Here is a 72,089-nt window from a genome sequence, read left to right as displayed (position 1 = left end):
GAGTCCAAAGAGTGCACTGGCACCACAGGGGATGCAGTGCAATGAGTCCAGAGAGTGCACTGGCACCACTGGGGATGCAGTGCAATGAGTCCAGAGAGTGCACTGGCACCACTGGGGATGCACTGCAGTGAGTCCAGAGAGTGCACTGGCAGCACTGGGGATGCAATGCAGTGAGTCCAGAGAGTGCACTGGCACAACTGTGGATGCACTGCAGTGAGTCCAGAGAGTGCACTGGTACCACTGGGGATACACTGCAGTGACTCCAGATTGCGCACTGGCACCACTGGGGATGCAGCGCAGTGAGTCCAGAGAGTGCACTGGCACAACAAGGGATGCACTGCAGTGAGTCCAGAGAGTGCACTGGCAGCACTGGGGATGCAGTGCTGTGACTCCAGACAGTGCCCTGGCACCACTGGAGATGCAGTGCAGTGACTCCAGATTGTGCACTGGCAACACTGGGGATGCAGTGCAGTGAGTCCAGAGAGTGCACTGTCACCACTGGTGACGCAGCGCAGTGACTACAGAGAGTGCACTGGCACCACTGGGGATGCACTGCAGTGAGTTCAGAGAGTGCACTGGCACCACTGGGGATTCACTGCAGTGAGTCCAGAGAGTGCACTGGCACCACTGGGGATGCAGTGCAGTGAGTCCGGAGAGTGCACTGGCAACACTGGGGATGCACTGCAGTGAGTCCAGAGAGTGCACTGGCACCACTGGGGATGCACTGCAGTGAGTCCAGAGAGTGCACTGGCACCACTGGGGATGCACTGCAGTGAGTCCAGAGAGTGCACTGGCAACACTGGGCATGCACTGCAGTGAGTCCAGAGAGTGCACTGGCACAACTGTGGATGCACTGCAGTGACTCCAGAGAGTGCACTGGCACCACTGGGGATGCAGTGCAGTGAGTCCAGAGAGTGCACTGGCACCACTGGGGATGCAGCGCAGTGAGTGCAGAGAGTGCACTGGCACCACTGGGGATGCAGCGCAGTGAGTGCAGAGAGTGCACTGGCACCACTGGGGATGCAGTGCAGTGGGTCCAGAGAGTGCCCTGGCACCACTGGAGATGCACTGCAGTTACTCCAGAGAGTGCACTGGCACCACTGGAGATGCAGTGCAGTGACTCCAGATTGTGCACTGGCAACACTGGGGATGCAGCGCAGTGAGTCCAGAGAGTGCACTGTCACCACTGGGGATGCAGCGCAGTGACTACAGACAGTGCACTGGCACCACTGGGGATGCACTGCAGTGAGTTCAGGGAGTGCACTGGCACCACTGGGGATTCACTGCAGTGAGTCTAGAGAGTGAACTGGCACCACTGGGGATGCAGTGCAGTGAGTCCGGAGAGTGCACTGGCAACACTGGGGATGCACTGCAGTGAGTCCAGAGAGTGCTTTGGCACCACTGGGGATGCACTGCAGTGAGTCCAGAGAGTGCACTGGCACAACTGTGGATGCACTGCAGTGATTCCAGAGAGTGCACTGGCACCACTGGGGATTCACTGCAGTGAGTCCAGAGAGTGCACTGGCAACAATGGGGATGCAGCGCAGTGACTCCAGAGAATGCCCAGGCACCACAGGGGATGCACTGCTGTGAGTGCAGAGATTGCACTAGCACAACAGGGGATGCACTGCAGTGACTCCAGAGAGTGCCCTGGCGCCACTGGGGATGCAGTGCAGTGAGTCCAGAGAGTGCACTGGCACCACTGGGGATGCAGTGCAGTGAGTCCTGAGAGCCACTGTCACCACTGGGGATGCAGTGCAGTGAGTCCAGAGAGTGCACTGGCACCACTGGGGATGCAGTGCAGTGAGTCCAGAGAGTGCACTGGCACCACTGGGGATGCAAAACAGTGAGTCCAGAGAGTGTACTGGCACACTGGGGATGCACTGCAGTGAGTCCAGAGAGTGCACTGGCACCACTGGGGATGTACTGCAGTGAGTCCAGAGAGTGCACTGGCAACACTGGGGATGCACTGCAGTGAGTCCAGAGAGTGCACTGGCACAACTGTGGATGCACTGCAGTGATTCCAGAGAGTGCACTGGCACCACTGGGGATTCACTGCAGTGAGTCCAGAGAGTGCACTGGCACCACTGGGGATGCAGCGCAGTGACTCCAGAGAGTGCACTGGCACCACAGGGGATGCAGTGCTGTGAGTGCAGAGAGTGCACTAGCACAACAGGGGACGTACTGCAGTGACTCCAGAGAGTGCACTGTCACCACTGGGGATGCAGTGCAGTGACTCCAGAGAGTGCCCTGGCACCACTGGGGATGCAGTGCAGTGAGTGCAGAGAATGCACTGGCACCACTGGGGATGCAGTGCAGTGAGTCCAGAGAGTGCACTGGCACCACTGGGGATGCAGTGCAGTGAGTCCAGAGAGTGTACTGGCACCACTGGGGATGCAGTTCAGTGAGTCCAGGGAGTGCACTGGCAACACTGGGGATGCACTGCAGTGAGTCCAGCGAGTGCACTGTCACCACTGGGGATGCAGCGCAGTGAGTCCAGAGAGTGCACTGGCACCACTGGGGATGCAGTGCAGTGAGTCCAGAGAGTGCACTGGCACCAATGGGGATGCAGTGCAGTGGGTCCAGAGAGTGCCCGGGAACCACTGGAGATGCACTGCAGTGACTCCAGACAGTGCACTGGCACCACTGGAGATGCAGTACAGTGACTCCAGATTGTGCACTGGCAACACTGGGGATGCAGTGCAGTGAGTCCACATAGTGCACTGTCACCACTGGGGAGGCAGCGCAGTGACTACAGAGAGTGCACTGGCACCACTGGGGATGCTGTGCAGTGAGTTCAGAGAGTGCACTGGCACCACTGGGGATTCACTGCAGTGAGTCTAGAGAGTGCACTGGCACCACTGGGGATGCAGTGCAGTGAGTCCGGAGAGTGCACTGGCAACACTGGGGATGCAGTGCAGTGAGTCCAGAGAGTGCACTGGCACCACTGGGGATGCACTGCAGTGAGTCCAGAGAGTGCACTGGCACAACTGTGGATGCACTGCAGTGATTCCAGAGAGTGCACTGGCACCACTGGGGATTCACTGCAGTGAGTCCAGAGAGTGCACTGGCACCACTGGGGATGCACTGCAGTGAGTCCAGAGAGTGCACTGGCACCACTGGGGATGCACTGCAGTGAGTCCAGAGAGTGCACTGGCACCACTGGGGATGCAGTTCAGTGATCCAGGGAGTGCACTGGCAACACTGGGGTTGCACTGCAGTGAGTCCAGAGAGTGCACTGGCACCACCGGAGAATCACTGCAGTTAGTCCAGAGAGTGCACTGGCACCACTGGGGATGCAGTGCAGTGAGTCCAGAGAGTGCACTGGCACCTCAGGGTCTGCACTGCAGTGAGTCCAGTGAGTGCACTGGCACCACTGGGGATGCAGCGCAGTGAGTCCAGAGAGTGCACTGGCACCACTGGGGATGCAGTGCAGTGAGTCCAGAGAGTGCACTGGCACCAGTGGGGATGCAGTGCAGTGGGTCCAGAGAGTGCTCTGGCACCACTGGAGATGCACTGCATTGACTCCAGACAGTGCACTGGCACCACTGGGGATGCAGTGCAGTGACTCCAGATTGTGCACTGGCAACACTGGGGATGCAGCGCAGTGAGTCCAGAGAGTGCACTGTCACCACTGGGGATGCAGCGCAGTGACTACAGAGAGTGCACTGGCACCACTGGGGATGCACTGCAGTGAGTTCAGAGAGTGCACTGGCATTACTGGGGATTCACTGCAGTGAGTCTAGAGAGTGCACTGGCACCACTGGGGATGCAGTGCAGTGAGTCCGGAGAGTGCACTGGCAACACTGGTGATGCACTGCAGTGAGTCCAGAGAGTGCACTGGCACCACTGGGGATGCAGTGCTGTGAGTGCAGAGAGTGCACTAGCACAACAGGCGATGCACTGCAGTGACTCCAGAGAGTGCCCTGGCGCCACTGCGGATGCAGTGCAGTGAGTTAGGAGAGTGCACTGGCACCACTGGGGATGCACTGCAGTGAGTCCAGAGAGTGCACTGGCACCACTGGGGATGCAGTGCAGTGAGTCCAGAGAGTGCAGTGGCACCACTGGGGATGCAGTGCAGTGAGTCCAGAGAGTGCACTGCACCACTGGGGATGCACTGCAGTGAGTCCAGAGAGTGCAGTGGCACCACTGGGGATGCAGTGCAGTGAGTCCAGAGAGTGCACTGGCACCACTGGGGATGCAGTGCAGTGAGTCCAGAGAGTGCACTGGCACCACTGGGGATGCACTGCAGTGAGTCCAGAGAGTGCACTGGCACCACTGGATATGCACTGCAGTGGGTCCAGAGAGTGCACAGGCACCACAGCAGATGCACTGCAGTGACTCCAGAGAGTGCACTGGCACCACTGGGGATGCACCCCGGTGAGTCCAGAGAGTGCACTGGCACCACTGGGGATGCAGTGCAGTGAGTCCAGAGAGTGCACTGGCACCACATCGCATGCACTGCAGTGAGTCCAGAGACTACACTGGCACCACTGGGGATGCAGTGCAGTGAGTCCAAAGAGTGCACTGGCACCACAGGGGATGCAGTGCAATGAGTCCAGAGAGTGCACTGGCACCACTGGGGATGCACTGCAGTGAGTCCAGAGAGTGCACTGGCACCACTGGGGATGCAGTGCAGTGAGTCCAGAGAGCCACTGGCAGCACTGGGGATGCAGTGCAGTGAGTCCAGAGAGTGCACTGGCACCACTGGGGATGCAGTGCAGTGAGTCCAGAGAGTGCACTGTCACCACTGGGGATGCAGCGCAGTGACTACAGAGAGTGCACTGGCACCACAGGGGATGCAGTGCAGTGAGTCCAGAGAGTATACTGGCACACTGGGGATGCACTGCAGTGAGTCCAGAGAGTGCACTGCCACCACTGGTGATACAGTGCACTGAGTCCAGAGATTGCACTGGCACCACTGGGGATGCAGTGCAGTGAGTCCAGAGAGCCACTGTCACCACTGGTGATGCAGTGCAGTGAGTCCAGAGAGTGCACTGGCACCACTGGGGATGCAGTGCAGTGAGTCCAGAGAGTGCACTGTCACCACTGGGGATGCAGTGCAGTGACTACAGAGAGTGCACTGGCACCACTGGGGATGCAGTGCAGTGAGTCCAGAGAGTGCAGTGGCACACTGGGGATGCACTGCAGTGAGTCCAGAGAGTGCGCTGCCACCACTGTTGATACAGTGTACTGAGTCCAGAGAGTGCACTGGCACCACTGGGGATGCAGCGCAGTGAGTCCAGAGAATGCACTGGCAACACTGGGGATGCAGCGCAGTGACTATAGAGAGTGTACTGGCACCATGGGGATGCAGTGCAGTGAGACCAGAGAGTGCACTGGCACCAGTGGGGATGCACTGCAGTGGGTCCAGAGAGTGCCCTGGCACCACTGGAGATGCACTGCAGTGACTCCAGACAGTGCACTGGCGCCACTGGAGATGCAGTGCAGTGACTCCAGATTGTGCATTGGCAACACTGGGGATGCAGCGCAGTGAGTCCAGAGAGTGCACTGGCACCACTGGGGATGCACTGCAGTGAGTCCAGAGAGTGCACTGGCACCACTGGGGATGCACTGCAGTGAGTTCAGAGAGTGCACTGGCACCACTGGGGATTCACTGCAGTGAGTCCAGAGAGTGCACTGGCACCACTGGGGATGCAGTGCAGTGAGTCCGGAGAGTGCACTGGCAACACTGGGGATGCACTGCAGTGAGTCCAGAGAGTGCACCAGCACCACTGGGGATGCACTGCAGTGAGTCCAGAGAGTGCACTGGCACCACTGGGAATGCAGTGCAGTGACTATAGAGAGTGCACTGGCACCACCGGGGATTCACAGCAGTGAGTCCAGAGAGTGCACTGGCACCACTGGGGATGCAGTGCAGTGAGTCCAGAGAGTGCAGTGGCACCACTGGGGATGCAGTGTCGTGAGTCCAGAGAGTGCACTGGCACCACTGGGTATGCACTGCAGTGAGTCCAGAGAGTGCACTGGCACCACTGGGGATGCAGTGCAGTGAGTCCAGACAGTGCACTGGCACCACTGGGGATGCACTGCAGTGAGTCCAGAGAGTGCACTGGCACCAACTGGGGATGCAGTGCAGTGAGTCCAGAGAGTGCACTGGCACCACTGGGTATGCACTGCAGTGAGTCCTGACAGTGCACTGGCACCACCGGGGATTCACTGCAGTGAGTCCAGAGAGTGCACCGGAACCACTGGGGATGCAGTGCAGTGAGTCCAGAGAGTGCAGTGGCACCACTGGGGATGCAGCGCAGTGACTCTAGAGAGTGCACAGGCACCACTGGGGATGCACTGCAGTGGGTCCAGAGAGTGCACTGGCACCACTGGATATGCACTGCAGTGGGTCCAGAGAGTGCACTGGCACCACTGGGGATGCAGCGCAGTGACTACAGAGAGGGCACTGGCACCAATGGAGATGCAGTGCAGTGAGTCCAGAGAGGGCACTTGCACCACTGGTGATACAATGCAGAGGGTCCAGAGAGTGCACTGGCACCACTGGAGATGCACTGCAGTGAGTCCAGAGAGTGCACTGGCACCACTGGGGATGCAGTGCAGTGAGTCCGGAGAGTGCACTGGCAACACTGGGGATGCACTGCAGTGATTCCAGAGAGTGCACTGGCACCACTGGGGATGCAGTGCTGTGAGTGCAGAGAGTGCACTAGCACAACAGGGGATGCACTGCAGTGAGTCCAGAGAGTGCCCTGGCACCACTGGGGATGCAGTGCAGTGACTATAGAGAGTGCACTGGCACCACCGGGGATTCACTGCAGTGAGTCCAGAGAGTGCACTGGCACCACTGGGGATGCAGCGCAGTGAGTCCAGAGAGTGCACTGGCACCTCAGGAGCTGCACTGCAGTGAGTCTAGAGAGTGCACTGGCCCCACTGGGGATGCACTGCCGTGAGTCCAGAGAGTGCACTGGCACCACTGGGGATGCACTGCAGTGAGTCCAGAGAGTGCACTGGCACCACTGGGGATGCAGTGCAGTGAGTCCAGAGAGTGCACTGGCACCACTGGGGATGCAGTGCAGTGAGTCCAGAGAGTGCACTGGCACCACTGGGGATTCACTGCAGTGAGTCCAGAGAGTGCACTGGCACCTCAGGAGCTGCACTGCAGTGAGTCTAGAGAGTGCACTGGCCCCACTGGGGATGCACTGCAGTGAGTCCAGAGAGTGCACTGGCACCACTGGGGATGCACTGCAGTGAGTCCATAGAGTGCACTGGCACCACTGGGGATGCACTGCAGTGAGTCCAGAGAGTGCACTGGCACCACTGGGGATGCACTGCAGTGAGTCCATAGAGTGCACTGGCACCACTGGGGATGCAGCGCAGTGACTACAGAGGGTGCACTGGCACCACTGGGGATGCACTGCAGTGAGTCCAGAGAGTGCACCAGCACCACTGGGGATGCACTGCAGTGAGTCCAGAGAGTGCACTGGCACCACTGGGAATGCAGTGCAGTGACTATAGAGAGTGCACTGGCACCACTGGGGATGCAGTGCAGTGAGTCCAGAGAGTGCAGTGGCCCCACTGGGGATGCAGTGCCGTGAGTCCAGAGAGTGCACTGGCACCACTGGGTATGCAGTGCAGTGAGTCCAGAGAGTGCACTGGCACCACTGTGTATGCACTGCAGTGAGTCCTGACAGTGCACTGGCACCACCGGGGATTCACTGCAGTGAGTCCAGAGAGTGCACCGGCACCACTGGGGATGCAGTGCAGTGAGTCCAGAGAGTGCAGTGGCACCACTGGGGATGCAGCGCAGTGACTCTAGAGAGTGCACAGGCACCACTGGGGATGCACTGCAGTGGGTTCAGAGAGTGCACTGGCACCACTGGATATGCACTGCAGTGGGTCCAGAGAGTGCACTGGCACCACTGGGGATGCAGCGCAGTGACTACAGAGAGGGCACTGGCACCACTGGAGATGCAGTGCAGTGAGTCCAGAGAGGGCACTTGCACCACTGGGGATACAATGCAGAGGGTCCGGAGAGTGCACTGGCAACACTGGGGATGCACTGCAGTGATTCCTGAGAGTGCAGTGGCACCACTGGGGATGCAGTGCTGTGAGTGCAGAGAGTGCACTAGCACAACAGGGGATGCACTGCAGTGAGTCCAGAGAGTGCCCTGGCACCACTGGGGATGCAGTGCAGTGACTATAGAGAGTGCACTGGCACCACCGGGGATTCACTGCAGTGAGTCCAGAGAGTGCACTGGCACCACTGGGGATGCAGCGCAGTGAGTCCAGAGAGTGCACTGGCACCTCAGGAGCTGCACTGCAGTGAGTCTAGAGAGTGCACTGGCCCCACTGGGGATGCACTGCAGTGAGTCCAGAGAGTGCACTGGCACCACTGGGGATGCACTGCAGTGAGTCCAGAGAGTGCACTGGCACCACTGGGGATGCAGTGCAGTGAGTCCAGAGAGTGCACTGGCACCACTGGGGATGCAGTGCAGTGAGTCCAGAGAGTGCACTGCACCACTGGGGATGCACTGCAGTGAGTCCAGAGAGTGCAGTGGCAATACTGGGGATGCACTCCAGTGAGTCCAGAGAGTGCACTGGCACCACTGGGGATAGAGTGCAGTGAGTCCAGAGAGTGCACTGGCACCACTGGGGATGCACTGCAGTGAGTCCAGAGAGTGCACTGGCATAACTGTGGATGCACTGCAGTGATTCCAGAGAGTGCACTGGCACACACTGGGGATTCACTGCAGTGAGTCCAGAGAGTGCACTGGCACCACTGGGGATGCAGCGCAGTGACTCCAGAGAGTGCACTGGCAACACTGGGGATGCACTGCAGTGAGTCCAGAGAGTGCACTGGCAACACTGGGGATGCAGTGCAGTGAGTCCAGAGAGTGCACTGGCACCACTGGGGATGCACTGCAGTGAGTCCAGAGAGTGCACTGGCACCACTGGGGATGCAGTTCAGTGATCCAGGGAGTGCACTGGCAACACTGGGGTTGCACTGCAGTGAGTCCAGTGAGTGCACTGGCACCACTGGGGATGCAGCGCAGTGAGTCCAGAGAGTGCACTGGCACCACTGGGGATGCAGTGCAGTGAGTCCAGAGAGTGCACTGGCACCAGTGGGGATGCAGTGCAGTGAGTCCAGAGAGTGCTCTGGCACCACTGGAGATGCACTGCAGTGACTCCAGACAGTGCACTGGCACCACTGGGGATGCAGTGCAGTGACTCCAGATTGTGCACTGTCACCACTGGGGATGCAGCGCAGTGACTACAGAGAGTGCAGTGGCAGCACCGGGGATGCACTGCAGTGAGTTCAGAGAGTGCACTGGCATTACTGGGGATTCACTGCAGTGAGTCTAGAGAGTGCACTGGCACCACTGGGGATGCAATGCAGTGAGTCCGGAGAGTGCACTGGCAACACTGGTGATGCACTGCAGTGAGTCCAGAGAGTGCACTGGCACCACTGGGGATGCAGTGCTGTGAGTGCAGAGAGTGCACTAGCACAACAGGGGATGCACTGCAGTGAGTCCAGAGAGTGCCCTGGCGCCACTGGGGATGCAGTGCAATGAGTTAGGAGAGTGCACTGGCACCACTGGGGATGCACTGCAGTGAGTCCAGAGAGTGCACTGGCACCACTGGGGATGCAGTGCAGTGAGTCCGGAGAGTGCACTGGCAACACTGGGGATGCAGTGCAGTGAGTCCAGAGAGTGCACTGCACCACTGGGGATGCACTGCAGTGAGTCCAGAGAGTGCAGTGGCACCACTGGGGATGCAGTGCAGTGAGTCCAGAGAGTGCACTGGCACCACTGGGGATGCACTCCAGTGAGTCCAGAGAGTGCACTGGCACCACTGGGGATGCACTGCAGTGAGTCCAGAGAGTGCACTGGCACCACTGGGGATGCTGTGCAGTGAGTCCAGAGAGTGCACAGGCACCACAGCGGATGCACTGCAGTGACTCCAGAGAGTGCACTGGCACCACTGGGGATGCACTGCAGTGAGTCCAGAGAGTGCACTGGCACCACTGGGGATGCAGTGCAGTGAGTCCAGAGAGTGCACTGGCACCACAGGGGATGCAGTGCAATGAGTAAAGAGAGTGCACTGGCACCACTGGGGATGCACTGCAGTGAGTCCAGAGAGTGCACTGCCAACACTGGGGATGCACTGCAGTGAGTCCAGAGAGTGCACTGGCAGCACTGGGGCTGCACTGCAGTGAGTCCAGAGAGTGCACTGGCACCATTGGGATGCAGTGCAGTGAGTCCACAGAGTGCACTGTCACCACTGGGGATGCAGTGCAGTGAGTGCAGAGAGTGCACTGGCACCACTGGGGATGCAGTGCAGTGAGTCCAGAGAGTGCACTGTCACCACTGGGGATGCAGCGCAGTGACTACAGAGAGTGCACTGGCACCACTGGGGATGCACTGCAGTGACTCCAGAGAGTATACTGGCACACTGGGGATGCACTGCAGTGAGTCCAGAGAGTGCACTTCACCACTGGTGATACAGTGCACTGAGTCCAGAGAGTGCACTGGCACCACTGGGGATGCAGTGCAGTGAGTCCAGAGAGCCACTGTCACCACTGGTGATGCAGTGCAGTGAGTCCAGAGAGTGCACTGGCACCACTGGGTATGCAGTGCAGTGAGTCCAGAGAGTGCACTGTCACCACTGGGGATGCAGTGCAGTGACTACAGAGAGTGCACTGGCACCACTGGGGATGCAGTGCAGTGAGTCCAGAGAGTGCAGTGGCACACTGGGGATGCACTGCAGTGAGTCCAGAGAATGCACTGGCAACACTGGGGATGCAGCGCAGTGACTATAGAGAGTGTACTGGCACCACTGGGGATGCAGTGCAGTGAGACCAGAGAGTGCACTGGCACCAGTGGGGATGCACTGCAGTGGGTTCAGAGAGTGCCCTGGCACCACTGGAGATGCACTGCAGTGACTCCAGACAGTGCACTGGCGCCACTGGAGATGCAGTGCAGTGACTCCAGATTGTGCATTGGCAACACTGGGGATGCAGCGCAGTGAGTCCAGAGAGTGCACTGGCACCACTGGGGATGCAGCGCAGTGACTACAGAGAGTGCACTGGCACCACTGGGGATGCACTGCAGTGAGTTCAGAGAGTGCACTGGCACCACTGGGGATTCACTGCAGTGACTCCAGAGAGTGCACTGGCACCACTGGGGATGCAGTGCAGTGAGTCCGCAGAGTGCACTGGCAACACTGGGGATGCAGTGCAGTGACTATAGAGAGTGCACTGGCACCACCGGGGATTCACTGCAGTGAGTCCAGAGAGTGCACTGGCACCACTGGGGATGCAGTGCAGTGAGTCCAGAGAGTGCAGTGGCACCACTGGGGATGCAGTGTCGTGAGTCCAGAGAGTGCACTGGCACCACTGGGTATGCACTGCAGTGAGTCCAGAGAGTGCACTGGCACCACTGGGGATGCAGTGCAGTGAGTCCAGACAGTGCACTGGCACCACTGGGGATGCACTGCAGTGTGTCCAGAGAGTGCACTGGCACCAACTGGGGATGCAGTTCAGTGAGTCCAGAGAGTGCACTGGCACCACTGGGTATGCACTACAGTGAGTCCTGACAGTGCACTGGCACCACCGGGGATTCACTGCAGTGAGTCCAGAGAGTGCACCGGCACCACTGGGGATGCAGTGCAGTGAGTCCAGAGAGTGCAGTGGCACCACTGGGGATGCAGCGCAGTGACTCTAGAGAGTGCACAGGCACCACTGGGGATGCACTGCAGTGGGTCCAGAGAGTGCACTGGCACCACTGGGGATGCACTGCAGTGACTCCAGAGAGTGCACTGGCACCACTGGGGATGCAGCGCAGTGACTACAGAGAGGGCACTGGCACCACTGGAGATGCAGTGCAGTGAGTCCAGAGAGGGCACTTGCACCACTGGGGATACAATGCAGAGGGTCCAGAGAGTGCACTGGCACCACTGGAGATGCACTGCAGTGAGTCCAGAGAGTGCACTGGCACCACTGGGGATGCAGTGCAGTGAGTCCGGAGAGTGCACTGGCAACACTGGGGATGCACTGCAGTGATTCCTGAGAGTGCTCTGGCACCACTGGGGATGCAGTGCTGTGAGTGCAGAGAGTGCACTAGCACAACAGGGGATGCACTGCAGTGAGTCCAGAGAGTGCCCTGGCAACACTGGGGATGCAGTGCAGTGACTATAGAGCGAGCACTGGCACCACCGGGGATTCACTGCAGTGAGTCCAGAGAGTGCACTGGCACCACTGGGGATGCAGCGCAGTGAGTCCAGAGAGTTCACTGGCACCTCAGGAGCTGCACTGCAGTGAGTCTAGAGAGTGCACTGGCCCCACTGGGGATGCACTGCAGTGAGTCCAGAGAGTGCACTGGCACCACTGGGGATGCACTGCAGTGAGTCCAGAGAGTGCACTGGCACCACTGGGGATGCAGTGCAGTGAGTCCAGAGAGTGCACTGGCACCACTGGGGATGCAGTGAGTCCAGAGAGTGCACTGCACCACTAGGGATGCAGTGCAGTGAGTCCAGAGAGTGCAGTGGCACCACTGGGGATGCACTCCAGTGAGTCCAGAGAGTGCACTGGCACCACTGGGGATAGAGTGCAGTGAGTCCAGAGAGTGCACTGGCACCACTGGGGATGCACTGCAGTGAGTCCAGAGAGTGCACTGGCACCTTTGGGGCTGCACTGCAGTGAGTGCAGAGAGTGCACTGGCACCACTGGGGATGCACCCCGGTGAGTCCAGAGAGTGCAGTGGAGCCACTGGGGATGCAGTGCAGTGACTCCAGAGAGTGCACTGGCACCACTTCGGATGCACCCAGGTGAGTCCAAAGAGTGCAGTGGCACCACTGGTGATGCAGTGCAGTGAGTCCAGAGAGTGCACTGGCACCAGTGGGTATGCACTGCAGTGAGTCCAGAGACTACACTGGCACCACTGGGGATGCAGTGCAGTGAGTCCAAAGAGTGCACTGGCACCACAGGGGATGCAGTGCAATGAGTCCAGAGAGTGCACTGGCACCACTGGGGATGCAGTGCAATGAGTCCAGAGAGTGCACTGGCACCACTGGGGATGCACTGCAGTGAGTCCAGAGAGTGCACTGGCAGCACTGGGGATGCAATGCAGTGAGTCCAGAGAGTGCACTGGCACAACTGTGGATGCACTGCAGTGAGTCCAGAGAGTGCACTGGTACCACTGGGGATACACTGCAGTGACTCCAGATTGCGCACTGGCACCACTGGGGATGCAGCGCAGTGAGTCCAGAGAGTGCACTGGCACAACAAGGGATGCACTGCAGTGAGTCCAGAGAGTGCACTGGCAGCACTGGGGATGCAGTGCTGTGACTCCAGACAGTGCCCTGGCACCACTGGAGATGCAGTGCAGTGACTCCAGATTGTGCACTGGCAACACTGGGGATGCAGTGCAGTGAGTCCAGAGAGTGCACTGTCACCACTGGTGACGCAGCGCAGTGACTACAGAGAGTGCACTGGCACCACTGGGGATGCACTGCAGTGAGTTCAGAGAGTGCACTGGCACCACTGGGGATTCACTGCAGTGAGTCCAGAGAGTGCACTGGCACCACTGGGGATGCAGTGCAGTGAGTCCGGAGAGTGCACTGGCAACACTGGGGATGCACTGCAGTGAGTCCAGAGAGTGCACTGGCACCACTGGGGATGCACTGCAGTGAGTCCAGAGAGTGCACTGGCACCACTGGGGATGCAGTGCTGTGAGTCCAGAGAGTGCACTGGCACAACTCTGGATGCACTGCAGTGATTCCAGAGAGTGCACTGGCACCACTGGGGATTCACTGCAGTGAGTCCAGAGAGTGCACTGGCACCACTGGTGATGCAGCGCAGTGACTCCAGAGAGTGCACTGGCACCACAGGGGATGCAGTGCTGTGAGTCCAGAGAGTGCAGTGGCACCACTGGGGATGCACTGCAGTGAGTCCAGAGAGTGCACTGGCACCACTGGGGATGCAGTGCAGTGAGTCCAGAGAGTGCACAGGCACCACTGGGGATGCAGTGCTGTGAGTCCAGAGAGTGCACTGGCTCCTCTGGGGATGCACTGCACTGAGTCCAGAGAGTGCACAGGCACCACTGGGGATGCAGTGCAGTGATACCAGAGAGTGCAATGGAACCACTGGGGATGCAGTGCAGTGAGTCCAGAGATTGCACTGGCACCACTGGGGATGCAGTGCAGTGAGTCCAGAGAGTGCACTGGCACTTCTGGGGATGCAGTTCAGTGAGAGCAGAGAGTGCACTAGCACAACAGGGGGTGCACTGCAGTGACTCCAGAAAGTGCACTGGCATCACTGGGGATGCAGTGCAGTGAGTCCAGAGAGTACAATGGCACTACTGGGGATGCACTGCAGTGAGTCCAGAGAATGCACTGGCACTAATGGGGATGCAGTGCATTGACTCGAAATAGTGCACTGGCAACACTGCGGATGCACTGCAGTGAGTCCGGAGAGTGCCCTGGCACCAATGGTGATGCAGTGCAATGAGCTCAGAGAGTGCACTGGCACCACTGGGGATGCAGTGCAGTGAGTCCAGAGAGTGCACTGGCACCACTGGGGATGCACTTTACTGAGTCCAGAGAGTGCACTGGCACCACTGGGGATGCAGTGCACTGAGTCCAGAGAGTGCACAGGCACCAATGGGATGCAGTGAAGTGAGTCCACAGAGTGCACTGGCACCACAGGGGATACACTGCAGTGAGTCCAGAGAATGCACTGGCACCACTGGGGATGCAGCGCAGTGAGTCCAGAGAGTGCACTGGCACCACTGGGGATGCAGTGCAGTGAGTCCAGAGAGTGCACTGGCACCACTGGGGATGCAGTGCAGTGAGTCCAGAGAGTGCACTGGCACCACTGGGGATGCAGTGCAGTGAGTCCAGAGAGTGCACTGGCACCACTGGGGATGCACTGCAGTGAGTCCAGAGAGTGCACTGGCACCACTGGGGATGCAGTGCAGTGGGTCCAGAGAGTGCACTGGCACCACTGGGGATGCAGTGCAGTGAGTCCAGAGAGTGCAATGGAACCACTGGGGATGCAGTGCACTGAGTCCAGAGAGTGCACTGGCACCAATGGGGATGCACTGCAGTGAGTCCAGAGAGTGCACTGGCACCACTGGGGATGCAGTGCAGTGAGTCCAGAGAGTGCACTGGCACCACAAGTGATGCAGTGCAGTTAGTCCAGAGAGTACACTGGCACCACTGGGGATGCACTGCAGTGAGTCCAGAGAATGCACTGGCATTAATGGGGATGCAGTGCAGTGACTCGAAAGAGTGCACTGGCACCACTGCGGATGCACTGCAGTGAATCCGGAGAGTGCCCTGGCACCAATGGTGATGCAGTGCAGTGAGTCCAGAGAGTGCACTGGCACCACTGGGTATGCACTGCAGTGAGTCCAGAGAGTGCACTGGCACCACTGGGGATGCAGTGCAGTGAGTCCAGAGAGTGCACTGGCACCACTGGGGATGCACCCCGGTGAGTCCAGAGAGTGCTCTGGCACCACTGGGGAAGCAGTGCAGTGAGTCCAGAGAGTTCTCTGGCACAACTGGGGATGCAGTTTAGTGAGTCCAGAGAGTGCACCGGCTCCAATGGGGATACACTGCAGTGAGTCCAGAGAGTGCAGTGGCACCACTGGGGATGGAGTGCAGTGAGTGCAGAGAGTGCACTGGCACCACTGGGGATGCAGTGCAGTGAGCTCAGAGAGTGCACTGGCACCACTGGGGATGCACCCTGGTGAGTCCAGAGAGTGCACTGGCACCATTGGGGATGCACTGCAGTGAGTCCAGAGAGTGCACTGGCACCATTGGGGATGCAGTGCACTGAGTCCAGAGAGCGCACTGGCACCACTGGGGATGCAGTGCACTGAGTCCAGAGAGTGCACTGTCAGCACTGGGGATGCACTGCAGTGAGTCCAGAGAGTGCACTGGCTCCACTGGGGATGCAGTGCAGTGAGTCCAGAGAGTGCAATGGAACCACTGGGGATGCAGTGCAGTGAGTCCAGAAAGTGCACTGGCACCACTGGGGATGCACTGCAGTGAGTCCAGAGAGTTCTCTGGCACCACTGGTGATGCAGTTTAGTGAGTCCAGAGAGTGCACTGGCACCACTGGGGATGCAGCACAGTGAGTCCAGAGAGTGCACTGGCACCACTGGGAATGCAGCGCAGTGACTACAGAGAGTGCACTGGCAGAACTGGGGATGCACTGCAGTGAGTCCAGAGAGTGCACTGCCACCAGTGGGGATGCAATGCAGTGGGTCCAGAGAGTGCACTGGCACCACTGGGGATGCAGTGCAGTGAGTCCAGAGAGTGCAATGGAACCACTGGGGATGCAGTACAGTGAGTCCAGAGAGTGCACTGGCACCACTGGGGATGCAGTGCAGTGAGTCCAGAGAGTGCACTGGCTCTTCTGGGGATGCAGTGCAGTGAGTGCAGAGAGTGCAGATCCCCAGTGGTGCCAGTGCACTCTCTGGACTCACTGCACTGCATACCCAGTGGTGCCAGTGCACTCTCTGGAGTCACAGCACTGCACCAACAGTGGTGCCTCTGCACTCTCTGGAGTCACTGCACTGCATCACCAGTGGTGCCAGTGCACTCTCTGGACTCACTGCAGTGCATCCCCAGTGGTGCCAGTGCACTCTCTGGACTCACTGCAGTGCATCCCCAGTGGTGCCAGTGCACTCTCTGGACTCACTGCACTGCATCCCCAGTGGTGCCAGTGCACTCTCTGGAATCACTGCAGTGCATCCCCAGTGGTGCCAGTGCACTCTCTGGACTCACTGCACTGCATCCACAGTGGTGCCAGTGCACTCTCTGGACTAACTGCATTGCATCCCCAATGGTGCCAGTGCACTCTCTGGACTCACTGCACTGCATCCCCAGTGGTGCCAGGGCACTCTCTGGACTCACTGCAGTGCATCCCCAGTGGTGCCAGTGCACTCTCTGCCCTCACTGCAGTGCATCCCCAGTGGTGCCAGGGCAATCTCTGGGCTCACCGGGGTGCATCCCCAGTGGTGCCAGTGCACTCTCTGGACTCACTGCACTGCATCCCCAGTGGTGCCAGTGCACTCTCTGGACTCACTGCAGTGCATCCCCAGTGGTGCCAGGGCACTCTCTGGACTCACTGCACTGCATCCCCAGTGGTGCCAGTGCACTCTCTGGACTCACTGCACTGCATCCACAGTGGTGCCAGTGCACTCTCTGGACTCACTGCAGTGCATCCCCAATGGTGCCAGTGTACTCTCTGGACTCACTGCACTGCATCCCCAGTGGTGCCAGTGCACTCCCTGGACTCACTGCGCTGCATCCCCAGTGGTGCCAGTGCACTCTCTGGACTCACTGCACTGCATCCCCGGTGGTGCCAGTGCACTCTCTGGACTCATTGCAGTGCAGCCCCATTGGTGCCAGTGCACTCTCTGAGTCACTGCACTGCATTCCCATTGGTGCCAGTGCACTCTCTGGACTCACTGCAGTGCATCCCCAGTGGTGCCAGTGCACTCTCTGGACTCACTGCTCTGGAACACCTTTGGTGCCAGTGCACTCTCTGGACTCACTGCAGTGCACCCCCACTGGTGCCAGTGCACTCTCTGGACTCACTGCACTGCATCCCCAGTGGTGCCAGTGCACTCTCTGGACTCACTGCACTGCATCCCCAAGGTGCCAGTGTACTCTCTGGACTCAACTGTACTGCATCCCCAGTGGTGCCCGTGCACTCTCTGGACTCACTGGAGTGCATCCCCAGTGGTGCCAGTGCACTCTCTGGACTCACTGCATTGCATCCCCAGTGGTGCCAGTGCACTCTCTGCACTCACTGCACTGCATCCCCAGTGGTGCCAGTGCACTCTCTGGACTCACTGCGCTGCATCCCCAGTGGTGCCAGTGCACTCTCTGGACTCACTGCACTGCATCCCCAGTGGTGCCAGTCCACTCTCTGGACTCACTGCACTGCATCCCCAGTGATGCCAGTGCACTCTCTGGAGTCAGAGCACTGCATCAACAGTGGTGCCTCTGCACTCTCTGGAGTCACTGCACTGCATCCGCAGTGGTGCCAGTGCACTCTCTGGACTCACTGCAGTGCATCCCCAGTGGTGCCAGCGCACTCTCTGGACTCACTGCACTGCATCCCCAGTGGTGCCAGTGCACTCTCGTGAATCACTGCACTGCATCCCCAGTGGTGCCAGTGCACTCTCTGGACTCACTGCACTGCATCCCCAGTGGTGCCAGTGCACTCTCTGGACTCACTGCACTGCATACACAGTGGTGCCAGTGCACTCTCTGGACTCACTGCAGTGCATCCCCAGTGGTGCCAGTGTACTCTCTGGACTCACTGCACTGCATCCCCAGTGGTGCCAGTGCACTCCCTGGACTCACTGCGCTGCATCCCCAGTGCTGCCAGTGCACTCTCTGGACTCACTGCAGTGCATCCCCAGTGGTGCCAGTGCACTCTCTGGACTCATTGCAGTGCAGCCCCATTGGTGCCAGTGCACTCTCTGAGTCACTCCACTGCATTCCCAGTGGTGCCAGTGCACTCTCTGGACTCACTGCACTGCATCCCCAGTGGTGCCAGTGCACTCTCTGGACTCACTGCACTGGAACACCTTTGGTGCCAATGCACTCTCTGGACTCACTGCAGTGCACCCCCACTGGTGCCAGTGCACTCTCTGGACTCACTGCACTGCATCCCCAGTGGTGCCAGTGCACTCTCTGGACTCACTGCACTGCATCCCCTGTGGTCCCAGTGCACTCTCTGCCCTCACTGCAGTGCATCCCCAGCACTGCCAGTGCACTCACTGGACTCACTGTACTGCATTCCCAGTGGTGCCAGTGCACTCTCTGGACTCACTGCAGTGCATCCCCAGTGGTGCCAGTGCACTCTCTGGACTCACTGCACTGTACCCCAGTGGTGCCAGTGCACTCTCTGGACTCACTGCAGTACACCCCCACTGGTGCCAGCGCACTCTCTGGACTCACTGCACTGCATCCCCAGTGGTGCCAGGGCACTCTCTGGACTCACTGCACTGCATCCCCAAGGTGCCAGTGCACTCTCTGGACTCAACTGCACTGCATCCCCAGTGGTGCCAGTGCACTCTCTGGACTCACTGCAGTGCATCCCCAGTGGTGCCTGTGCAGTCTCTGGACTCACGGCAGTGCACCCCAGTGGTGCCAGTGCACTCTCTGGACTCACTGCAGTGCATCCCCAGTGGTGCCAGTGCACTCTCTGGACTCACTGCACTGCATCCCCAGTGGTGCCAGTGCACTCTCTGGAATCACTGCAGTGCATCCCCAGTGGTGCCAGTGCACTCTCTGGACTCACTGCACTGCATCCACAGTGGTGCCAGTGCACTCTCTGGACTAACTGCATTGCATCCCCAATGGTGCCAGTGCACTCTCTGGACTCACTGCACTGCATCCCCAGTGGTGCCAGGGCACTCTCTGGACTCACTGCAGTGCATCCCCAGTGGTGCCAGTGCACTCTCTGCCCTCACTGCAGTGCATCCCCAGTGGTGCCAGGGCAATCTCTGGGCTCACCGGGGTGCATCCCCAGTGGTGCCAGTGCACTCTCTGGACTCACTGCACTGCATCCCCAGTGGTGCCAGTGCACTCTCTGGACTCACTGCAGTGCATCCCCAGTGGTGCCAGGGCACTCTCTGGACTCACTGCACTGCATCCCCAGTGGTGCCAGTGCACTCTCTGGACTCACTGCACTGCATCCACAGTGGTGCCAGTGCACTCTCTGGACTCACTGCAGTGCATCCCCAATGGTGCCAGTGTACTCTCTGGACTCACTGCACTGCATCCCCAGTGGTGCCAGTGCACTCCCTGGACTCACTGCGCTGCATCCCCAGTGGTGCCAGTGCACTCTCTGGACTCACTGCACTGCATCCCCGGTGGTGCCAGTGCACTCTCTGGACTCATTGCAGTGCAGCCCCATTGGTGCCAGTGCACTCTCTGAGTCACTGCACTGCATTCCCATTGGTGCCAGTGCACTCTCTGGACTCACTGCAGTGCATCCCCAGTGGTGCCAGTGCACTCTCTGGACTCACTGCTCTGGAACACCTTTGGTGCCAGTGCACTCTCTGGACTCACTGCAGTGCACCCCCACTGGTGCCAGTGTACTCTCTGGACTCACTGCACTGCATCCCCAGTGGTGCCAGTGCACTCTCTGGACTCACTGCACTGCATCCCCAAGGTGCCAGTGCACTCTCTGGACTCAACTGTACTGCATCCCCAGTGGTGCCCGTGCACTCTCTGGACTCACTGGAGTGCATCCCCAGTGGTGCCAGTGCACTCTCTGGACTCACTGCATTGCATCCCCAGTGGTGCCAGTGCACTCTCTGCACTCACTGCACTGCATCCCCAGTGGTGCCAGTGCACTCTCTGGACTCACTGCGCTGCATCCCCAGTGGTGCCAGTGCACTCTCTGGACTCACTGCACTGCATCCCCAGTGGTGCCAGTCCACTCTCTGGACTCACTGCACTGCATCCCCAGTGATGCCAGTGCACTCTCTGGAGTCAGAGCACTGCATCAACAGTGGTGCCTCTGCACTCTCTGGAGTCACTGCACTGCATCCGCAGTGGTGCCAGTGCACTCTCTGGACTCACTGCAGTGCATCCCCAGTGGTGCCAGCGCACTCTCTGGACTCACTGCACTGCATCCCCAGTTTTTCCAGTGCACTCTCGTGAATCACTGCACTGCATCCCCAGGGGTGCCAGTGCACTCTCTGGACTCACTGCACTGCATCCCCAGTGGTGCCAGTGCACTCTCTGGACTCACTGCACTGCATCCACAGTGGTGCCAGTGCACTCTCTGGACTCACTGCAGTGCATCCCCAGTGGTGCCAGTGTACTCTCTGGACTCACTGCACTGCATCCCCAGTGGTGCCAGTGCACTCCCTGGACTCACTGCGCTGCATCCCCAGTGCTGCCAGTGCACTCTCTGGACTCACTGCAGTGCATCCCCAGTGGTGCCAGTGCACTCTCTGGACTCATTGCAGTGCAGCCCCATTGGTGCCAGTGAACTCTCTGAGTCACTCCACTGCATTCCCAGTGGTGCCAGTGCACTCTCTGGACTCACTGCACTGCATCCCCAGTGGTGCCAGTGCACTCTCTGGACTCACTGCACTGGAACACCTTTGGTGCCAATGCACTCTCTGGACTCACTGCAGTGCACCCCCACTGGTGCCAGTGCACTCTCTGGACTCACTGCACTGCATCCCCAGTGGTGCCAGTGCACTCTCTGGACTCACTGCACTGCATCCCCTGTGGTCCCAGTGCACTCTCTGCCCTCACTGCAGTGCATCCCCAGTGCTGCCAGTGCACTCACTGGACTCACTGTACTGCATTCCCAGTGGTGCCAGTGCACTCTCTGGACTCACTGCAGTGCATCCCCAGTGGTGCCAGTGCACTCTCTGGACTCACTGCACTGTACCCCAGTGGTGCCAGTGCACTCTCTGGACTCACTGCAGTACACCCCCACTGGTGCCAGCGCACTCTCTGGACTCACTGCACTGCATCCCCAGTGGTGCCAGGGCACTCTCTGGACTCACTGCACTGCATCCCCAAGGTGCCAGTGCACTCTCTGGACTCAACTGCACTGCATCCCCAGTGGTGCCAGTGCACTCTCTGGACTCACTGCAGTGCATCCCCAGTGGTGCCTGTGCAGTCTCTGGACTCACAGCAGTGCATCCCCAGTGGTGCCAGTGCACTCTTTGGACTCACTGCACTCCATCCCCAGTGGTGCCAGTCCACTCTCTGGACTCACTGCACTGCATCCCCGGTGGTGCCAGTGCACTCTCTGGACTCAGTGCACTGCAACCCCAGAGGTGCCAGTCCACTCTCTGGACTCACTGCACTGCATCCCCAGTGATGCCAGTGCACTCTCTGGACTCATTGCAGTGCATCCCCAGTGGTGCCAGTGCACTCTCTGCACTCACTGCACTGCATCCCCAGTGGTGCCAGTGCACTCTCTGGACTCACTGCACTGCAACCCCAGTGGTGCCAGTGCACTCTCTGCTCTCACTGCACTGCATCCCCAGTGGTGCCAGTGCACTCTCTGGAGTCACAGCACTGCATCAACAGTGGTGCCTCTCCACTCATTGGAGTCACTGCAGTGCATCCCCAGTGCTGCCAGTGCACTCTCTGGACTCACTGCAGTGCATGCCCAGTGGTGCCAGTGCACTCTCTGGACTCACTGCACTTCATCACCATTGGTGCGAGGGAACTCTCCGGACTCACTGCAGTGCATCCGCAGTGCTGCTAGTGCACTCTTTCGAGTCACTCTTGCATCCCCAGTGGTGCCAGTGCACTCTCTGGACTCACTGCACTGCATCCCCAGTGCTGACAGTGCACTCTCTGGACTCACTGCACTGCATCCCCAGTGTTCCCAGAGCACTCTCTGGACTCACTTCACTGCATCCCCAGTGGTGCCAGTGCACTCTCTGGACTCACTGCACTGCATCCCCAGTGGTGCCAGTGCACTCTCTGGACTCACTGCACTGCATCCCCATTGGTGTCACTGCACTCTCTGGACTCACTGCACTGCATCACCATTGGTGCCAGGGCACTCTCCAGACTCACTGCAGTGCATCCGCAGTAGTGCCAGTGCACTCTTTCGAGTCACTGCACTGCATCCCCATTAGTGCCAGTGCATTCTCTGGACTCATTGCAGTGCATCCCCAGTGGTGCCAGTGCACTCTCTGGACTCACTGCACTGCATCCCCAGTGGTGCCAGTGCACTCTCTGGACTCACTGCACTGCATCCCCAGTGCTGACAGTGCACTCTCTGGACTCACTGCACTGCATCCCCAGTGCTGACAGTGCACTCTCTGGACTCACTGCAGTGCATCCCCAGTGGTGCCAGTGCACTCTCCGGACTCACTGCACTGCATCACCTGTGGTCCCAGTGCACTCTCTGGACTCACTGCAGTGCATCCCCAGTGGTGCCAGTGCACTCTCTGCACTCACTGCACTGCATCCCCGGTGTTCCCAGAGCACTCTCTGGACTCACCGAGGTGCATCCCCAGTGGTGCCAGTGAACTATCTGGAGTCACTACACTGCATCCCCAGTGGATCCAGTGCTCTCTCTGGACTCACTGCAGTGCATTTCCAGTGGTGCCAGTGCACTCTCTGGACTCACTGCACTGCATCCCCAGTGGTGCTAGTGCAATCTCAGGACTCACTGCAGTGCAGCTCCTTTTGGTGCCAGTGCACTCTCTGAGTCACTGCACTGCATTCCCAGTGGTGCCAGTGCACTCTGTGGACTCACTGCAGTGCATCCCCAGTGGTGCCAGTGCACTCTCTGGACTCACTGCACTGCATCCCCGGTGGTGCCAGTGCACTCTCTGGACTCATTGCAGTGCAGCCCCATTGGTTCCAGTGCACTCTCTGAGTCACTGCACTGCATTCCCAGTGGTGCCAGTGCACTCTCTGGACTCACTGCAGTGCATCCCCAGTGGTGCCAGTGCACTCTCTGGACTCACTGCACTGGAACACCTTTGGTGCCAGTGCACTCTCTGGACTCACTGCAGTGCACCCCCACTGGTGCCAGTGCACTCTCTGGACTCACTGCACTGCATCCCCAGTGGTGCCAGTGCACTCTCTGGACTCACTGCACTGCATCCCCAAGGTGCCAGTGCACTCTCTGGACTCAACTGTACTGCATCCCCAGTGGTGCCCGTGCACTCTCAAGATTCACTGCAGTGCATCCCCAGTGGTGCCAGTGCACTCTCTGGACTCACTGCATTGCATCCCCAGTGGTGCCAGTGCACTCTCTGCACTCACTGCACTGCATCCCCAGTGGTGCCCGTGCACTCTCTGGACTCACTGCGCTGCATCCCCAGTGGTGCCAGAGCACTCTCTGGACTCACTGCACTGCATCCCCAGTGGTGCCAGTGCACTATCTGGACTCATTGCAGTGCATCCCCAGTGGTGCCAGTGCACTCTCTGAGTCACTGCACTGCATTCCCAGTGGTGCCAGTGCACTCTGTGGACTCACTGCAGTGCATCCCCAGTGGTGCCAGTGCACTCTCTGGACTGACTGCACTGTACCCCAGTGGTGCCAGTGCACTCTCTGGACTCACTGCAGTGCACCCCCACTGGTGCCAGTGCACTCTCTGGACTCACTGCACTGCATCCCCAGTGGTGCCAGGGCACTCTCTGGACTCACTGCACTGCATCCCCATTGTGGCCAGTGCACTCTCTGGACTCAACTGCACTGCATCCCCAGTGGTGCCAGTGCACTCTCTGGACTCACTGCACTGCATCCCCAGTGGTGCCTGTGCAGTCTCTGGACTCACGGCAGTGCATCCCCAGTGGTGCCAGTGCACTCTCTGGACTCACTGCACTGCATCCCCAGTGGTGCTAGTGCACTCTTTGGACTCACTGCACTCCATCCCCAGTGGTGCCAGTCCACTCTCTGGACTCACTGCACTGCATCCCCTGTGGTGCCAGTGCACTCTCTGGACTCACTGCACTGCATCCCCAGTGGTGCCAGTGCACTCTCTGGACTCACTGCATTGCATCCCCAGTGGTGCCAGTGCACTCTCTGGACTCACTGCAGTGCATCCCCAGTGGTGCCACTGCAACCTCTGGTCTCACTGCAGTGCATCCCCAGTGGTGCCAGTGCACTCTCTGGACTCACAGCACTGCATCCCCAGTTGTGCCAGTGCACTCTCTGGACTCACTGCACTGCATCCCCCGTGTTGCCACTGCACTCTCTGGACTCACTGCACTGCATCACAATTGGTTCCAGTGCACTCTCCGGACTCACTGCAGTGCATCCGCAGTGGTGCCAGTGCACTCTTTCGAGTCACTGCAGTGCATCAACAGTGGTGCCAGGGAACTCTCCGGACTCACTGCACTGCATCCCCATTGGTGCCAGTGCACTCTCTGGACTCACTGCACTGCATCCCCAGTGGTGCCAGTGCACTCTCTGGACTCACTGCACTGCAGCCCCAGTGTTCCCAGAGCACTCTCTGGACTCACTGCACTGCATCCCCAGTGGTGCCAGTGCACTCTCTGGACTCACTGCACTGCATCCCCAGTGGTGCCAGTGCACTCTCTGGACTCACTGCACTGCATCCCCAGTGCTGACAGTGCACTCTCTGGACTCACTGCACTGCATCCCCAGTGCTGACAGTGCACTCTCTGGACTCACTGCAGTGCATCCCCAGTGGTGCCAGTGCACTCTCCGGACTCACTGCACTGCATAACCTGTGGTCCCAGTGCACTCTCTGGACTCACTGCAGTGCATCCGCAGTGGTGCCAGTGCACTCTTTCGAGTCACTGCAGTGCATCCCCAGTTGGTGCCAGTGCACTCTCTGGACTCACTGCAGTGCATCCCCAGTGGTGCCAGTGAACTATCTGGAGTCACTACACTGCATCCCCAGTGGATCCAGTGCTCTCTCTGGACTCACTGCATTGCATTTCCAGTGGTGCCAGTGCACTCTCTGGACTCACTGCACTGCATCCCCAGTGGTGCTAGTGCACTCTCTGGACTCACTGCACTGCACCCCCACTGGTGCCAGTGCACTCTCTGGACTCACTGCACTGCATCCCCAGTGGTTCCAGTGCACTCTCTGGAGTAACTGCAGTGCATCCCCTTTGGTGCCAGTGCACTCTCTGGACTCACGGCACTGCTCCAGCCGCGGCATCCGCCCCAGCCGCCTCAGCCGCTCCCGACGCGGTAGCCCCTCCAGCCGCGGCAGACGCTCTAGACGCTCCAGCCGCCGCAGCCGCTCCAGCCGCGGCAGCCGCTCCAGCCGCGGCAGCCGCGGCAGCCGCTCCAGCCGCGGCAGCCGCGAAAGCCGCTACCGAGTGGAGCGGCTGCCACGGCTGGAGCTGCTGCCGCGGCTGGAGCGCCTGCCGCGGTTGGAGCGGCTGCCGCGGCTGGAGCGGCTGGAGAGCCTGCCGCGGTTGGAGCGGCTGCCACGGCTGGAGCGGCTGCCGCGGATGGAGCGGCTGCCGCGGCTCGAGCAGTACAGTGAGTCCACAGAGTGCACTGTCACCTTTGGGGATGCACTGCATTGTCTGTAGAGAGTGCCCTGGCACCACTGGGGATGCACTGCAGTGGGTCCAGAGAGTGCACTGGCACCACTGGGGATGCAGTGCAGTGAGTCCAGGGATTGCACTGGCACCACTGGGGATGCAGTGCAGTGAGTCCACAAAGTGCACTGGCACCACCGGTGATGCACTGCAGTGAGTCCAGAGAGTTCACTGGCACCACTGGGGATGCAGTGCAGTGAGTCCAGAGATTGCACTGGCACCACTGGGGATGAAGTGCAGTGAGTCCAGAGAGTGCTCTGGCACCACTGGGGATGCAGTTCAGTGAGTCCAGAGAGTGCACTGGCACCACTGGGGATGCAGTGCAATGAGTCCAGAGAGCCACTGGCACGTCTGGGGATGCACTGCAGGGAGTCCAGAGAGTGCACTGGCACCACTGGGGATGCAGTGCACTGAGTCCAGAGAGGGCACTGTCAGCAATGGGGATGCAGTGCAGTGAGTCCAGAGAGTGCACTGGCACTACTGGGGATCTCACTGCAGTGAGAATGTATCTGAATCCCTGGTGGTGCCAGTGCACTCTCTCGAGTAACTGCAGTGCATCCCCTGTGGTGCCAGTGCACTCTCTGGACTCACGGCACTGTTCCAGCCGCGGCATCCGCTCCAGCCGCCTCAACCGCTCCAGACGCGGTAGCCCCTCCAGCCGCGATAGACGGTCTAGACGCTCCAGCCGCCGCAGCCGCTCCAGCCGCGGCAGCCGCTCCAGCCGCGGCAGCCGCTCCAGCCGCGGCATCCGCGAAAGCCGCTACCGAGTGGAGCGGCAGCCACGGCTGGAGCGGCTGCCGCGGTTGGAGCGGCTGCCGCGGCTGGAGCGGCTGCCGCGGATGCCGCGGCTGGAGCGCCTGCCGCGGTTGGAGCAGCTGCCGCTGCTGGAGCGGCTGGAGCGGCTGCCGAGGCTGGAGGGGCTACCGCGGCTGGAGCGGCTGCCGCGGCTCGAGCAGCACAGTGAGTCCAGAGAGTGCACTGGCACCACTGGGGATGCAGTGCAGTGAGTCCAGAGAGTGCACTGGCACCATTGGGATGCAGTGCAGTGAGTCCAGAGAGTGCACTGGCACCACTGGGATGCAGTGCAGTGAGTCCGCAGAGTGCACTGGCACCAAAGGGGATACACTGCAGTGAGTCCAGAGAGTGCACTGTCACCACGAGGGATGCACTGCAGTGAGTCCAGAGAGTGTACTGGCACCACTGGGGATTCAGTTCAGTGAGTCCAGAGAGTGCACTGGCACCACTGGGGATGCAGTGCAGTGAGTCCAGAGAGTACACTGGCACCAATGGGGATGCACTGCAGTGAGTCCAGAGAATGCACTGGCACTAATGGGGATGCAGTGCAGTGACTCGAAAGAGTGCACTGGCACCACTGGGGATGCACTGCAGTGAGTCCGGAGAGTGCCCTGGCACCAATGGTGATGCAGTGCAGTGAGTCCAGAGAGTGCACTGGCAACACTCGGGATGCAGTGCAGTGAGTCCAGAGAGTGCACTGGCACCACTGGGGATGCACTGCAGTGAGTCCAGAGAGTGCACTGGCACCAGTGGGGATGCAGTGCAGTGCGTCCAGAGAGTGCACTGGCACCACTGGGGATGCAGTGCAGTGAGTCCAGAGAGTGCACTGGCACCACTGGGGATGCACTGCAGTGAGTCCAGAGAGTGCACTGGCACCGCTGGGGATGCACGCCGGTGTGTCCAGAGAGTGCACTGGCACCACTGGGGATGCACTGCAGTGAGTCCAGAGAGTGCACTAGCACCACTGGGGATGCAGTTTAGTGAGTCCAGAGAGTGCACCGGCTCCAATGGTGATACACTGCAGTGAGTCCAGAGAGCGCAGTGGCACCACTTTGATGCAGTGCAGTGAGTCCAGAGAGTGCACTGGCACCACTGGGGATGCAGTTCAGTGAGTCCAGAGAGTGCTCTGGCACCACTGATCTGCACTGCTGTGAGGCCAATAATTGCACTGGCACCACTGGGGATGCACTGCTGTTAGTCCAGAGACTACACTGGCACCACTGGGGAAGCAGTGCAGTGAGTCCAAAGAGTGCACTGGCTCCACTGTTGATGCAGTGCAGTGAGTCCAGAGAGTGCACTGGCACCAAAGGGGATGCAGTGCAGTGAGTCCAGAGAGTGCACTGGCACCACTGGGGATGCAGTGCAGTGAACTCAGAGAGTGCACTGGCACCACTGGGGATGCAGTGCAGTGAGTCCAGAGAGTTCACTGGCACCACTAGGGATGCAGCACAGTGAGTCCAGAGAGTGAACTGTCACCACTGGGGATGCACTGCAGTGAGTCCAGAGAGTGCACTGGCACCAGTGGGGATGCACTGCAGTGGGTACTGAGCGTGCACTGGCACCACTGGGGATGCAGTGCAGTGAGTGCAGAGAGTGCACTGGCACCACTGGGGATGCAGTGCAGTGAGTCCAGAGAGTGCACAGGCACCACTGGGGATGCAGTGCTGTGAGTCCAGAGAGTGCACTGGCTCCTCTAGGGATGCACTGCACTGAGTCCAGAGAGTGCACAGGCACCACTGGGGATGCAGTGCAGTGATACCAGAGAGTGCAATGGAACCACTGGGGATGCAGTGCAGTGAGTCCAGAGATTGCACTGGCACCACTGGGGATGCAGTGCAGTGAGTCCAGAGAGTGCACTGGCACTTCTGGGGATGCAGTTCAGTGAGAGCAGAGAGTGCACTAGCACAACAGGGGGTGCACTGCAGTGACTCCAGAAAGTGCACTGGCATCACTGGGGATGCAGTGCAGTGAGTCCAGAGAGTACAATGGCACTACTGGGGATGCACTGCAGTGAGTCCAGAGAATGCACTGGCACTAATGGGGATGCAGTGCATTGACTCGAAATAGTGCACTGGCAACACTGCGGATGCACTGCAGTGAGTCCGGAGAGTGCCCTGGCACCAATGGTGATGCAGTGCAATGAGCTCAGAGAGTGCACTGGCACCACTGGGGATGCAGTGCAGTGAGTCCAGAGAGTGCACTGGCACCACTGGGGATGCACTGCACTGAGTCCAGAGAGTGCACTGGCACCACTGGGGATGCAGTGCACTGAGTCCAGAGAGTGCACAGGCACCAATGGGATGCAGTGAAGTGAGTCCACAGAGTGCACTGGCACCACAGGGGATACACTGCAGTGAGTCCAGAGAGTGCACTGGCACCACTGGGGATGCAGCGCAGTGAGTCCAGAGAGTGCACTGGCACCACTGGGGATGCAGTGCAGTGAGTCCAGAGAGTGCACTGGCACCACTGGGGATGCAGTGCAGTGAGTCCAGAGAGTGCACTGGCACCACTGGGGATGCAGTGCAGTGAGTCCAGAGAGTGCACTGGCACCACTGGGGATGCAGTGCAGTGAGTCCAGAGAGTGCACTGGCACCACTGGGGATGCAGTGCAGTGGGTCCAGAGAGTGCACTGGCACCACTGGGGATGCAGTGCAGTGAGTCCAGAGAGTGCAATGGAACCACTGGGGATGCAGTGCACTGAGTCCAGAGAGTGCACTGGCACCAATGGGGATGCACTGCAGTGAGTCCAGAGAGTGCACTGGCACCACTGGGGATGCAGTGCAGTGAGTCCAGAGAGTGCACTGGCACCACAAGTGATGCAGTGCAGTGAGTCCAGAGAGTACACTGGCACCACTGGGGATGCACTGCAGTGAGTCCAGAGAATGTACTGGCATTAATGGGGATGCAGTGCAGTGACTCGAAAGAGTGCACTGGCACCACTGCGGATGCACTGCAGTGAATCCAGAGAGTGCCCTGGCACCAATGGTGATGCAGTGCAGTGAGTCCAGAGAGTGCACTGGCACCACTGGGGATGCAGTGCAGTGAGCTCAGAGAGTGCACTGGCACCACTGGGGATGCACCCTGGTGAGTCCAGAGAGTGCACTGGCACCATTGGGGATGCACTGCAGTGAGTCCAGAGAGTGCACTGGCACCATTGGGGATGCAGTGCACTGAGTCCAGAGAGCGCACTGGCACCACTGGGGATGCAGTGCACTGAGTCCAGAGAGTGCACTGTCAGCACTGGGGATGCACTGCAGTGAGTCCAGAGAGTGCACTGGCTCCACTGGGGATGCAGTGCAGTGAGTCCAGAGAGTGCAATGGAACCACTGGGGATGCAGTGCAGTGAGTCCAGAAAGTGCACTGGCACCACTGGGGATGCACTGCAGTGAGTCCAGAGAGTTCTCTGGCACCACTGGTGATGCAGTTTAGTGAGTCCAGAGAGTGCACTGGCACCACTGGGGATGCAGCACAGTGAGTCCAGAGAGTGCACTGGCACCACTGGGAATGCAGCGCAGTGACTACAGAGAGTGCACTGGCAGAACTGGGGATGCAGTGCAGTGAGTCCAGAGAGTGCACTGCCACCAGTGGGGATGCACTGCAGTGGGTCCAGAGAGTGCACTGGCACCACTGGGGATGCAGTGCAGTGAGTCCAGAGAGTGCAATGGAACCACTGGGGATGCAGTACAGTGAGTCCAGAGAGTGCACTGGCACCACTGGGGATGCAGTGCAGTGAGTCCAGAGAGTGCACTGGCTCTTCTGGGGATGCAGTGCAGTGAGTGCAGAGAGTGCACTAGCACAACAGGGGATGCACTGCAGTGACTCCAGATTGTGCACTGGCACCACTGGGGATGCAGCGCAGTGAGTCCAGAGAGTGCACTGGCACCACTGGTGATGCAGTGCAGTGAGTCCAGAGAGTGCACTGGCACCACTGGTGATGCAGCAGAGTGACTACAAAGATTGCATTGGCAACACTGGGTATGCAGTGCAGTGAGTCCAGAGAGTGCACTGTCACCACTGGGGACGCAGCGCAGTGACTGCAGAGAGTGCACTGGCACCACTGGGGATGCACTGTAGTGAGTTCAGAGAGTGCACTGGCACCACTGGGGATTCACTGCAGTGAGTCCAGAGAGTGCACTGGCACCACTGGGGATGCAGTGCAGTGAGTCCGGAGAGTGAACTGGCAACACTGGGGATGCACTGCAGTGAGTCCAGAGAGTGCACTGGCACCACTGGGGATGCACTGCAGTGAGTCCAGAGAGTGCACTGGCAACACTGGGCATGCACTGCAGTGAGTCCAGAGAGTGCACTGGCACAACTGTGGATGCACTGCAGTGACTCCAGAGAGTGCACTGGCACCACTGGGGATGCAGTGCTGTGAGTCCAGAGAGTGCACTGGCACCACTGGGGATGCAGCGCAGTGAGTGCAGAGAGTGCACTGGCACCACTGGGGATGCAGCGCAGTGAGTGCAGAGAGTGCACTGGCACCACTGGGGATGCAGTGCAGTGGGTCCAGAGAGTGCCCTGGCACCACTGGAGATGCACTGCAGTTACTCCAGAGAGTGCACTGGCACCACTGGAGATGCAGTGCAGTGACTCCAGATTGTGCACTGGCAACACTGGGGATGCAGCGCAGTGAGTCCAGAGAGTGCACTGTCACCACTGGGGATGCAGCGCAGTGACTACAGAGAGTGCACTGGCACCACTGGGGATGCACTGCAGTGAGTTCAGGGAGTGCACTGGCACCACTGGGGATTCACTGCAGTGAGTCTAGAGAGTGAACTGGCACCACTGGGGATGCAGTGCAGTGAGTCCGGAGAGTGCACTGGCAACACTGGGGATGCACTGCAGTGAGTCCAGAGAGTGCTTTGGCACCACTGGGGATGCACTGCAGTGAGTCCAGAGAGTGCACTGGCACCACTGGGGATTCACTGCAGTGAGTCCAGAGAGTGCACTGGCACCAATGGGGATGCAGCGCAGTGACTCCAGAGAATGCCCAGGCACCACAGGGGATGCACTGCTGTGAGTGCAGAGATTGCACTAGCACAACAGGGGATGCACTGCAGTGACTCCAGAGAGTGCCCTGGCGCCTCTGGGGATGCAGTGCAGTGAGTCCAGAGAGTGCACTGGCACCACTGGGGATGCAGTGCAGTGAGTCCTGAGAGCCACTGTCACCACTGGGGATGCAGTGCAGTGAGTCCAGAGAGTGCACTGGCACCACTGGGGATGCAGTGCAGTGAGTCCAGAGAGTGCACTGGCACCACTGGGGATGCAAAACAGTGAGTCCAGAGAGTGTACTGGCACACTGGGGATTCACTGCAGTGAGTCCAGAGAGTGCACTGGCACCACTGGGGATGTACTGCAGTGAGTCCAGAGAGTGCACTGGCAACACTGGGGATGCACTGCAGTGAGTCCAGAGAGTGCACTGGCACAACTGTGGATGCACTGCAGTGATTCCAGAGAGTGCACTGGCACCACTGGGGATTCACTGCAGTGAGTCCAGAGAGTGCACTGGCACCACTGGGGATGCAGCGCAGTGACTCCAGAGAGTGCACTGGCACCACAGGGGATGCAGTGCTGTGAGTGCAGAGAGTGCACTAGCACAACAGGGGATGTACTGCAGTGACTCCAGAGAGTGCACTGTCACCACTGGGGATGCAGTGCAGTGACTCCAGAGAGTGCCCTGGCACCACTGGGAATGCAGTGGAGTGACTCAGAGAGTTCACTGGCACCAATGGGGCTGCACTGCAATGAGTCCAGAGAGTGCACTGGCACCACTGGGGATGCACTGCAGTGAGTCCAGAGAGTGTACTGGCACCACTGGGGATGCAGTTCAGTGAGTCCAGGGAGTGCACTGGCAACACTGGGGATGCACTGCAGTGAGTCCAGCGAGTGCACTGTCACCACTGGGGATGCAGCGCAGTGAGTCCAGAGAGTGCACTGGCACCACTGGGGATGCAGTGCAGTGAGTCCAGAGAGTGCACTGGCACCAGTGGAGATGCAGTGCAGTGGGTCCAGAGAGTGCCCGGGAACCACTGGAGATGCACTGCAGTGACTCCAGACAGTGCACTGGCACCACTGGAGATGCAGTGCAGTGACTCCAGATTGTGCACTGGCAACACTGGGGATGCAGTGCAGTGAGTCCACATAGTGCACTGTCACCACTGGGGAGGCAGCGCAGTGACTACAGAGAGTGCACTGGCACCACTGGGGATGCTGTGCAGTGAGTTCAGAGAGTGCACTGGCACCACTGGGGATTCACTGCAGTGAGTCCAGAGAGTGCACTGGCACCACTGGGGATGCAGTGCAGTGAGTCCGGAGAGTGCACTGGCAACACTGGGGATGCAGTGCAGTGAGTCCAGAGAGTGCACTGGCACCACTGGGGATGCAGTGCAGTGAGTCCAGAGAGTGCACTGGCACAACTGTGGATGCACTGCAGTGATTCCAGAGAGTGCACTGGCACCACTGGGGATTCACTGCAGTGAGTCCAGAGAGTGCACTGGCACCACTGGGGATGCACTGCAGTGAGTCCAGAGAGTGCACTGGCACCACTGGGGATGCACTGCAGTGAGTCCAGAGAGTGCACTGGCACCACTGGGGATGCAGTTCAGTGATCCAGGGAGTGCACTGGCAACACTGGGGTTGCACTGCAGTGAGTCCAGAGAGTGCACTGGCACCACCGGAGAATCACTGCAGTTAGTCCAGAGAGTGCACTGGCACCACTGGGGATGCAGTGCAGTGAGTCCAGAGAGTGCACTGGCACCTCAGGGGCTGCACTGCAGTGAGTCCAGTGAGTGCACTGGCACCACTGGGGATGCAGCGCAGTGAGTCCAGAGAGTGCACTGGCACCACTGGGGATGCAGTGCAGTGAGTCCAGAGAGTGCACTGGCACCAGTGGGGATGCAGTGCAGTGGGTCCAGAGAGTGCTCTGGCACCACTGGAGATGCACTGCAGTGACTCCAGACAGTGCACTGGCACCACTGGGGATGCAGTGCAGTGACTCCAGATTGTGCACTGGCAACACTGGGGATGCAGCGCAGTGAGTCCAGAGAGTGCACTGTCACCACTGGGGATGCAGCGCAGTGACTACAGAGAGTGCACTGGCACCACTGGGGATGCACTGCAGTGAGTTCAGAGAGTGCACTGGCATTACTGGGGATTCACTGCAGTGAGTCTAGAGAGTGCACTGGCACCACTGGGGATGCAGTGCAGTGAGTCCGGAGAGTGCACTGGCAACACTGGTGATGCACTGCAGTGAGTCCAGAGAGTGCACTGGCACCACTGGGGATGCAGTGCTGTGAGTGCAGAGAGTGCACTAGCACAACAGGGGATGCACTGCAGTGACTCCAGAGAGTGCCCTGGCGCCACTGCGGATGCAGTGCAGTGAGTTAGGAGAGTGCACTGGCACCACTGGGGATGCACTGCAGTGAGTCCAGAGAGTGCACTGGCACCACTGGGGATGCAGTGCAGTGAGTCCAGAGAGTGCAGTGGCACCACTGGGGATGCAGTGCAGTGAGTCCAGAGAGTGCACTGCACCACTGGGGATGCACTGCAGTGAGTCCAGAGAGTGCAGTGGCACCACTGGGGATGCAGTGCAGTGAGTCCAGAGAGTGCACTGGCACCACTGGGGATGCACTCCAGTGAGTCCAGAGAGTGCACTGGCACCACTGGGGATGCACTGCAGTGAGTCCAGAGAGTGCACTGGCACCACTGGGGATGCTGTGCAGTGAGTCCAGAGAGTGCACAGGCACCACAGCAGATGCACTGCAGTGACTCCAGAGAGTGCACTGGCACCACTGGGGATGCACCCCGGTGAGTCCAGAGAGTGCACTGGCACCACTGGGGATGCAGTGCAGTGAGTCCAGAGAGTGCACTGGCACCACATGGCATGCACTGCAGTGAGTCCAGAGACTACACTGGCACCACTGGGGATGCAGTGCAGTGAGTCCAAAGAGTGCACTGGCACCACAGGGGATGCAGTGCAATGAGTCCAGAGAGTGCACTGGCACCACTGGGGATGCACTGCAGTGAGTCCAGAGAGTGCACTGGCACCACTGGGGATGCAGTGCAGTGAGTCCAGAGAGCCACTGGCAGCACTGGGGATGCAGTGCAGTGAGTCCAGAGAGTGCACTGGCACCACTGGGGATGCAGTGCAGTGAGTCCAGAGAGTGCACTGTCACCACTGGGGATGCAGCGCAGTGACTACAGAGAGTGCACTGGCACCACAGGGGATGCAGTGCAGTGAGTCCAGAGAGTATACTGGCACACTGGGGATGCACTGCAGTGAGTCCAGAGAGTGCACTGCCACCACTGGTGATACAGTGCACTGAGTCCAGAGATTGCACTGGCACCACTGGGGATGCAGTGCAGTGAGTCCAGAGAGCCACTGTCACCACTGGTGATGCAGTGCAGTGAGTCCAGAGAGTGCACTGGCACCACTGGGGATGCAGTGCAGTGAGTCCAGAGAGTGCACTGTCACCACTGGGGATGCAGTGCAGTGACTACAGAGAGTGCACTGGCACCACTGGGGATGCAGTGCAGTGAGTCCAGAGAGTGCAGTGGCACACTGGGGATGCACTGCAGTGAGTCCAGAGAGTGCGCTGCCACCACTGTTGATACAGTGTACTGAGTCCAGAGAGTGCACTGGCACCACTGGGGATGCAGCGCAGTGAGTCCAGAGAATGCACTGGCAACACTGGGGATGCAGCGCAGTGACTATAGAGAGTGTACTGGCACCATGGGGATGCAGTGCAGTGAGACCAGAGAGTGCACTGGCACCAGTGGGGATGCACTGCAGTGGGTCCAGAGAGTGCCCTGGCACCACTGGAGATGCACTGCAGTGACTCCAGACAGTGCACTGGCGCCACTGGAGATGCAGTGCAGTGACTCCAGATTGTGCATTGGCAACACTGGGGATGCAGCGCAGTGAGTCCAGAGAGTGCACTGGCACCACTGGGGATGCACTGCAGTGAGTCCAGAGAGTGCACTGGCACCACTGGGGATGCACTGCAGTGAGTTCAGAGAGTGCACTGGCACCACTGGGGATTCACTGCAGTGAGTCCAGAGAGTGCACTGGCACCACTGGGAATGCAGTGCAGTGACTATAGAGAGTGCACTGGCACCACCGGGGATTCACAGCAGTGAGTCCAGAGAGTGCACTGGCACCACTGGGGATGCAGTGCAGTGAGTCCAGAGAGTGCAGTGGCACCACTGGGGATGCAGTGTCGTGAGTCCAGAGAGTGCACTGGCACCACTGGGTATGCACTGCAGTGAGTCCAGAGAGTGCACTGGCACCACTGGGGATGCAGTGCAGTGAGTCCAGACAGTGCACTGGCACCACTGGGGATGCACTGCAGTGAGTCCAGAGAGTGCACTGGCACCAACTGGGGATGCACTGCAGTGAGTCCAGAGAGTGCACTGGCACCACTGGGTATGCACTGCAGTGAGTCCTGACAGTGCACTGGCACCACCGGGGATTCACTGCAGTGAGTCCAGAGAGTGCACCGGAACCACTGGGGATGCAGTGCAGTGAGTCCAGAGAGTGCAGTGGCACCACTGGGGATGCAGCGCAGTGACTCTAGAGAGTGCACAGGCACCACTGGGGATGCACTGCAGTGGGTCCAGAGAGTGCACTGGCACCACTGGATATGCACTGCAGTGGGTCCAGAGAGTGCACTGGCACCACTGGGGATGCAGCGCAGTGACTACAGAGAGGGCACTGGCACCAATGGAGATGCAGTGCAGTGAGTCCAGAGAGGGCACTTGCACCACTGGGGATACAATGCAGAGGGTCCAGAGAGTGCACTGGCACCACTGGAGATGCACTGCAGTGAGTCCAGAGAGTGCACTGGCACCACTGGGGATGCAGTGCAGTGAGTCCGGAGAGTGCACTGGCAACACTGGGGATGCACTGCAGTGATTCCAGAGAGTGCACTGGCACCACTGGGGATGCAGTGCTGTGAGTGCAGAGAGTGCACTAGCACAACAGGGGATGCACTGCAGTGAGTCCAGAGAGTGCCCTGGCACCACTGGGGATGCAGTGCAGTGACTATAGAGAGTGCACTGGCACCACCGGGGATTCACTGCAGTGAGTCCAGAGAGTGCACTGGCACCACTGGGGATGCAGCGCAGTGAGTCCAGAGAGTGCACTGGCACCTCAGGAGCTGCACTGCAGTGAGTCTAGAGAGTGCACTGGCCCCACTGGGGATGCACTGCAGTGAGTCCAGAGAGTGCACTGGCACCACTGGGGATGCACTGCAGTGAGTCCAGAGAGTGCACTGGCACCACTGGGGATGCAGTGCAGTGAGTCCAGAGAGGGCACTGGCACCACTGGGGATGCAGTGCAGTGAGTCCAGAGAGTGCACTGGCACCACTGGGGATTCACTGCAGTGAGTCCAGAGAGTGCACTGGCACCTCAGGAGCTGCACTGCAGTGAGTCTAGAGAGTGCACTGGCCCCACTGGGGATGCACTGCAGTGAGTCCAGAGAGTGCACTGGCACCACTGGGGATGCACTGCAGTGAGTCCATAGAGTGCACTGGCACCACTGGGGATGCAGCGCAGTGACTACAGAGGGTGCACTGGCACCACTGGGGATGCACTGCAGTGAGTCCAGAGAGTGCACCAGCACCACTGGGGATGCACTGCAGTGAGTCCAGAGAGTGCACTGGCACCACTGGGAATGCAGTGCAGTGACTATAGAGAGTGCACTGGCACCACTGGGGATGCAGTGCAGTGAGTCCAGAGAGTGCAGTGGCCCCACTTAGGATGCAGTGCCGTGAGTCCAGAGAGTGCACTGGCACCACTGGGTATGCAGTGCAGTGAGTCCAGAGGGTGCACTGGCACCACTGGGGATGCAGTGCAGTGAGTCCAGACAGTGCACTGGCACCACTGGGGATGCACTGCAGTGACTACAGAGAGTGCACTGGCACCAACTGGGGATGCACTGCAGTGAGTCCAGAGAGTGCACTGGCACCACTGGGTATGCACTGCAGTGAGTCCTGACAGTGCACTGGCACCACCGGGGATTCACTGCAGTGAGTCCAGAGAGTGCACCGGCACCACTGGGGATGCAGTGCAGTGAGTCCAGAGAGTGCAGTGGCACCACTGGGGATGCAGCGCAGTGACTCTAGAGAGTGCACAGGCACCACTGGGGATGCACTGCAGTGGGTCCAGAGAGTGCACTGGCACCACTGGATATGCACTGCAGTGGGTCCAGAGAGTGCACTGGCACCACTGGGGATGCAGCGCAGTGACTACAGAGAGGGCACTGGCACCACTGGAGATGCAGTGCAGTGAGTCCAGAGAGGGCACTTGCACCACTGGGGATACAATGCAGAGGGTCCGGAGAGTGCACTGGCAACACTGGGGATGCACTGCAGTGATTCCTGAGAGTGCTCTGGCACCACTGGGGATGCAGTGCTGTGAGTGCAGAGAGTGCACTAGCACAACAGGGGATGCACTGCAGTGAGTCCAGAGAGTGCCCTGGCACCACTGGGGATGCAGTGCAGTGACTATAGAGAGTGCACTGGCACCACCGGGGATTCACTGCAGTGAGTCCAGAGAGTGCACTGGCACCACTGGGGATGCAGCGCAGTGAGTCCAGAGAGTGCACTGGCACCTCAGGAGCTGCACTGCAGTGAGTCTAGAGAGTGCACTGGCCCCACTGGGGATGCACTGCAGTGAGTCCAGAGAGTGCACTGGCACCACTGGGGATGCACTGCAGTGAGTCCAGAGAGTGCACTGGCACCACTGGGGATGCAGTGCAGTGAGTCCAGAGAGTGCACTGGCACCACTGGGGATGCAGTGCAGTGAGTCCAGAGAGTGCACTGCACCACTGGGGATGCACTGCAGTGAGTCCAGAGAGTGCAGTGGCAATACTGGGGATGCACTCCAGTGAGTCCAGAGAGTGCACTGGCACCACTGGGGATAGAGTGCAGTGAGTCCAGAGAGTGCACTGGCACCACTGGGGATGCACTGCAGTGAGTCCAGAGAGTGCACTGGCTCAACTGTGGATGCACTGCAGTGACTCCAGACAGTGCACTGGCACCACTGGGGATGCAGTGCAGTGACTCCAGATTGTGCACTGGCAACACTGGGGATGCAGCGCAGTGAGTCCAGAGAGTGCACTGTCACCACTGGGGATGCAGCGCAGTGACTACAGAGAGTGCAGTGGCAGCACCGGGGATGCACTGCAGTGAGTTCAGAGAGTGCACTGGCATTACTGGGGATTCACTGCAGTGAGTCTAGAGAGTGCACTGGCACCACTGGGGATGCAATGCAGTGAGTCCGGAGAGTGCACTGGCAACACTGGTGATGCACTGCAGTGAGTCCAGAGAGTGCACTGGCACCACTGGGCATGCAGTGCTGTGAGTGCAGAGAGTGCACTAGCACAACAGGGGATGCACTGCAGTGAGTCCAGAGAGTGCCCTGGCGCCAATGGGGATGCAGTGCAATGAGTTAGGAGAGTGCACTGGCACCACTGGGGATGCACTGCAGTGAGTCCAGAGAGTGCACTGGCACCACTGGGGATGCAGTGCAGTGAGTCCGGAGAGTGCACTGGCAACACTGGGGATGCAGTGCAGTGAGTCCAGAGAGTGCACTGCACCACTGGGGATGCACTGCAGTGAGTCCAGAGAGTGCAGTGGCACCACTGGGGATGCAGTGCAGTGAGTCCAGAGAGTGCACTGGCACCACTGGGGATGCACTCCAGTGAGTCCAGAGAGTGCACTGGCACCACTGGGGATGCACTGCAGTGAGTCCAGAGAGTGCACTGGCACCACTGGGGATGCTGTGCAGTGAGTCCAGAGAGTGCACAGGCACCACAGCGGATGCACTGCAGTGACTCCAGAGAGTGCACTGGCACCACTGGGGATGCACCCCGGTGAGTCCAGAGAGTGCACTGGCACCACTGGGGATGCAGTGCAGTGAGTCCAGAGAGTGCACTGGCACCACAGGGGATGCAGTGCAATGAGTAAAGAGAGTGCACTGGCACCACTGGGGATGCACTGCAGTGAGTCCAGAGAGTGCACTGCCAACACTGGGGATGCACTGCAGTGAGTCCAGAGAGTGCACTGGCAGCACTGGGGCTGCACTGCAGTGAGTCCAGAGAGTGCACTGGCACCATTGGGATGCAGTGCAGTGAGTCCACAGAGTGCACTGTCACCACTGGGGATGCAGTGCAGTGAGTCCAGAGAGTGCACTGGCACCACTGGGGATGCAGTGCAGTGAGTCCAGAGAGTGCACTGTCACCACTGGGGATGCAGCGCAGTGACTACAGAGAGTGCACTGGCACCACTGGGGATGCACTGCAGTGACGCCAGAGAGTATACTGGCACACTGGGGATGCACTGCAGTGAGTCCAGAGAGTGCACTTCCACCACTGGTGATACAGTGCACTGAGTCCAGAGAGTGCACTGGCACCACTGGGGATGCAGTGCAGTGAGTCCAGAGAGCCACTGTCACCACTGGTGATGCAGTGCAGTGAGTCCAGAGAGTGCACTGGCACCACTGGGGATGCAGTGCAGTGAGTCCAGAGAGTGCACTGTCACCACTGGGGATGCAGTGCAGTGACTACAGAGAGTGCACTGGCACCACTGGGGATGCAGTGCAGTGAGTCCAGAGAGTGCAGTGGCACACTGGGGATGCACTGCAGTGAGTCCAGAGAGTGCGCTGCCACCACTGTTGATACAGTGTACTGAGTCCAGAGAGTGCACTGGCACCACTGGGGATGCAGCGCAGTGAGTCCAGAGAATGCACTGGCAACACTGGGGATGCAGCGCAGTGACTATAGAGAGTGTACTGGCACCACTGGGGATGCAGTGCAGTGAGACCAGAGAGTGCACTGGCACCAGTGGGGATGCACTGCAGTGGGTTCAGAGAGTGCCCTGGCACCACTGGAGATGCACTGCAGTGACTCCAGACAGTGCACTGGCGCCACTGGAGATGCAGTGCAGTGACTCCAGATTGTGCATTGGCAACACTGGGGATGCAGCGCAGTGAGTCCAGAGAGTGCACTGGCACCACTGGGGATGCAGCGCAGTGACTACAGAGAGTGCACTGGCACCACTGGGGATGCACTGCAGTGAGTTCAGAGAGTGCACTGGCACCACTGGGGATTCACTGCAGTGACTCCAGAGAGTGCACTGGCACCACTGGGGATGCAGTGCAGTGAGTCCGGAGAGTGCACTGGCAACACTGGGGATGCAGTGCAGTGACTATAGAGAGTGCACTGGCACCACCGGGGATTCACTGCAGTGAGTCCAGAGAGTGCACTGGCACCACTGGGGATGCAGTGCAGTGAGTCCAGAGAGTGCAGTGGCACCACTGGGGATGCAGTGTCGTGAGTCCAGAGAGTGCACTGGCACCACTGGGTATGCACTGCAGTGAGTCCAGAGAGTGCACTGGCACCACTGGGGATGCAGTGCAGTGAGTCCAGACAGTGCACTGGCACCACTGGGGATGCACTGCAGTGTGTCCAGAGAGTGCACTGGCACCAACTGGGGATGCAGTTCAGTGAGTCCAGAGAGTGCACTGGCACCACTGGGTATGCACTGCAGTGAGTCCTGACAGTGCACTGGCACCACCGGGGATTCACTGCAGTGAGTCCAGAGAGTGCACCGGCACCACTGGGGATGCAGTGCAGTGAGTCCAGAGAGTGCAGTGGCACCACTGGGGATGCAGCGCAGTGACTCTAGAGAGTGCACAGGCACCACTGGGGATGCACTGCAGTGGGTCCAGAGAGTGCACTGGCACCACTGGGGATGCACTGCAGTGACTCCAGAGAGTGCACTGGCACCACTGGGGATGCAGCGCAGTGACTACAGAGAGGGCACTTACACCACTGGAGATGCAGTGCAGTGAGTCCAGAGAGGGCACTTGCACCACTGGGGATACAATGCAGAGGGTCCAGAGAGTGCACTGGCACCACTGGAGATGCACTGCAGTGAGTCCAGAGAGTGCACTGGCACCACTGGGGATGCAGTGCAGTGAGTCCGGAGAGTGCACTGGCAACACTGGGGATGCACTGCAGTGATTCCTGAGAGTGCTCTGGCACCACTGGGGATGCAGTGCTGTGAGTGCAGAGAGTGCACTAGCACAACAGGGGATGCACTGCAGTGAGTCCAGAGAGTGCCCTGGCAACACTGGGGATGCAGTGCAGTGACTATAGAGCGAGCACTGGCACCACCGGGGATTCACTGCAGTGAGTCCAGAGAGTGCACTGGCACCACTGGGGATGCAGCGCAGTGAGTCCAGAGAGTTCACTGGCACCTCAGGAGCTGCACTGCAGTGAGTCTAGAGAGTGCACTGGCCCCACTGGGGATGCACTGCAGTGAGTCCAGAGAGTGCACTGGCACCACTGGGGATGCACTGCAGTGAGTCCAGAGAGTGCACTGGCACCACTGGGGATGCAGTGCAGTGAGTCCAGAGAGTGCACTGGCACCACTGGGGATGCAGTGCAGTGAGTCCAGAGAGTGCACTGCACCACTAGGGATGCAGTGCAGTGAGTCCAGAGAGTGCAGTGGCACCACTGGGGATGCACTCCAGTGAGTCCAGAGAGTGCACTGGCACCACTGGGGATAGAGTGCAGTGAGTCCAGAGAGTGCACTGGCACCACTGGGGATGCACTGCAGTGAGTCCAGAGAGTGCACTGGCACCTTTGGGGCTGCACTGCAGTGAGTGCAGAGAGTGCACTGGCACCACTGGGGATGCACCCCGGTGAGTCCAGAGAGTGCAGTGGAGCCACTGGGGATGCAGTGCAGTGACTCCAGAGAGTGCACTGGCACCACTTCGGATGCACCCAGGTGAGTCCAAAGAGTGCAGTGGCACCACTGGTGATGCAGTGCAGTGAGTCCAGAGAGTGCACTGGCACCAGTGGGTATGCACTGCAGTGAGTCCAGAGACTACACTGGCACCACTGGGGATGCAGTGCAGTGAGTCCAAAGAGTGCACTGGCACCACAGGGGATGCAGTGCAATGAGTCCAGAGAGTGCACTGGCACCACTGGGGATGCAGTGCAATGAGTCCAGAGAGTGCACTGGCACCACTGGGGATGCACTGCAGTGAGTCCAGAGAGTGCACTGGCAGCACTGGGGATGCAATGCAGTGAGTCCAGAGAGTGCACTGGCACAACTGTGGATGCACTGCAGTGAGTCCAGAGAGTGCACTGGTACCACTGGGGATACACTGCAGTGACTCCAGATTGCGCACTGGCACCACTGGGGATGCAGCGCAGTGAGTCCAGAGAGTGCACTGGCACAACAAGGGATGCACTGCAGTGAGTCCAGAGAGTGCACTGGCAGCACTGGGGATGCAGTGCTGTGACTCCAGACAGTGCCCTGGCACCACTGGAGATGCAGTGCAGTGACTCCAGATTGTGCACTGGCAACACTGGGGATGCAGTGCAGTGAGTCCAGAGAGTGCACTGTCACCACTGGTGACGCAGCGCAGTGACTACAGAGAGTGCACTGGCACCACGGGGGATGCACTGCAGTGAGTTCAGAGAGTGCACTGGCACCACTGGGGATTCACTGCAGTGAGTCCAGAGAGTGCACTGGCACCACTGGGGATGCAGTGCAGTGAGTCCGGAGAGTGCACTGGCAACACTGGGGATGCACTGCAGTGAGTCCAGAGAGTGCACTGGCACCACTGGGGATGCACTGCAGTGAGTCCAGAGAGTGCACTGGCACCACTGGGGATGCAGTGCTGTGAGTCCAGAGAGTGCACTGGCACAACTGTGGATGCACTGCAGTGATTCCAGAGAGTGAACTGGCACCACTGGGGATTCACTGCAGTGAGTCCAGAGAGTGCACTGGCACCACTGGTGATGCAGCGCAGTGACTCCAGAGAGTGCACTGGCACCACAGGGGATGCAGTGCTGTGAGTCCAGAGAGTGCAGTGGCACCACTGGGGATGCACTGCAGTGAGTCCAGAGAGTGCACTGGCACCACTGGGGATGCAGTGCAGTGAGTCCAGAGAGTGCACAGGCACCACTGGGGATGCAGTGCTGTGAGTCCAGAGAGTGCACTGGCTCCTCTGGGGATGCACTGCACTGAGTCCAGAGAGTGCACAGGCACCACTGGGGATGCAGTGCAGTGATACCAGAGAGTGCAATGGAACCACTGGGGATGCAGTGCAGTGAGTCCAGAGATTGCACTGGCACCACTGGGGATGCAGTGCAGTGAGTCCAGAGAGTGCACTGGCACTTCTGGGGATGCAGTTCAGTGAGAGCAGAGAGTGCACTAGCACAACAGGGGGTGCACTGCAGTGACTCCAGAAAGTGCACTGGCATCACTGGGGATGCAGTGCAGTGAGTCCAGAGAGTACAATGGCACTACTGGGGATGCACTGCAGTGAGTCCAGAGAATGCACTGGCACTAATGGGGATGCAGTGCATTGACTCGAAATAGTGCACTGGCAACACTGCGGATGCACTGCAGTGAGTCCGGAGAGTGCCCTGGCACCAATGGTGATGCAGTGCAATGAGCTCAGAGAGTGCACTGGCACCACTGGGGATGCAGTGCAGTGAGTCCAGAGAGTGCACTGGCACCACTGGGGATGCACTGCACTGAGTCCAGAGAGTGCACTGGCACCACTGGGGATGCAGTGCACTGAGTCCAGAGAGTGCACAGGCACCAATGGGATGCAGTGAAGTGAGTCCACAGAGTGCACTGGCACCACAGGGGATACACTGCAGTGAGTCCAGAGAATGCACTGGCACCACTGGGGATGCAGCGCAGTGAGTCCAGAGAGTGCACTGGCACCACTGGGGATGCAGTGCAGTGAGTCCAGAGAGTGCACTGGCACCACTGGGGATGCAGTGCAGTGAGTCCAGAGAGTGCACTGGCACCACTGGGGATGCAGTGCAGTGAGTCCAGAGAGTGCACTGGCACCACTGGGGATGCACTGCAGTGAGTCCAGAGAGTGCACTGGCACCACTGGGGATGCAGTGCAGTGGGTCCAGAGAGTGCACTGGCACCACTGGGGATGCAGTGCAGTGAGTCCAGAGAGTGCAATGGAACCACTGGGGATGCAGTGCACTGAGTCCAGAGAGTGCACTGGCACCAATGGGGATGCACTGCAGTGAGTCCAGAGAGTGCACTGGCACCACTGGGGATGCAGTGCAGTGAGTCCAGAGAGTGCACTGGCACCACAAGTGATGCAGTGCAGTGAGTCCAGAGAGTACACTGGCACCACTGGGGATGCACTGCAGTGAGTCCAGAGAATGCACTGGCATTAATGGGGATGCAGTGCAGTGACTCGAAAGAGTGCACTGGCACCACTGCGGATGCACTGCAGTGAATCCGGAGAGTGCCCTGGCACCAATGGTGATGCAGTGCAGTGAGTCCAGAGAGTGCACTGGCACCACTGGGGATGCACTGCAGTGAGTCCAGAGAGTGCACTGGCACCACTGGGGATGCAGTGCAGTGAGTCCAGAGAGTGCACTGGCACCACTGGGGATGCACCCCGGTGAGTCCAGAGAGTGCTCTGGCACCACTGGGGAAGCAGTGCAGTGAGTCCAGAGAGTTCTCTGGCACAACTGGGGATGCAGTTTAGTGAGTCCAGAGAGTGCACCGGCTCCAATGGGGATACACTGCAGTGAGTCCAGAGAGTGCAGTGGCACCACTGGGGATGGAGTGCAGTGAGTGCAGAGAGTGCACTGGCACCACTGGGGATGCAGTGCAGTGAGCTCAGAGAGTGCACTGGCACCACTGGGGATGCACCCTGGTGAGTCCAGAGAGTGCACTGGCACCATTGGGGATGCACTGCAGTGAGTCCAGAGAGTGCACTGGCACCATTGGGGATGCAGTGCACTGAGTCCAGAGAGCGCACTGGCACCACTGGGGATGCAGTGCACTGAGTCCAGAGAGTGCACTGTCAGCACTGGGGATGCACTGCAGTGAGTCCAGAGAGTGCATTGGCTCCACTGGGGATGCAGTGCAGTGAGTCCAGAGAGTGCAATGGAACCACTGGGGATGCAGTGCAGTGAGTCCAGAAAGTGCACTGGCACCACTGGGGATGCACTGCAGTGAGTCCAGAGAGTTCTCTGGCACCACTGGTGATGCAGTTTAGTGAGTCCAGAGAGTGCACTGGCACCACTGGGGATGCAGCACAGTGAGTACAGAGAGTGCACTGGCACCACTGGGAATGCAGCGCAGTGACTACAGAGAGTGCACTGGCAGAAATGGGGATGCACTGCAGTGAGTCCAGAGAGTGCACTGCCACCAGTGGGGATGCACTGCAGTGGGTCCAGAGAGTGCACTGGCACCACTGGGGATGCAGTGCAGTGAGTCCAGAGAGTGCAATGGAACCACTGGGGATGCAGTACAGTGAGTCCAGAGAGTGCACTGGCACCACTGGGGATGCAGTGCAGTGAGTCCAGAGAGTGCACTGGCTCTTCTGGGGATGCAGTGCAGTGAGTGCAGAGAGTGCACTAGCACAACAGGGGATGCACTGCAGTGAGTCCAGAAAGTGCACTGGCACCACTGGGGATGCAGTGCAGTGAGTCCAGAGAGTGCACTGGCACCACAGGTGATGCACTGCAATGAGTCCAGAGAATGCAATGGCACTAATGGGGATGCAGTGCAGTGAGTCCAGAGAGTGCACTGGCACCACTGCGGATGCACTGCAGTGAGTCCGGAGAGTGCCCTGGCACCAATGGTGATGCACTGCAGTGAGCCCAGAGAGTGCACTGGCACCACTGGGGATGCACTGCAGTGAGTCCAGAGAGTGCACTGGCACCACTGGGGATGCACTGCAGTGAGTCCAGAGAGTGCACTGGCACCACTGGGGATGCACTGCAGTGAGTCCAGAGAGTGTACTGGCACCACAGGGGATGCACTGCAGTGAGTCCAGATAGTGCACTGACACCACTGGGAATGCACTGCAGTGAGTCCAGAGAGTGCACTGGCACCACTGGGGATGCAGTGCAGTGAGTCCAGAGAGTGCACTGGCACTTCTGGGGATGCAGTGCAGTGAGTCCAGAGAGTGCACTGGCAGCAATGGGATGCAGTGCAGTGAGTCCAGAGACTGCACTGGCACCACTGGGATGCAGTGCAGTGAGTCCACAGAGTGCTCTGGCACCACAGGGGATACACTGCAGTGAGTCCAGAGAGTGCACTGGCACCACTGGGATGCAGTGCAGTGAGTCCACAGAGTGCACTGGCACCACAGGTGATACACTGCAGTGAGTCCAGAGAGTGCACTGGCATCACTGGGGATGCAGCACAGTGAGTACAGAGAGTGAACTGTCACCACTGGGGACGCAGCGCAGTGACTACAGAGAGTGCACTGGCACCACGGGGGATGCACTGCAGTGAGTCCAGAGAGTGCACTGGCACCAGTGGGGATGCACTGCAGTGGGTCCACAGCGTGCACTGGCACCACTGGGGATGCAGTGCAGTGAGTCCAGAGAGTGCACTGGCGCCACTGGGGATGCAATGCAGTGACTACAGAGAGTGCACTGGCCCCACTAGGGATGCAGTGCAGTGAGTCCAGAGAGTGCACTGGCACCACTGGTGATGCACTGCAGTGAGTCCAGAGAGTGCACTGGCCCCACAGGGGATGCAGTGCAGTGAGTCCAGAGAGTGCACTGGCACCAGTGGAGATGCACTGCAGTGAGTCCAGAGAGTGCACTGGCTCCACTGGGGATGCAGTGCAGTGAGTCCAGAGAGTGCACTGGCACCACTGGGGATGCAATGCAGTGAGTCCAGAGAGTGCACTGGCACCAGTGGGGATGCAGTGCAGTGAGTCCAGAGAGTGCACTGGCACCATATGGAGCTGCACTGCTGTGAGTCCTGAGATTTCACTGGTACCACTGGGGATGCAGTGCAGTGAGTCCAGAGACTACACTGGCTCCACTGGGGATGCAGTGCAGTGAGTCCAAAGAGTGCACTGGCACCACAGGGGATGCAGTGCAATGAGTCCAGAGAGTGCACTGGCACCACTGGGGATGCACTGCAGTGAGTCCAGAGAGTGCACTGGCACCACTGGGGATGCACTGCAGTGAGTCCAGAGAGTGCACTGGCACCACTGGGGATGCACTGCAGTGAGTCCAGAGAGTGCACTGGCACAACTGTGGATGCACTGCAGTGAGTCCAGAGAGTGCACTGGTACCACTGGGGATACACTGCAGTGACTCCAGATTGCGCACTCGCAAAACTGGTGATGCAGCGCAGTGAGTCCAGAGAGTGCACTGGCACAACAAGGGATGCACTGCAGTGACTCCAGATTGTGCACTGGCACCACTGGGGATGCAGCGCAGTGAGTCCAGAGAGTGCACTGGCACCACTGGTGATGCAGTGCAGTGAGTCCAGAGAGTGCACTGGCACCACTGGTGATGCAGCAGAGTGACTACAAAGATTGCATTGGCAACACTGGGTATGCAGTGCAGTGAGTCCAGAGAGTGCACTGTCACCACTGGGGACGCAGCGCAGTGACTGCAGAGAGTGCACTGGCACCACTGGGGATGCACTGTAGTGAGTTCAGAGAGTGCACTGGCACCACTGGGGATTCACTGCAGTGAGTCCAGAGAGTGCACTGGCACCACTGGGGATGCAGTGCAGTGAGTCCGGAGAGTGAACTGGCAACACTGGGGATGCACTGCAGTGAGTCCAGAGAGTGCACTGGCACCACTGGGGATGCACTGCAGTGAGTCCAGAGAGTGCACTGGCAACACTGGGCATGCACTGCAGTGAGTCCAGAGAGTGCACTGGCACAACTGTGGATGCACTGCAGTGACTCCAGAGAGTGCACTGGCACCACTGGGGATGCAGTGCAGTGAGTCCAGAGAGTGCACTGGCACCACTGGGGATGCAGCGCAGTGAGTGCAGAGAGTGCACTGGCACCACTGGGGATGCAGCGCAGTCAGTGCAGAGAGTGCACTGGCACCACTGGGGATGCAGTGCAGTGGGTCCAGAGAGTGCCCTGGCACCACTGGAGATGCACTGCAGTTACTCCAGAGAGTGCACTGGCACCACTGGAGATGCAGTGCAGTGACTCCAGATTGTGCACTGGCAACACTGGGGATGCAGCGCAGTGAGTCCAGAGAGTGCACTGTCACCACTGGGGATGCAGCGCAGTGACTACAGAGAGTGCACTGGCACCACTGGGGATGCACTGCAGTGAGTTCAGGGAGTGCACTGGCACCACTGGGGATTCACTGCAGTGAGTCTAGAGAGTGAACTGGCACCACTGGGGATGCAGTGCAGTGAGTCCGGAGAGTGCACTGGCAACACTGGGGATGCACTGCAGTGAGTCCAGAGAGTGCTTTGGCACCACTGGGGATGCACTGCAGTGAGTCCAGAGAGTGCACTGGCACAACTGTGGATGCACTGCAGTGATTCCAGAGAGTGCACTGGCACCACTGGGGATTCACTGCAGTGAGTCCAGAGAGTGCACTGGCACCAATGGGGATGCAGCGCAGTGACTCCAGAGAATGCACAGGCACCACAGGGGATGCACTGCTGTGAGTGCAGAGATTGCACTAGCACAACAGGGGATGCACTGCAGTGACTCCAGAGAGTGCCCTGGCGCCACTGGGGATGCAGTGCAGTGAGTCCAGAGAGTGCACTGGCACCACTGGGGATGCAGTGCAGTGAGTCCTGAGAGCCACTGTCACCACTGGGGATGCAGTGCAGTGAGTCCAGAGAGTGCACTGGCACCACTGGGGATGCAGTGCAGTGACTCCAGAGAGTGCACTGGCACCACTGGGGATGCAGCGCAGTGACTACAGAGAGTGCACTGGCACCACTGGGGATGCAAAACAGTGAGTCCAGAGAGTGTACTGGCACACTGGGGATGCACTGCAGTGAGTCCAGAGAGTGCACTGGCACCACTGGGGATGTACTGCAGTGAGTCCAGAGAGTGCACTGGCAACACTGGGGATGCACTGCAGTGAGTCCAGAGAGTGCACTGGCACAACTGTGGATGCACTGCAGTGATTCCAGAGAGTGCACTGGCACCACTGGGGATTCACTGCAGTGAGTCCAGAGAGTGCACTGGCACCACTGGGGATGCAGCGCAGTGACTCCAGAGAGTGCACTGGCACCACTGGGGATGCAGTGCTGTGAGTGCAGAGAGTGCACTAGCACAACAGGGGATGTACTGCATTGACTCCAGAGAGTGCACTGGCACCACTGGGGATGCAGTGCAGTGACTCCAGAGAGTGCCCTGGCACCACTGGGGATGCAGTGCAGTGAGTGCAGAGAATGCACTGGCACCACTGGGGATGCAGTGCAGTGAGTCCAGAGAGTGCACTGGCACCACTGGGGATGCAGTGCAGTGAGTCCACAGAGTGCACTGGCACCACAGGTGATACACTGCAGTGAGTCCAGAGAGTGCACTGGCATCACTGGGGATGCAGCACAGTGAGTACAGAGAGTGAACTGTCACCACTGGGGACGCAGCGCAGTGACTACAGAGAGTGCACTGGCACCACGGGGGATGCACTGCAGTGAGTCCAGAGAGTGCACTGGCACCAGTGGGGATGCACTGCAGTGGGTCCACAGCGTGCACTGGCACCACTGGGGATGCAGTGCAGTGAGTCCAGAGAGTGCACTGGCGCCACTGGGGATGCAATGCAGTGACTACAGAGAGTGCACTGGCCCCACTAGGGATGCAGTGCAGTGAGTCCAGAGAGTGCACTGGCACCACTGGTGATGCACTGCAGTGAGTCCAGAGAGTGCACTGGCCCCACAGGGGATGCAGTGCAGTGAGTCCAGAGAGTGCACTGGCACCAGTGGAGATGCACTGCAGTGAGTCCAGAGAGTGCACTGGCTCCACTGGGGATGCAGTGCAGTGAGTCCAGAGAGTGCACTGGCACCACTGGGGATGCAATGCAGTGAGTCCAGAGAGTGCACTGGCACCAGTGGGGATGCAGTGCAGTGAGTCCAGAGAGTGCACTGGCACCATATGGAGCTGCACTGCTGTGAGTCCTGAGATTTCACTGGTACCACTGGGGATGCAGTGCAGTGAGTCCAGAGACTACACTGGCTCCACTGGGGATGCAGTGCAGTGAGTCCAAAGAGTGCACTGGCACCACAGGGGATGCAGTGCAATGAGTCCAGAGAGTGCACTGGCACCACTGGGGATGCACTGCAGTGAGTCCAGAGAGTGCACTGGCACCACTGGGGATGCACTGCAGTGAGTCCAGAGAGTGCACTGGCACCACTGGGGATGCACTGCAGTGAGTCCAGAGAGTGCACTGGCACAACTGTGGATGCACTGCAGTGAGTCCAGAGAGTGCACTGGTACCACTGGGGATACACTGCAGTGACTCCAGATTGCGCACTCGCAAAACTGGTGATGCAGCGCAGTGAGTCCAGAGAGTGCACTGGCACAACAAGGGATGCACTGCAGTGACTCCAGATTGTGCACTGGCACCACTGGGGATGCAGCGCAGTGAGTCCAGAGAGTGCACTGGCACCACTGGTGATGCAGTGCAGTGAGTCCAGAGAGTGCACTGGCACCACTGGTGATGCAGCAGAGTGACTACAAAGATTGCATTGGCAACACTGGGTATGCAGTGCAGTGAGTCCAGAGAGTGCACTGTCACCACTGGGGACGCAGCGCAGTGACTGCAGAGAGTGCACTGGCACCACTGGGGATGCACTGTAGTGAGTTCAGAGAGTGCACTGGCACCACTGGGGATTCACTGCAGTGAGTCCAGAGAGTGCACTGGCACCACTGGGGATGCAGTGCAGTGAGTCCGGAGAGTGAACTGGCAACACTGGGGATGCACTGCAGTGAGTCCAGAGAGTGCACTGGCACCACTGGGGATGCACTGCAGTGAGTCCAGAGAGTGCACTGGCAACACTGGGCATGCACTGCAGTGAGTCCAGAGAGTGCACTGGCACAACTGTGGATGCACTGCAGTGACTCCAGAGAGTGCACTGGCACCACTGGGGATGCAGTGCAGTGAGTCCAGAGAGTGCACTGGCACCACTGGGGATGCAGCGCAGTGAGTGCAGAGAGTGCACTGGCACCACTGGGGATGCAGCGCAGTCAGTGCAGAGAGTGCACTGGCACCACTGGGGATGCAGTGCAGTGGGTCCAGAGAGTGCCCTGGCACCACTGGAGATGCACTGCAGTTACTCCAGAGAGTGCACTGGCACCACTGGAGATGCAGTGCAGTGACTCCAGATTGTGCACTGGCAACACTGGGGATGCAGCGCAGTGAGTCCAGAGAGTGCACTGTCACCACTGGGGATGCAGCGCAGTGACTACAGAGAGTGCACTGGCACCACTGGGGATGCACTGCAGTGAGTTCAGGGAGTGCACTGGCACCACTGGGGATTCACTGCAGTGAGTCTAGAGAGTGAACTGGCACCACTGGGGATGCAGTGCAGTGAGTCCGGAGAGTGCACTGGCAACACTGGGGATGCACTGCAGTGAGTCCAGAGAGTGCTTTGGCACCACTGGGGATGCACTGCAGTGAGTCCAGAGAGTGCACTGGCACAACTGTGGATGCACTGCAGTGATTCCAGAGAGTGCACTGGCACCACTGGGGATTCACTGCAGTGAGTCCAGAGAGTGCACTGGCACCAATGGGGATGCAGCGCAGTGACTCCAGAGAATGCACAGGCACCACAGGGGATGCACTGCTGTGAGTGCAGAGATTGCACTAGCACAACAGGGGATGCACTGCAGTGACTCCAGAGAGTGCCCTGGCGCCACTGGGGATGCAGTGCAGTGAGTCCAGAGAGTGCACTGGCACCACTGGGGATGCAGTGCAGTGAGTCCTGAGAGCCACTGTCACCACTGGGGATGCAGTGCAGTGAGTCCAGAGAGTGCACTGGCACCACTGGGGATGCAGTGCAGTGACTCCAGAGAGTGCACTGGCACCACTGGGGATGCAGCGCAGTGACTACAGAGAGTGCACTGGCACCACTGGGGATGCAAAACAGTGAGTCCAGAGAGTGTACTGGCACACTGGGGATGCACTGCAGTGAGTCCAGAGAGTGCACTGGCACCACTGGGGATGTACTGCAGTGAGTCCAGAGAGTGCACTGGCAACACTGGGGATGCACTGCAGTGAGTCCAGAGAGTGCACTGGCACAACTGTGGATGCACTGCAGTGATTCCAGAGAGTGCACTGGCACCACTGGGGATTCACTGCAGTGAGTCCAGAGAGTGCACTGGCACCACTGGGGATGCAGCGCAGTGACTCCAGAGAGTGCACTGGCACCACTGGGGATGCAGTGCTGTGAGTGCAGAGAGTGCACTAGCACAACAGGGGATGTACTGCATTGACTCCAGAGAGTGCACTGGCACCACTGGGGATGCAGTGCAGTGACTCCAGAGAGTGCCCTGGCACCACTGGGGATGCAGTGCAGTGAGTGCAGAGAATGCACTGGCACCACTGGGGATGCAGTGCAGTGAGTCCAGAGAGTGCACTGGCACCACTGGGGATGCAGTGCAGTGAGTCCAGAGAGTGTACTGGCACCACTGGGGATGCAGTTCAGTGAGTCCAGGGAGTGCACTGGCAACACTGGGGATGCACTGCAGTGAGTCCAGCGAGTGCACTGTCACCACTGGGGATGCAGCGCAGTGAGTCCAGAGAGTGCACTGGCACCACTGGGGATGCAGTGCAGTGAGTCCAGAGAGTGCACTGGCACCAGTGGGGATGCAGTGCAGTGGGTCCAGAGAGTGCCCGGGAACCACTGGAGATGCACTGCAGTGACTCCAGACAGTGCACTGGCACCACTGGAGATGCAGTGCAGTGACTCCAGATTGTGCACTGGCACCACTGGGGATGCAGTGCAGTGAGTCCACAGAGTGCACTGTCACCACTGGGGAGGCAGCGCAGTGACTACAGAGAGTGCACTGGCACCACTGGGGATGCTGTGCAGTGAGTTCAGAGAGTGCACTGGCACCACTGGGGATTCACTGCAGTGAGTCTAGAGAGTGCACTGGCACCACTGGGGATGCAGTGCAGTGAGTCCGGAGAGTGCACTGGCAACACTGGGGATGCACTGCAGTGAGTCCAGAGAGTGCACTGGCACCACTGGGGATGCACTGCAGTGAGTCCAGAGAGTGCACTGGCACAACTGTGGATGCACTGCAGTGATTCCAGAGAGTGCACTGGCACCACTGGGGATTCACTGCAGTGAGTCCAGAGAGTGCACTGGCACCACTGGGGATGCACTGCAGTGAGTCCAGAGAGTGCACTGGCACCACTGGGGATGCACTGCAGTGAGTCCAGAGAGTGCACTGGCACCACTGGGGATGCAGTTCAGTGATCCAGGGAGTGCACTGGCAACACTGGGGTTGCACTCCAGTGAGTCCAGAGAGTGCACTGGCACCACCGGAGAATCACTGCAGTTAGTCCAGAGAGTGCACTGGCACCACTGGGGATGCAGTGCAGTGAGTCCAGAGAGTGCACTGGCACCTCAGGGGCTGCACTGCAGTGAGTCCAGTGAGTGCACTGGCACCACTGGGGATGCAGCGCAGTGAGTCCACAGAGTGCACTGGCACCAGTGGGGATGCAGTGCAGTGGGTCCAGAGAGTGCTCTGGCACCACTGGAGATGCACTGCAGTGACTCCAGACAGTGCACTGTCACCACTGGGGATGCAGTGCAGTGACTCCAGATTGTGCACTGGCAACACTGGGGATGCAGCGCAGTGAGTCCAGAGAGTGCACTGTCACCACTGGGGATGCAGCGCAGTGACTACAGAGAGTGCACTGGCACCACTGGGGATGCACTGCAGTGAGTTCAGAGAGTGCACTGGCATTACTGGGGATTCACTGCAGTGAGTCTAGAGAGTGCACTGGCACCACTGGGGATGCAGTGCAGTGAGTCCGGAGAGTGCACTGGCAACACTGGTGATGCACTGCAGTGAGTCCAGAGAGTGCACTGGCACCACTGGGGATGCAGTGCTGTGAGTGCAGAGAGTGCACTAGCACAACAGGGGATGCACTGCAGTGACTCCAGAGAGTGCCCTGGCGCCACTGCGGATGCAGTGCAGTGAGTTAGGAGAGTGCACTGGCACCACTGGGGATGCACTGCAGTGAGTCCAGAGAGTGCACTGGCACCACTGGGGATGCAGTGCAGTGAGTCCAGAGAGTGCAGTGGCACCACTGGGGATGCAGTGCAGTGAGTCCAGAGAGTGCACTGCACCACTGGGGATGCAGTGCAGTGAGTCCAGAGAGTGCAGTGGCACCACTGGGGATGCAGTGCAGTGAGTCCAGAGAGTGCACTGGCACCACTGGGGATGCACTCCAGTGAGTCCAGAGAGTGCACTGGCACCACTGGGGATGCACTGCAGTGAGTCCAGAGAGTGCACTGGCACCACTGGGGATGCTGTGCAGTGAGTCCAGAGAGTGCACAGGCACCACAGCAGATGCACTGCAGTGACTCCAGAGAGTGCACTGGCACCACTGGGGATGCACCCCCGTGAGTCCAGAGAGTGCACTGGCACCACTGGGGATGCAGTGCAGTGAGTCCAGAGAGTGCACTGGCACCACATTGCATGCACTGCAGTGAGTCCAGAGACTACACTGGCACCACTGGGGATGCAGTGCAGTGAGTCCAAAGAGTGCACTGGCACCACAGGGGATGCAGTGCAATGAGTCCAGAGAGTGCACTGGCACCACTGGGGATGCACTGCAGTGAGTCCAGAGAGTGCACTGGCACCACTGGGGATGCAGTGCAGTGAGTCCAGAGAGCCACTGGCAGCACTGGGGATGCAGTGCAGTGAGTCCAGAGAGTGCACTGGCACCACTGGGGATGCAGTGCAGTGAGTCCAGAGAGTGCACTGTCACCACTGGGGATGCAGCGCAGTGACTACAGAGAGTGCACTGGCACCACAGGGGATGCAGCGCAGTGAGTCCAGAGAGTATACTGGCACACTGGGGATGCACTGCAGTGAGTCCAGAGAGTGCACTGCCACCACTGGTGATACAGTGCACTGAGTCCAGAGAGTGCACTGGCACCACTGGGGATGCAGTGCAGTGAGTCCAGAGAGCCACTGTCACCACTGGTGATGCAGTACAGTGAGTCCAGAGAGTGCACTGGCACCACTGGGGATGCAGTGCAGTGAGTCCAGAGAGTGCACTGTCACCACTGGGGATGCAGTGCAGTGACTACAGAGAGTGCACTGGCACCACTGGGGATGCAGTGCAGTGAGTCCAGAGAGTGCAGTGGCACACTGGGGATGCACTGCAGTGAGTCCAGAGAGTGCGCTGCCACCACTGTTGATACAGTGTACTGAGTCCAGAGAGTGCACTGGCACCACTGGGGATGCAGCACAGTGAGTCCAGAGAATGCACTGGCAACACTGGGGATGCAGCGCAGTGACTACAGAGAGTGCACTGGCACCACTGGGGATGCACTGCAGTGAGTCCAGAGAGTATACTGGCATACTGGGGATGCACTGCAGTGAGTCCAGAGAGTGCACTGCCACCACTGGTGATACAGTGCACTGAGTCCAGAGAGTGCACTGGCACCGCTGGGGATGCAGTGCAGTGAGTCCAGAGAGCCACTGTCACCACTGGTGATGCAGTGCAGTGAGTCCAGAGAGTGCACTGGCACCACTGGGGATGCAGTGCAGTGAGTCCAGAGAGTGCACTGTCACCACTGGGGATGCAGTGCAGTGACTACAGAGAGTGCACTGGCACCACTGGGGATGCACTGCAGTGAGTCCAGAGAGTGCAGTGGCACACTGGGGATGCACTGCAGTGAGTCCAGAGAGTGCGCTGCCACCACTGTTGATACAGTGTACTGAGTCCAGAGAGTGCACTGGCACCACTGGGGATGCAGCGCAGTGAGTCCAGAGAATGCACTGGCAACACTGGGGATGCAGCGCAGTGACTATAGAGAGTGTACTGGCACCATGGGGATGCAGTGCAGTGAGACCAGAGAGTGCACTGGCACCAGTGGGGATGCACTGCAGTGGGTCCAGAGAGTGCCCTGGCACCACTGGAGATGCACTGCAGTGACTCCAGACAGTGCACTGGCGCCACTGGAGATGCAGTGCAGTGACTCCAGATTGTGCATTGGCAACACTGGGGATGCAGCGCAGTGAGTCCAGAGAGTGCACTGGCACCACTGGGGATGCACTGCAGTGAGTCCAGAGAGTGCACTGGCACCACTGGGGATGCACTGCAGTGAGTTCAGAGAGTGCACTGGCACCACTGGGGATTCACTGCAGTGAGTCCAGAGAGTGCACTGGCACCACTGGGGATGCAGTGCAGTGAGTCCGGAGAGTGCACTGGCAACACTGGGGATGCACTGCAGTGAGTCCAGAGAGTGCACCAGCACCACTGGGGATGCACTGCAGTGAGTCCAGAGAGTGCACTGGCACCACTGGGAATGCAGTGCAGTGACTATAGAGAGTGCACTGGCACCACCGGGGATTCACTGCAGTGAGTCCAGAGAGTGCACTGGCACCACTGGGGATGCAGTGCAGTGAGTCCAGAGAGTGCAGTGGCACCACTGGGGATGCAGTGTCGTGAGTCCAGAGAGTGCACTGGCACCACTGGGTATGCACTGCAGTGAGTCCAGAGAGTGCACTGGCACCACTGGGGATGCAGTGCAGTGAGTCCAGACAGTGCACTGGCACCACTGGGGATGCACTGCAGTGAGTCCAGAGAGTGCACTGGCACCAACTGGGGATGCACTGCAGTGAGTCCAGAGAGTGCACTGGCACCACTGGGTATGCACTGCAGTGAGTCCTGACAGTGCACTGGCACCACCGGGGATTCACTGCAGTGAGTCCAGAGAGTGCACCGGAACCACTGGGGATGCAGTGCAGTGAGTCCAGAGAGTGCAGTGGCACCACTGGGGATGCAGCGCAGTGACTCTAGAGAGTGCACAGGCACCACTGGGGATGCACTGCAGTGGGTCCAGAGAGTGCACTGGCACCACTGGATATGCAGTGTCGTGAGTCCAGAGAGTGCACTGGCACCACTGGGGATGCAGCGCAGTGACTACAGAGAGGGCACTGGCACCAATGGAGATGCAGTGCAGTGAGTCCAGAGAGGGCACTTGCACCACTGGGGATACAATGCAGAGGGTCCAGAGAGTGCACTGGCACCACTGGAGATGCACTGCAGTGAGTCCAGAGAGTGCACTGGCACCACTGGGGATGCAGTGCAGTGAGTCCGGAGAGTGCACTGGCAACACTGGGGATGCACTGCAGTGATTCCAGAGAGTGCACTGGCACCACTGGGGATGCAGTGCTGTGAGTGCAGAGAGTGCACTAGCACAACAGGGGATGCACTGCAGTGAGTCCAGAGAGTGCCCTGGCACCACTGGGGATGCAGTGCAGTGACTATAGAGAGTGCACTGGCACCACCGGGGATTCACTGCAGTGAGTCCAGAGAGTGCACTGGCACCACTGGGGATGCAGCGCAGTGAGTCCAGAGAGTGCACTGGCACCTCAGGAGCTGCACTGCAGTGAGTCTAGAGAGTGCACTTGCCCCACTGGGGATGCACTGCAGTGAGTCCAGAGAGTGCACTGGCACCACTGGGGATGCACTGCAGTGAGTCCAGAGAGTGCACTGGCACCACTGGGGATGCAGTGCAGTGAGTCCAGAGAGTGCACTGGCACCACTGGGGATGCAGTGCAGTGAGTCCAGAGAGTGCACTGGCACCACTGGGGATTCACTGCAGTGAGTCCAGAGAGTGCACTGGCACCTCAGGAGCTGCACTGCAGTGAGTCTAGAGAGTGCACTGGCCCCACTGGGGATGCACTGCAGTGAGTCCATAGAGTGCACTGGCACCACTGGGGATGCACTGCAGTGAGTCCATAGAGTGCACTGGCACCACTGGGGATGCAGCGCAGTGACTACAGAGGGTGCACTGGCACCACTGGGGATGCACTGCAGTGAGTCCAGAGAGTGCACCAGCACCACTGGGGATGCACTGCAGTGAGTCCAGAGAGTGCACTGGCACCACTGGGAATGCAGTGCAGTGACTATAGAGAGTGCACTGGCACCACTGGGGATGCAGTGCAGTGAGTCCAGAGAGTGCAGTGGCCCCACTGGGGATGCAGTGCCGTGAGTCCAGAGAGTGCACTGGCACCACTGGGTATGCAGTGCAGTGAGTCCAGAGAGTGCACTGGCACCACTGGGGATGCAGCGCAGTGAGTCCAGAGAGTGCACTGGCACCACTGGGGATGCACCTCAGTGACTACAGAGAGTGCACTGGCACCAACTGGGGATGCACTGCAGTGAGTCCAGAGAGTGCACTGGCACCACTGGGTATGCACTGCAGTGAGTCCTGACAGTGCACTGGCACCACCGGGGATTCACTGCAGTGAGTCCAGAGAGTGCACCGGCACCACTGGGGATGCAGTGCAGTGAGTCCAGAGAGTGCAGTGGCACCACTGGGGATGCAGCGCAGTGACTCTAGAGAGTGCACAGGCACCACTGGGGATGCACTGCAGTGGGTCCAGAGAGTGCACTGGCACCACTGGGGATGCAGCGCAGTGACTACAGAGAGGGCACTGGCACCACTGGAGATGCAGTGCAGTGAGTCCAGAGAGGGCACTTGCACCACTGGGGATACAATGCAGAGGGTCCGGAGAGTGCACTGGCAACACTGGGGATGCACTGCAGTGATTCCTGAGAGTGCTCTGGCACCACTGGGGATGCAGTGCTGTGAGTGCAGAGAGTGCACTAGCACAACAGGGGATGCACTGCAGTGAGTCCAGAGAGTGCCCTGGCACCACTGGGGATGCAGTGCAGTGACTATAGAGAGTGCACTGGCACCACCGGGGATTCACTGCAGTGAGTCCAGAGAGTGCACTGGCACCACTGGGGATGCAGCGCAGTGAGTCCAGAGAGTGCACTGGCACCACTGGGGATGCACTGCAGTGAGTCCAGAGAGTGCACTGGCCCCACTGGGGATGCACTGCAGTGAGTCCAGAGAGTGCACTGGCACCACTGGGGATGCACTGCAGTGAGTCCAGAGAGAGCACTGGCACCACTGGGGATGCACTGCAGTGAGTTCAGAGAGTGCACTGGCACCACTGGGGATTCACTGCAGTGAGTCCAGAGAGTGCACTGGCACCACTGGGGATGCAGTGCAGTGAGTCCGGAGAGTGCACTGGCAACACTGGGGATGCACTGCAGTGAGTCCAGAGAGTGCACCAGCACCACTGGGGATGCACTGCAGTGAGTCCAGAGAGTGCACTGGCACCACTGGGAATGCAGTGCAGTGACTATAGAGAGTGCACTGGCACCACCGGGGATTCACTGCAGTGAGTCCAGAGAGTGCACTGGCACCACTGGGGATGCAGTGCAGTGAGTCCAGAGAGTGCAGTGGCACCACTGGGGATGCAGTGTCGTGAGTCCAGAGAGTGCACTGGCACCACTGGGTATGCACTGCAGTGAGTCCAGAGAGTGCACTGGCACCACTGGGGATGCAGTGCAGTGAGTCCAGACAGTGCACTGGCACCACTGGGGATGCACTGCAGTGAGTCAGGAGAGTGCACTGGCACCAACTGGGGATGCACTGCAGTGAGTCCAGAGAGTGCACTGGCACCACTGGGTATGCACTGCAGTGAGTCCTGACAGTGCACTGGCACCACCGGGGATTCACTGCAGTGAGTCCAGAGAGTGCACCGGAACCACTGGGGATGCAGTGCAGTGAGTCCAGAGAGTGCAGTGGCACCACTGGGGATGCAGCGCAGTGACTCTAGAGAGTGCACAGGCACCACTGGAGATGCACTGCAGTGACTCCAGACAGTGCACTGGCGCCACTGGAGATGCAGTGCAGTGACTCCAGATTGTGCATTGGCAACACTGGGGATGCAGCGCAGTGAGTCCAGAGAGTGCACTGGCACCACTGGGGATGCACTGCAGTGAGTCCAGAGAGTGCACTGGCACCACTGGGGATGCACTGCAGTGAGTTCAGAGAGTGCACTGGCACCACTGGGGATTCACTGCAGTGAGTCCAGAGAGTGCACTGGCACCACTGGGGATGCAGTGCAGTGAGTCCGGAGAGTGCACTGGCAACACTGGGGATGCACTGCAGTGAGTCCAGAGAGTGCACCAGCACCACTGGGGATGCACTGCAGTGAGTCCAGAGAGTGCACTGGCACCACTGGGAATGCAGTGCAGTGACTATAGAGAGTGCACTGGCACCACCGGGGATTCACTGCAGTGAGTCCAGAGAGTGCACTGGCACCACTGGGGATGCAGTGCAGTGAGTCCAGAGAGTGCAGTGGCACCACTGGGGATGCAGTGTCGTGAGTCCAGAGAGTGCACTGGCACCACTGGGTATGCACTGCAGTGAGTCCAGAGAGTGCACTGGCACCACTGGGGATGCAGTGCAGTGAGTCCAGACAGTGCACTGGCACCACTGGGGATGCACTGCAGTGAGTCCAGAGAGTGCACTGGCACCAACTGGGGATGCACTGCAGTGAGTCCAGAGAGTGCACTGGCACCACTGGGTATGCACTGCAGTGAGTCCTGACAGTGCACTGGCACCACCGGGGATTCACTGCAGTGAGTCCAGAGAGTGCACCGGAACCACTGGGGATGCAGTGCAGTGAGTCCAGAGAGTGCAGTGGCACCACTGGGGATGCAGCGCAGTGACTCTAGAGAGTGCACAGGCACCACTGGGGATGCACTGCAGTGGGTCCAGAGAGTGCACTGGCACCACTGGATATGCAGTGTCGTGAGTCCAGAGAGTGCACTGGCACCACTGGGGATGCAGCGCAGTGACTACAGAGAGTGCCCTGGCACCACTGGGGATGCAGTGCAGTGACTATAGAGAGTGCACTGGCACCACCGGGGATTCACTGCAGTGAGTCCAGAGAGTGCACTGGCACCACTGGGGATGCAGCGCAGTGAGTCCAGAGAGTGCACTGGCACCTCAGGAGCTGCACTGCAGTGAGTCTAGAGAGTGCACTTGCCCCACTGGGGATGCACTGCAGTGAGTCCAGAGAGTGCACTGGCACCACTGGGGATGCACTGCAGTGAGTCCAGAGAGTGCACTGGCACCACTGGGGATGCAGTGCAGTGAGTCCAGAGAGTGCACTGGCACCACTGGGGATGCAGTGCAGTGAGTCCAGAGAGTGCACTGGCACCACTGGGGATTCACTGCAGTGAGTCCAGAGAGTGCACTGGCACCTCAGGAGCTGCACTGCAGTGAGTCTAGAGAGTGCACTGGCCCCACTGGGGATGCACTGCAGTGAGTCCAGAGAGTGCACTGGCACCACTGGGGATGCACTGCAGTGAGTCCATAGAGTGCACTGGCACCACTGGGGATGCAGCGCAGTGACTACAGAGGGTGCACTGGCACCACTGGGGATGCACTGCAGTGAGTCCAGAGAGTGCACCAGCACCACTGGGGATGCACTGCAGTGAGTCCAGAGAGTGCACTGGCACCACTGGGAATGCAGTGCAGTGACTATAGAGAGTGCACTGGCACCACTGGGGATGCAGTGCAGTGAGTCCAGAGAGTGCAGTGGCCCCACTGGGGATGCAGTGCCGTGAGTCCAGAGAGTGCACTGGCACCACTGGGTATGCAGTGCAGTGAGTCCAGAGAGTGCACTGGCAACACTGGGGATGCAGTGCAGTGAGTCCAGAGAGTGCACTGGCACCACTGGGGATGCACTGCAGTGACTACAGAGAGTGCACTGGCACCAACTGGGGATGCACTGCAGTGAGTCCAGAGAGTGCACTGGCACCACTGGGTATGCACTGCAGTGAGTCCTGACAGTGCACTGGCACCACCGGGGATTCACTGCAGTGAGTCCAGAGAGTGCACCGGCACCACTGGGGATGCAGTGCAGTGAGTCCAGAGAGTGCAGTGGCACCACTGGGGATGCAGCGCAGTGACTCTAGAGAGTGCACAGGCACCACTGGGGATGCACTGCAGTGGGTCCAGAGAGTGCACTGGCACCACTGGATATGCACTGCAGTGGGTCCAGAGAGTGCACTGGCACCACTGGGGATGCAGCGCAGTGACTACAGAGAGGGCACTGGCACCACTGGAGATGCAGTGCAGTGAGTCCAGAGAGGGCACTTGCACCACTGGGGATACAATGCAGAGGGTCCGGAGAGTGCACTGGCAACACTGGGGATGCACTGCAGTGATTCCTGAGAGTGCTCTGGCACCACTGGGGATGCAGTGCTGTGAGTGCAGAGAGTGCACTAGCACAACAGGGGATGCACTGCAGTGAGTCCAGAGAGTGCCCTGGCACCACTGGGGATGCAGTGCAGTGACTATAGAGAGTGCACTGGCACCACCGGGGATTCACTGCAGTGAGTCCAGAGAGTGCACTGGCACCACTGGGGATGCAGCGCAGTGAGTCCAGAGAGTGCACTGGCACCTCAGGAGCTGCACTGCAGTGAGTCTAGAGAGTGCACTGGCCCCACTGGGGATGCACAGCAGTGAGTCCAGAGAGTGCACTGGCACCACTGGGGATGCACTGCAGTGAGTCCAGAGAGTGCACTGGCACCACTGGGGATGCACTGCAGTGAGTTCAGAGAGTGCACTGGCACCACTGGGGATTCACTGCAGTGAGTCCAGAGAGTGCACTGGCACCACTGGGGATGCAGTGCAGTGAGTCCGGAGAGTGCACTGGCAACACTGGGGATGCACTGCAGTGAGTCCAGAGAGTGCACCAGCACCACTGGGGATGCACTGCAGTGAGTCCAGAGAGTGCACTGGCACCACTGGGAATGCAGTGCAGTGACTATAGAGAGTGCACTGGCACCACCGGGGATTCACTGCAGTGAGTCCAGAGAGTGCACTGGCACCACTGGGGATGCAGTGCAGTGAGTCCAGAGAGTGCAGTGGCACCACTGGGGATGCAGTGTCGTGAGTCCAGAGAGTGCACTGGCACCACTGGGTATGCACTGCAGTGAGTCCAGAGAGTGCACTGGCACCACTGGGGATGCAGTGCAGTGAGTCCAGACAGTGCACTGGCACCACTGGGGATGCACTGCAGTGAGTCCAGAGAGTGCACTGGCACCACTGGGTATGCACTGCAGTGAGTCCTGACAGTGCACTGGCACCACCGGGGATTCACTGCAGTGAGTCCAGAGAGTGCACCGGAACCACTGGGGATGCAGTGCAGTGAGTCCAGAGAGTGCAGTGGCACCACTGGGGATGCAGCGCAGTGACTCTAGAGAGTGCACAGGCACCACTGGGGATGCACTGCAGTGGGTCCAGAGAGTGCACTGGCACCACTGGATATGCAGTGTCGTGAGTCCAGAGAGTGCACTGGCACCACTGGGGATGCAGCGCAGTGACTACAGAGAGGGCACTGGCACCAATGGAGATGCAGTGCAGTGAGTCCAGAGAGGGCACTTGCACCACTGGGGATACAATGCAGAGGGTCCAGAGAGTGCACTGGCACCACTGGAGATGCACTGCAGTGAGTCCAGAGAGTGCACTGGCACCACTGGGGATGCAGTGCAGTGAGTCCGGAGAGTGCACTGGCAACACTGGGGATGCACTGCAGTGATTCCAGAGAGTGCACTGGCACCACTGGGGATGCAGTGCTGTGAGTGCAGAGAGTGCACTAGCACAACAGGGGATGCACTGCAGTGAGTCCAGAGAGTGCCCTGGCACCACTGGGGATGCAGTGCAGTGACTATAGAGAGTGCACTGGCACCACCGGGGATTCACTGCAGTGAGTCCAGAGAGTGCACTGGCACCACTGGGGATGCAGCGCAGTGAGTCCAGAGAGTGCACTGGCACCTCAGGAGCTGCACTGCAGTGAGTCTAGAGAGTGCACTGGCCCCACTGGGGATGCACTGCAGTGAGTCCAGAGAGTGCACTGGCACCACTGGGGATGCACTGCAGTGAGTCCAGAGAGTGCACTGGCACCACTGGGTATGCAGTGCAGTGAGTCCAGAGAGTGCACTGGCACCACTGGGGATGCAGTGCAGTGAGTCCAGAGAGTGCACTGGCACCACTGGGGATTCACTGCAGTGAGTCCAGAGAGTGCACTGGCACCTCAGGAGCTGCACTGCAGTGAGTCTAGAGAGTGCACTGGCCCCACTGGGGATGCACTGCAGTGAGTCCAGAGAGTGCACTGGCACCACTGGGGATGCACTGCAGTGAGTCCATAGAGTGCACTGGCACCACTGGGGATGCAGCGCAGTGACTACAGAGGGTGCACTGGCACCACTGGGGATGCACTGCAGTGAGTCCAGAGAGTGCACCAGCACCACTGGGGATGCACTGCAGTGAGTCCAGAGAGTGCACTGGCACCACTGGGAATGCAGTGCAGTGACTATAGAGAGTGCACTGGCACCACTGGGGATGCAGTGCAGTGAGTCCAGAGAGTGCAGTGGCCCCACTGGGGATGCAGTGCCGTGAGTCCAGAGAGTGCACTGGCACCACTGGGTATGCAGTGCAGTGAGTCCAGAGAGTGCACTGGCACCACTGGGGATGCAGTGCAGTGAGTCCAGAGAGTGCACTGGCACCACTGGGGATGCACTGCAGTGACTACAGAGAGTGCACTGGCACCAACTGGGGATGCACTGCAGTGAGTCCAGAGAGTGCACTGGCACCATTGGGTATGCACTGCAGTGAGTCCTGACAGTGCACTGGCACCACCGGGGATTCACTGCAGTGAGTCCAGAGAGTGCACCGGCACCACTGGGGATGCAGTGCAGTGAGTCCAGAGAGTGCAGTGGCACCACTGGGGATGCAGCGCAGTGACTCTAGAGAGTGCACAGGCACCACTGGGGATGCACTGCAGTGGGTCCAGAGAGTGCACTGGCACCACTGGATATGCACTGCAGTGGGTCCAGAGAGTGCACTGGCACCACTGGGGATGCAGCGCAGTGACTACAGAGAGGGCACTGGCACCACTGGAGATGCAGTGCAGTGAGTCCAGAGAGGGCACTTGCACCACTGGGGATACAATGCAGAGGGTCCGGAGAGTGCACTGGCAACACTGGGGATGCACTGCAGTGATTCCTGAGAGTGCTCTGGCACCACTGGGGATGCAGTGCTGTGAGTGCAGAGAGTGCACTAGCACAACAGGGGATGCACTGCAGTGAGTCCAGAGAGTGCCCTGGCACCACTGGGGATGCAGTGCAGTGACTATAGAGAGTGCACTGGCACCACCGGGGATTCACTGCAGTGAGTCCAGAGAGTGCACTGGCACCACTGGGGATGCAGCGCAGTGAGTCCAGAGAGTGCACTGGCACCTCAGGAGCTGCACTGCAGTGAGTCTAGAGAGTGCACTGGCCCCACTGGGGATGCACTGCAGTGAGTCCAGAGAGTGCACTGGCACCACTGGGGATGCACTGCAGTGAGTCCAGAGAGTGCACTGGCACCACTGGGGATGCAGTGCAGTGAGTCCAGAGAGTGCACTGGCACCACTGGGGATGCAGTGCAGTGAGTCCAGAGAGTGCACTGCACCACTGGGGATGCACTGCAGTGAGTCCAGAGAGTGCAGTGGCAATACTGGGGATGCACTCCAGTGAGTCCAGAGAGTGCACTGGCACCACTGGGGATAGAGTGCAGTGAGTCCAGAGAGTGCACTGGCACCACTGGGGATGCAGCGCAGTGAGTGCAGAGAGTGCACTGGCACAACTGTGGATGCACTGCAGTGATTCCAGAGAGTGCACTGGCACACACTGGGGATTCACTGCAGTGAGTCCAGAGAGTGCACTGGCACCACTGGGGATGCAGCGCAGTGACTCCAGAGAGTGCACTGGCAACACTGGGGATGCACTGCAGTGAGTCCAGAGAGTGCACTGGCAACACTGGGGATGCACTGCAGTGAGTCCAGAGAGTGCACTGGCACCACTGGGGATGCACTGCAGTGAGTCCAGAGAGTGCACTGGCACCACTGGGGATGCAGTTCAGTGATCCAGGGAGCGCACTGGCAACACTGGGGTTGCACTGCAGTGAGTCCAGTGAGTGCACTGGCACCACTGGGGATGCAGCGCAGTGAGTCCAGAGAGTGCACTGGCACCACTGGGGATGCAGTGCAGTGAGTCCAGAGAGTGCACTGGCACCAGTGGGGATGCAGTGCAGTGAGTCCAGAGAGTGCTCTGGCACCACTGGAGATGCACTGCAGTGACTCCAGACAGTGCACTGGCACCACTGGGGATGCAGTGCAGTGACTCCAGATTGTGCACTGGCAACACTGGGGATGCAGCGCAGTGAGTCCAGAGAGTGCACTGTCACCACTGGGGATGCAGCGCAGTGACTACAGAGAGTGCAGTGGCAGCACCGGGGATGCACTGCAGTGAGTTCAGAGAGTGCACTGGCATTACTGGGGATTCACTGCAGTGAGTCTAGAGAGTGCACTGGCACCACTGGGGATGCAATGCAGTGAGTCCGGAGAGTGCACTGGCAACACTGGTGATGCACTGCAGTGAGTCCAGAGAGTGCACTGGCACCACTGGGGATGCAGTGCTGTGAGTGCAGAGAGTGCACTAGCACAACAGGGGATGCACTGCAGTGAGTCCAGAGAGTGCCCTGGCGCCACTGGGGATGCAGTGCAATGAGTTAGGAGAGTGCACTGGCACCACTGGGGATGCACTGCAGTGAGTCCAGAGAGTGCACTGGCACCACTGGGGATGCAGTGCAGTGAGTCCGGAGAGTGCACTGGCAACACTGGGGATGCAGTGCAGTGAGTCCAGAGAGTGCACTGCACCACTGGGGATGCACTGCAGTGAGTCCAGAGAGTGCAGTGGCACCACTGGGGATGCAGTGCAGTGAGTCCAGAGAGTGCACTGGCACCACTGGGGATGCACTCCAGTGAGTCCAGAGAGTGCACTGGCACCACTGGGGATGCACTGCAGTGAGTCCAGAGAGTGCACTGGCACCACTGGGGATGCTGTGCAGTGAGTCCAGAGAGTGCACAGGCACCACAGCGGATGCACTGCAGTGACTCCAGAGAGTGCACTGGCACCACTGGGGATGCACCCCGGTGAGTCCAGAGAGTGCACTGGCACCACTGGGGATGCAGTGCAGTGAGTCCAGAGAGTGCACTGGCACCACATCGGATGCACTGCAGTGAGTCCAGAGACTAGACTGGCACCACTGGGGATGCAGTGCAGTGAGTCCAAAGAGTGCACTGGCACCACAGGGGATGCAGTGCAATGAGTAAAGAGAGTGCACTGGCACCACTGGGGATGCACTGCAGTGAGTCCAGAGAGTGCACTGGCACCACTGGGGATGCACTGCAGTGAGTCCAGAGAGTGCACTGGCACCACTGGGGCTGCACTGCAGTGAGTCCAGAGAGTGCACTGGCACCACTGGGATGTAGTGCAGTGAGTCCACAGAGTGCACTGGCAACACTGGGGATACACTGCAGTGACTCCAGAGAGTGCACTGGCACCACTGGGGATGCAGTGCAGTGAGTCCAGAGAGTGCACTGGCACCACTGGGGATGCAGTGCAGTGAGTCCAGAGAGCCACTGTCACCACTGGGGATGCAGTGCAGTGAGTCCAGAGAGTGCACTGGCACCACTGGGGATGCAGTGCAGTGAGTCCAGAGAGTGCACTGTCACCACTGGGGATGCAGCGCAGTGACTACAGAGAGTGCACTGGCACCACTGGGGATGCACTGCAGTGAGTCCAGAGAGTATACTGGCACACTGGGGATGCACTGCAGTGAGTCCAGAGAGTGCACTGCCACCACTGGTGATACAGTGCACTGAGTCCAGAGAGTGCACTGGCACCACTGGGGATGCAGTGCAGTGAGTCCAGAGAGCCACTGTCACCACTGGTGATGCAGTGCAGTGAGTCCAGAGAGTGCACTGGCACCACTGGGTATGCAGTGCAGTGAGTCCAGAGAGTGCACTGGCACCACTGGATATGCACTGCAGTGGGTCCAGAGAGTGCACTGGCACCACTGGGGATGCAGCGCAGTGACTACAGAGAGGGCACTGGCACCACTGGAGATGCAGTGCAGTGAGTCCAGAGAGGGCACTTGCACCACTGGGGATACAATGCAGAGGGTCCGGAGAGTGCACTGGCACCACTGGGGATGCAGCGCAGTGAGTCCAGAGAATGCACTGGCAACACTGGGGATGCAGCGCAGTGACTATAGAGAGTGTACTGGCACCACTGGGGATGCAGTGCAGTGAGACCAGAGAGTGCACTGGCACCAGTGGGGATGCACTGCAGTGGGTTCAGAGAGTGCCCTGGCACCACTGGAGATGCACTGCAGTGACTCCAGACAGTGCACTGGCGCCACTGGAGATGCAGTGCAGTGACTCCAGATTGTGCATTGGCAACACTGGGGATGCAGCGCAGTGAGTCCAGAGAGTGCACTGGCACCACTGGGGATGCAGCGCAGTGACTACAGAGAGTGCACTGGCACCACTGGGGATGCACTGCAGTGAGTTCAGAGAGTGCACTGGCACCACTGGGGATTCACTGCAGTGACTCCAGAGAGTGCACTGGCACCACTGGGGATGCAGTGCAGTGAGTCCGGAGAGTGCACTGGCAACACTGGGGATGCACTGCAGTGAGTCCAGAGAGTGCACCAGGACCACTGGGGATGCACTGCAGTGAGTCCAGAGAGTGCACTGGCACCACTGGGAATGCAGTGCAGTGACTATAGAGAGTGCACTGGCACCACCGGGGATTCACTGCAGTGAGTCCAGAGAGTGCACTGGCACCACTGGGGATGCAGTGCAGTGAGTCCAGAGAGTGCAGTGGCCCCACTGGGGATGCAGTGTCGTGAGTCCAGAGAGTGCACTGGCACCACTGGGTATGCACTGCAGTGAGTCCAGAGAGTGCACTGGCACCACTGGGGATGCAGTGCAGTGAGTCCAGACAGTGCACTGGCACCACTGGGGATGCACTGCAGTGACTACAGAGAGTGCACTGGCACCAACTGGGGATGCACTGCAGTGAGTCCAGAGAGTGCACTGGCACCACTGGGTATGCACTGCAGTGAGTCCTGACAGTGCACTGGCACCACCGGGGATTCACTGCAGTGAGTCCAGAGAGTGCACCGGCACCACTGGGGATGCAGTGCAGTGAGTCCAGAGAGTGCAGTGGCACCACTGGGGATGCAGCGCAGTGACTCTAGAGAGTGCACAGGCACCAATGGGGATGCACTGCAGTGGGTCCAGAGAGTGCACTGGCACCACTGGATATGCACTGCAGTGGGTCCAGAGAGTGCACTGGCACCACTGGGGATGCAGCGCAGTGACTACAGAGAGGGCACTGGCACCACTGGAGATGCAGTGCAGTGAGTCCAGAGAGGGCACTTGCACCACTGGGGATACAATGCAGAGGGTCCAGAGAGTGCACTGGCACCACTGGAGATGCACTGCAGTGAGTCCAGAGAGTGCACTGGCACCACTGGGGATGCAGTGCAGTGAGTCCGGAGAGTGCACTGGCAACACTGGGGATGCACTGCAGTGATTCCTGAGAGTGCTCTGGCACCACTGGGGATGCAGTGCTGTGAGTGCAGAGAGTGCACTAGCACAACAGGGGATGCACTGCAGTGAGTCCAGAGAGTGCACTGGCAGCACTGGGGCTGCACTGCAGTGAGTCCAGAGAGTGCACTGGCACCACTGGGATGCAGTGCAGTGAGTCCACAGAGTGCACTGGCAACACTGGGGATACACTGCAGTGACTCCAGAGAGTGCACTGGCACCACTGGGGATGCAGTGCAGTGAGTCCAGAGAGTGCACTGGCACCACTGGGAATGCAGTGCAGTGAGTCCAGAGAGCCACTGTCACCACTGGGGATGCAGTGCAGTGAGTCCAGAGAGTGCACTGGCACCACTGGGGATGCAGTGCAGTGAGTCCAGAGAGTGCACTGTCACCACTGGGGATGCAGCGCAGTGACTACAGAGAGTGCACTGGCACCACTGGGGATGCACTGCAGTGAGTCCAGAGAGTATACTGGCACACTGGGGATGCACTGCAGTGAGTCCAGAGAGTGCACTGCCACCACTGGTGATACAGTGCACTGAGTCCAGAGAGTGCACTGGCACCACTGGGGATGCAGTGCAGTGAGTCCAGAGAGCCACTGTCACCACTGGTGATGCAGTGCAGTGAGTCCAGAGAGTGCACTGGCACCACTGGGTATGCAGTGCAGTTAGTCCAGAGAGTGCACTGTCACCACTGGGGATGCAGTGCAGTGACTACAGAGAGTGCACTGGCACCACTGGGGATGCAGTGCAGTGAGTCCAGAGAGTGCAGTGGCACACTGGGGATGCACTGCAGTGAGTCCAGAGAGTGCGCTGCCACCACTGTTGATACAGTGTACTGAGTCCAGAGAGTGCACTGGCACCACTGGGGATGCAGCGCAGTGAGTCCAGAGAATGCACTGGCAACACTGGGGATGCAGCGCAGTGACTATAGAGAGTGTACTGGCACCACTGGGGATGCAGTGCAGTGAGACCAGAGAGTGCACTGGCACCAGTGGGGATGCACTGCAGTGGGTTCAGAGAGTGCCCTGGCACCACTGGAGATGCACTGCAGTGACTCCAGACAGTGCACTGGCGCCACTGGAGATGCAGTGCAGTGACTCCAGATTGTGCATTGGCAACACTGGGGATGCAGCGCAGTGAGTCCAGAGAGTGCACTGGCACCACTGGGGATGCAGCGCAGTGACTACAGAGAGTGCACTGGCACCACTGGGGATGCACTGCAGTGAGTTCAGAGAGTGCACTGGCACCACTGGGGATTCACTGCAGTGACTCCAGAGAGTGCACTGGCAACACTGGGGATGCACTGCAGTGAGTCCAGAGAGTGCACCAGCACCACTGGGGATGCACTGCAGTGAGTCCAGAGAGTGCACTGGCACCACTGCGAATGCAGTGCAGTGACTATAGAGAGTGCACTGGCACCACCGGGGATTCACTGCAGTGAGTCCAGAGAGTGCACTGGCACCACTGGGGATGCAGTGCAGTGAGTCCAGAGAGTGCAGTGGCACCACTGGGGATGCAGTGTCGTGAGTCCAGAGAGTGCACTGGCACCACTGGGTATGCACTGCAGTGAGTCCAGAGAGTGCACTGGCACCACTGGGGATGCAGTGCAGTGAGTCCAGACAGTGCACTGGCACCACTGGGGATGCACTGCAGTGACTACAGAGAGTGCACTGGCACCAACTGGGGATGCACTGCAGTGAGTCCAGAGAGTGCACTGGCACCACTGGGTATGCACTGCAGTGAGTCCTGACAGTGCACTGGCACCACCGGGGATTCACTGCAGTGAGTCCAGAGAGTGCACCGGCACCACTGGGGATGCAGTGCAGTGAGTCCAGAGAGTGCAGTGGCACCACTGGGGATGCAGCGCAGTTACTCTAGAGAGTGCACAGGCACCAATGGGGATGCACTGCAGTGGGTCCAGAGAGTGCACTGGCACCACTGGATATGCACTG

The sequence above is a fragment of the Anser anser genome (assembly GCF_964211835.1).
Source record: "Anser anser genome assembly, chromosome: 29".
NCBI lineage: Eukaryota > Metazoa > Chordata > Aves > Anseriformes > Anatidae > Anser > Anser anser.
Note: the sequence above shows the minus strand (reverse complement) of the source record.